The sequence below is a fragment of the Meleagris gallopavo genome, chromosome 5 (assembly GCF_905368555.1).
Source record: "Meleagris gallopavo chromosome 5, MGAL_WU_HG_1.1, whole genome shotgun sequence".
NCBI lineage: Eukaryota > Metazoa > Chordata > Aves > Galliformes > Phasianidae > Meleagris > Meleagris gallopavo.
The window spans coordinates 46,954,562-47,026,650 of NC_139408.1; the positions used below are offsets into that span (position 1 = coordinate 46,954,562).

The following is a 72,089-nucleotide window of genomic DNA, read 5'->3' on the forward strand; positions in this document are numbered from 1 at the left end:
GGGAGACAATCAATAACTTGCAACTGGGCCTTTTTGGTCACATCTTTGATAATTTTATCCCTAAGTTAGAATGGAGTCACTAGACACTGCTGAGAAACATGTCATCTGCCTCAACGAACTTGGAATTAAAGACAGTTCACAGGGCAAATGTAAGCTATTAATATCCTGTCTTCATAATGGATACATTTCTTTGCTTTTTCTGTACTACTGAAAAACCCTACAATAATCTCCAGTCCTAATTCTACCAGATCCCTTTCTTCTAGTTTACAATAATGAGATATTACCATATCCTCTGGAAGTCAGAGGAACTGACAGAATGCAATCCAGCACTGCATGTTTTACCATACCACAGCACAACGGGATGCCATTACTGGGAACCAGGTCTATTCAGTCATTATGTCCTTCCAGAGCCAAATCCTTCTTGATTTACTCGTGAAAAAATCCTATTGAATTCAGTGGGCGTTTTGCCTGACAGAGGAACAGTGAAAAGCCCTCCCTCATATTCTTCATGTATTTATCTGAAGAGGGGTCTGAACATTCAAGATGTTGAGCTCCTGTCGAGTAGCACAGGACTATGTCTCTTCCCAGGATAACTCTCTTATATAATCCCTAACAAAAATGAATCAGGTGGTTAAAAAAAGATTTCTGATGAGCTTCTTCTTCTTAGCTTTGTTTTGTTAATCCGTTAAAATAAAGCTTCAATCAAATGCTACCACTTATAAACTGCTCTGATTTTCAGCAACGAGGAGATTCTAGGCCAAACAAGTTAAGGTAGAGTTTAGGTGGAAAAAAAAATAAATAAATCAGTCTTTAAAAATCATCAGTAGCTGAGGAATATTCAAACTGGTCTGTTGAAAATTCAGAATATTTTCACTTTCTGCTGATTATTTCTCATGGTTTGTTTAATCAGATATTGTTGCCGGTCTGATGAAATACAAATGAACATATTAATGAATGTACTATACCTAAATAATTTTCCATCAGCCTTTACTTTTTGAACCCCAAGATCTAGCCTATTGAATATGGTTTGATTTTGTATGATAGAATAATTTATCAGATTTTTGGCAGAGCCCCAGAGATGTTGCTCCAGATTAGACTATAGACTTGATACACCTGAGTGAACAACTGATGACAATCCCTCGAGACCATTTGGATGTTTTCACATGTGGGTTTCATCTAAATTAATCATAAGATCATATCACTTATTTTTCCTCCCACCAGACTTAACCTAAGGACAAAAAATGGTAGACTTTCCATTTAACTAATGTTCTTGCAGCATATGTCTTTCATGCTTTTTAAAATGATTCCCAAGCCTTTAGTGCCTGTTGCTCACCAAAGAACCTAAAGAGTAGCAACCAAGCATAAATCTGTTTGTATTCACAGTCCCCACAAGAGTTTAAAAAATGCAAGTTTCTCTCAATTTTCAAAGTTTTTAATGGACATTTCAGAAAGTTATTCTGCAGTCTGTGGATGTACTTCAGTTATCAAATGACACTGGTAAGAAATTATGGGTGCTTTTTGACACCTAATGTTCTCTCCCACCCCCAGTACCCTACCTCCCCCAATAAAACAGGATAAAATATATTGACTTCAAATGCCAGCTTTGGTCAAAATTTTTGGTAACAGATAAGTTCTTTAGATACCTAGGGATGTGAGATCACCCTCTTTTGGGTGATCTCCAACTGGAGAGTTGTGATGCATGTATAGTGTCAATGGGAATGCACTGTTTGGAAAGTTAATTAATAAATTATATTCCTCTTCCTTATTAATCTTTTTTGATAAGTGAACAGTTGCAGCAGCAATAAGAATTTAACGTTAATTTATATATAAGAGCTATATATCCTGGCAATATATCTGCATGTTTATAAAGTGCCTCTGTTTTATAGAAAATGAGGTACTTTTGCCAAAGCTATTCATAAACATAGAAAATAAGAGTGGGATGTTATTTTCATTCAGATTCTTCAAATTCACTCAATTTCACTCATATTTCACGAATAACAAAATAGCCACTCACTAAAACATCTTTGTGTTGTTTTGGATCCCATTTTGCTTACTTAACTACGGGGAGGGTTTACATTTGAATTGATGAGCAGGGTTTCAAGAACATGTGAGAAGTTTCTGACATCTCATTGATTTAAGCTGTTTCTGGATTCCCTTTGTAAATGGAAGTGGTACCATTCATTATAGTATTGAGGACAACCATAGTTCACTGGAGAACTTTTGGACTGCTAATTTTTGAGAATGATCTCAAGAACTGATGAACATAGTTACCTCATGATTAGCCTAATTGATAAGAGGACCAACTGCTTAATGCACTTAGAATGGTTAAAATATACTTGGCTGGCATGCTTATAGATAGTAGGGAATTACGTTGCTGAAGCATTTAAAAATACATTTCCAACACAAAATGTAGGTGTCACCATGGGACGTGCTCTCATTATTTTGCTAGAACAACGAGATGTGGTGGTACGTGCCTTAACCCCTGTATTGTGCATGCAAAGACAACTTCACTGGCTGCTGGATGGAAAATGAGCAGGTATGCCAGAAAAAACATCTACATTTTACTGGGTAAATGCTCTTTCACAAACTACAGAGCAAATACTGTATGTACCAATGCCATTTCCATAACCATTTCTACAGCTCTCCATAATATTCTGTAGTTCTTGGTAAATGGCCTAACCAGTTCATTTAAATGAGGAATACATTCAGGTTTTTTTAAGTAATTGCAGTAGCAACATAGTTGATGGTTGCATATTGGTACAGCTCTTAAATCTGCTTTAGTTTAACATCACAAGCCCAGGTATATATACTTAATTTCCACCAGGGAGTACAATCCCTCCCTCCCTCCCTCCTCCCCCCTTCCTTCCTTCCGTTCCTTCCTTCCTTCCTTCCCTTCCTTCCTTGCCTGCCTGCCTTCCTTCCTTCCTTCCTTCCTTCCTTCCTTCCTTCCTTCCTTCCTTCCTTCCTTCCTTCCTTCCTTCCTTTCCTTCCTTTCCTTCTTTCTTCCCTCCCTCCATCCCTCCCTCCCTCCCTCCCTTCCTTTCTCCCTCCTTCTCTTTCTCTCCCTTTCTCTCCCTCTCTCTCTCTCTCTCTCTCTTTCTTTCTTATTTTTTAAATGGTAAACTGCGACAGTTATTTTGCAGCTTAACAAGTCTGCAAATTATTCTCATTTCTGCTTTGGCATTACTCCTCACTGAGCTGATTTAACTGGTGTTAAGTACAAAACGCTTTAGCAAGGTAAGTTTTGTATATTCACAAAGCTAGATTAATGAACAAGAGTAATTTCTGGCATTGGTTAAACATCTCTACCGCTGAACTTCATGAAAGTAGGATTGATGAGTTGAACTATTAGGTGATGAAGTGTAGAGCAAAAAGAGCCGGCATCTTTCGTGTGATAATTGAAATCATTTCAATTCATTTCCTTCTTGGCTGGACAGAAACATGTTTTCAATAGTGAAGAAATCTTGAGGGAATCCATTGACCTAACCAGTTATATAATACAAGAAGTTAATGGACAAAAATGATATTAATCTTCAGTTTATAAAGGCATTTTCTTTTCACAGAATCAAAACTCTACAAAGGCAAAGTATATTATAAGAGCAACTGCTACTCTGGTAGGTATGTGACCTTTGTTTTATGTGACAATTATTGGGTGGGTAGCAAAATAAAATGTAAAAAAAAACCCACAAATTTTTATGCTAAGATAATAAATTATAAATTATGAAAGTCTAAGGCACTGAGCAACTTGTAAGCAACAATACTGTCTCTTAGCAACAAGCCAGGGAAAGCAGTTTGTTGATACGAATAGAGCAGACAGGATTGTTTTGCAATGATTACCACCAAGGAACTAGGAACAACATTTTAACACCTGCCTCAGGGCACTTCTGCACCTAGCTATCCATCTCTCCAGCGGCCCACAAAGCCTGGGCTGTATGCCAAGCGGATTCTGAGGCCTGCCTCCCTCCCAGAGCAAGCCGGGTGCAACAAAAAGGACCCCAGAGGAAAGATCAAAGAGGTGGAGTTCAGGTGTGTTGCACACTTGTGTCCGCTTCTATTCCTTTAAATGTCTTTTTACAAACAATGTATGATCGTTAGTGTAAATGTTTATTTTTTACCCTTGCTCTCTGCCCCTTTAGTGCTGTCTAATCTGGAGTTAGCATCATGAATGAATGCAGACATGTATTTGATATGAAGCCAAGAATTTTAACTGTAGTTTTATTCTTAAATACCCAGCATTAAGAGTTGGAGCAATGGTGCAATCAGGAGCACCTAGTTATTATTCCACCATTGTGCTGGCTTCAGAAACATACAAAGAAAACATTTCCAGAAATAAAATGCAGCAGAATCAGTCTGCTAAGTCCCTGAGCTAACATCAGAGGTGGCTTATTCATTCTCCCAGATAGAACATTACGACAGTGAAGGGAAGTGGCAGAGGAGGATAGTAAAAGTTAAGGGAAAGAAGTTGAAGTGAAATCCAGGCAGATGAGGAAAAAAACCTTAGGAAAAGAACAAAACTGGAAGATGAGAAGGAGAAGGAAATAAAATGTTGTGAAGGTAAGAAGGCTCTGGAAACAAAATATGGGACAGTGGAGAAATATGAAAGAAAGAAAATACCAACAACACACACAGTTCTGCTGTTAGCAGAAGTAATTTCCCTTGTAGAAAGAAGTGCAGAAGAGAACAGCTAACAGGAGCAATTAATTCTGATCTGGTGGAAATCCATCACTGACTCATGAGATCTGGCAATTCTTACAGTCCACTCTAAGCCCTAAGTGAGTTGGAGCCCTGATCAAAGCCTACAGGCCAGCTTAGCCTATAACCCTATCTTTTTCCACATTATACCTGAATTTATTAGGCAATGCAACTGTGCTAAGCACGTTTCTATCAACACAGCTTTCCTGCTGCTGACTGGAAGGAACATATGCCAAACTTTTTTTTTTTTTTTTTTTTTTTACCTTGCACCAAACCGCCCTGTGTTTGCTAAGGATACCTGGAGGTGATTTCCACAATGTTTATATAACACAAGGCATTGACTTGGAGGCCAGGCTACAGAAAGCCACACTTTTCTTATTTCTTTTTCTAATTCAGTATCCAGAGCAGACTGATTTAAAATAAATTTGCTAAATATAACTATTGCCATTACTGTATAGACATGTTAAACAAATGCATGGGTTGATCCACCTCAAGAAACTATTTGTTTTCCCTGATGCAAAATCCTGCAGGAATTGGTCATTGTGTTTTATATGACGTTGAGGCTCACCAGGCAAAAGTGGGCTTTCTCCTTCACTTTTCTTTTGGGTGATTGAATATGAAGTCCAGCTCGCTGCACATCCTTATGTGAGATAGTTTAACACAGTACCTCGAGGCTCTACGGTCCCAGAATGCAGTGCAGCTCACTGGCAGTAGTTCAGCTGAAGACTAAACATTTGGCTCAGTGACAGCAGAGCTGCCAAGAGTTGGCAACAAGAGACTCACAGGGAAGCAGCAGGCTGCTAAACCCTTTCACATTTTTAATTAGATCCACACACCCATGTCTTTGAGCTATCATAAATATACAGATGACATAGAGAGCATTATTTGGGGTAAGGAAAAAAAAAAAAAAAGAAAGAAAAGAAAAGAAAACTGTACTGTGGTATCTCTTACCTTATTAAAATAATTTACCTACAGCTAGTCTTTGGAATTGGGAGGAGGGGGGGGGGAGCGGGTTGTGACATTTAACTCAGATAAAAGTCTCGCCCTGACTACAGTTAAACTCATCCTGAACATTGAAAATGCAGGGTCCTGAGATGACTGACATGCTGATTTAGTTGCAATAGCATCGCCAGAAGAGGGCATTATTGGCAGTAACTCCAGTATGTAATTTCCCAGAAGAGCAATACATTCAAGCTTGAAGTATTCTTAAGTGTATATCTTGCTATGATGTTGTTGTTAAAACTATTTGTTGGTTTGTTTTTTTGTTTTCATTTTTTCCCTTGCTCTGTTGTTACTATTTGCTAAGCACACCTTGATACATTCAAAATCCTTTTATCTTTTTTTTTTTAATTAATTTCCTCAAAGACATTTTCCCAATTTGATTCTTCCTAACCTTTCTTCCTTCCTATTTTATTCCATCCTTCAAAATAATGATGAGGTTTTGTTGGTTGCTTAATTTATTTTTTTATTAACAATTACACAGAAAAATTCCTTTCTCACCTATCATTTTTTCATCTGACACTGAGATCTTCAGCAATAAAGACATATATCAATTACATTTCATGCTGACAATTTACGTTGTCATATCTGGTGGACAGGGTTAAAAGACCTGTTCTTCTGTCCAGGGACAGTGACACTCAAGAATATTGTCTCTTGTCTCCTTTGTTGTAAAGTCTTAATATTTTATTCAGAATAGAAACTGTAGCTGTATCGTCAACCTGAAGCATGAAAACATGCACAAAGGATCTTTGCAACTGGCCCTTAAGGGCTAGGGTTTTCTTCTTGTATTTCTCCTAATTTTAAAGAAAATCTAATAAGGAAACAAAATCCTTGAAATGCTGCAGGGGGGGAAAGGAATCACATGTTGTCCTGCCTGCAAGCACAAATTTTATAAATAGACACTACAGCAAACATCAAAGAAATTACTGTGCAGAGAAACCAACAGATCATGTATATTTTACATTGCCCATTTATTCCAAACTGTGTTAGCCACACACTGCCAGTTAACTCTGAATGTGCAAACCACAGTCTCTCCATTCTGGATATTCAGAAATTTTTTTGTGTCATCCCAGATTTTTGTGTTTTCTTCTGTACAAGTTAAACTTGGCCATATCTTATTTCTCCTGTTTTTCTCCTCTGTTCTTCACCACAATCTGAGAAGTCTCAGTTCTTTTATGAGGTTGTGAGCTCATGCCAGGTCCACATGGATTTCAACACATAGGATCCATGACCCTTACCAACAAAACTCATATGAACAATCATATTTCCAGGAGCCTTACCTCACTCACTGTATGGAATCTGCTTTGCACCAAACAGCTGAACATATAGATAATATCTCTTACAAATGGGAGAAGGAGCAGGGTCGAAGTAGTAGGTTTACTCTTGGGCAATTCAAAACCAATTCTAGTTCAAACTGTTCCTTCTTCAGAATATAGGGGAAACATTCAGCTTTGATCTTTCTTGACCTCACCTTTCATTTACTCCTTAAGTCCACTGGAGTATTCTGCTCTTGTGTTCCACAGGGCAGCCAAAGGGAAATAAAGCATCCAAAAGGTCCTCCGGAAATTCAGAGCTTTGGTTGATATGATAAATTTCTTTGATTAATTTAGTCAGGAGTGAACTGGGCCACTACAGACATTCATACCATAGGTTTGTAGTCTGTTAAATAAGACAGAAGTCAAGGATGATAAATCATTTTGTGGAGGATTTTTTAAATGTTTGTAAAATATTTAGCAAAATAAGACTCTGCTGTCCTGTTTTGGGCTACCAGCATATAAGTGAATGACTACAAATAAAAATACATGAACAAAAATATATATTATTAATCGTCTTGTCAGTGCTGCTATTGCTAGTAGTAAGGCACCATTCTTAGAGACAGATTTTGCAAGTGCAAAAATTTTTTACAGAACCATGACCAAGAATCTGCCCAGAAAGCTAATCCAGTTATTTAATCAAACTAGACATCTGCCAGAAGTTTAGAACTTAAAGTTTCACAAGTATAGACATAGTAGTAACATTTGCTAGTAATACTGCTAATTCTCATTATTAGCTTGGCTATAAAAGAGTTTTCCTTGATAGTAAAACTTTGGTTTCATTAATATCTTCGTTTGTAAGTAGTATCAGGATTAGGAATGCAAGTTTCAACATAAGTAATTAATACAAGTGATCTTGTACCTCACTTACATATATCTTTTCTGGAAGAAGACATTTTAACAGAGATGTATTCTTTAATGAAGTTTAGGCTTTGATTTATCAGACATTCAAAAGAAGAAGTGGTGCCTCTCCTGCCCTCTCTTTCTTCCTTATTTTCCTCTGGAAGTTACCTATCTTGATACTAACCAGCCTGAAGCAAGTTTAGTGTAACTGCCCAACGGAGGTAAATACCTGTGCTGATTCATTAAAATTCTTGTTCAGATCTGATCAGAACCCGGATATCAAAATACAGTCTGCCCATGCAGGCTTACCCACACCAGCTTCTTTCACATGTGCCAACATACCAGGCCTCTGGCTATTAACAGTTTGGTTCAACAGAATTCAGCAGAAAAATGGACAAGTGGAAATCAAGGATGGAAAATCCTGCTTAAATCATCTACCTCATCTCTATGTCATTCCTGGAATCTTTCCCAAATTTACAGACTTTGCTGTCATTGGTGCTAAAAGAGGTTTCTATGTACCGTCTTTGATGCATATAATCCATGTGGCAAGCTGTTAAGAAAGATGGGGTAGATGGGTGTGATTTTGACCTTTCCAGAATGAGTCATGCATCAATGGTTATAGAAAGATCTAAACTGGAGTTCATGTACGGTGGTGAGAATATTTTCATCAGCTCCAGTAAGTCTTGGGTGAGCGTTACAGGGTTATACTCATGAGATTTGGAGAATGGGCAGAGTGAGTACATATTTGGCCACAAAACATTGCAAAGTGTATGTGAAACACAACCTTCCAGTACCCAAGCACAAACCAGTTTCCAGTTCCCCCTTTCTGGCACTAAAATTAAAGGCCAGAGAAAATAAAGCAAAAAGGGCCCTATGCCTTTGTGCTTCCTTGAATCTAGCTTAGAAGTGTTCTGTCATCAATTAGTCCTCCTTAGACTTTGTTACTCCCACAAACAGCTGAAGGGCAAATAGGCTTGGAAAATCATCTGCTCATTGCAGTCCACCTACCCTAGACCCAGGCTAGGAAGACAGCTGTTAAACCAAGATGGCATTTGCCAGAAGGGAGCAGAGAATGCAATGCCCTTTTTGAAGCAGGAGTAGCACAGAGATGCAGCCTAAACACTATTACCAGGCACTGTTTGTTCCATCTACAGCGGAGAAGTCGGGTTTCTGATGTGACAATACTGATGTGAAACTGCAAATGTAACATATACCTGCCCCCAAACTTTTCTTGATTAGACTTACTCATTGCAATGCTATGCTAAATTGCACAAAATATTTTTTAGGTCTGAAAAACTCAGTTCAGTAATGTTTATTTCCCTGTGCTACTCCGCCTAAAAAAAGCATGTCCACGAAGTATTTATTTTAAAGTAAAGACACAGCTTTCATAGTCTCTTTCATCTTCTAATGAGACACAAAAATACACTACCTTAAATCAACAGCACTGAATCCAATTAAAGTATATGAGAAATGATATCTGTTTTACTGTCAGACTTTACAGACACCTAGTGTCTTACAGACAAAAATTCCTACACACTTGACTGTCAAAATAATTTAAATATTAGCTCTTTTCTGTTCTATTATTTTTTAAAAAAACAAGTTTTTTAATTGCTAGCATATATTCATATTGTCCTCATTTTTGTCAGCAAAATAGTTCTAAACAGACCCATTTTAGCAAGCAAATTTACTATGGTTATAAATAAAGTGATTATGTTTGCAGCTGTAAAATTTTCCAGTATACACTGCTACTATTTCTACACTGAGGATTCTAAATACACTATTTCATGCATTACATGCTATTAGGTTAGGAAGCTATTTTTTTCACAGTCCAGCTTTAACCAAATCCAAAGGTAAACTTTCTCCTGCAAAAGTCACCATAATAAAACTCCTTAACTTCAGTCTTGTGGGACTCAACTTGCAACCATAAATTTCTTAAAACAGACACAAGAAGCTTGCCCAAGCATCATACCCCCCATCCCAACCTTTTCCCAACAATTCACTCATCCTTAATTTATTAAAAGTCATGGGGGAGGGAGTGGGGGAAAAGTAAAAGCTCTGGATGCTTCTTGCTATAGGGCAATGATTTTGAAAATGCAGTTTGTGGTGGTGCTGGGTTTTGTGGATTTCTTAACTTCTGTGAAAGGCTTATTTGGAGGTCCTTTATTTGCGGAAAACTTGGAATTCCTAATTTTAAATTTGACCTCTATTCTGTCCTGAAAATCCTATCTGTACACTTGAAACTAGGAGGGACAAATCCCAAATTCCACTGCAGTCATAGGGAATTTTTTCTCTAACTTCAGAGGAGCCAAGACTTCACTCTCAATAGGCTCTTGTTTACAAAGCACAGCATTGTCGTACACCTTTTGGCCACAACATTACACTGCAAACTTTCATTTAGGTTTCATCCCTTTCTTCATACTCTTCTTTTAAACTGAGTTCAGAAGAGTGAGAGAGAGAAGAATCATCAAGTACAGGCATGGGGGTTTGGAGATACTTGCTCTTCACCACAGTTAGTTACATCTCTGGATGAAATTTGTCAGAGCATGAAGGAAGTCTAACAGGACAAGCATATTTCAGCCTGCTTCAGCCTTTCCTCCGTTAGAAGAGTTACTTATAAATATCTCAGATGTCAGGCCCAGATGTCCTGTAAAGCGATTGCTGAACACACATCTGTGCTCCCATACAGACACCAGTGACTGAAGTGTGTAATATGTTGCCAAAATGTAAGAGTAAAGCCTGCAAACTAATAATTGCAGCAACTATGCATTTCAAATTTAGCCCATCTTCCACCAACAAGTAGAAATAACATCCTGTCCAACTTCCATTCTGAAGGTACTAACTCTGCCAGCTCCATTTCCTTAGATTTCCCTTCAGCCAAGAACCACATTCTGAAACCAATAGGAAACTTGCCTGCTCCAAACGGTACTTCACAAAGGGCAACTGCAAGTCTTCTTCCTACCACACCCAGAGCAAGGTTCCCTCATTTATGAAATGCCCATAACAAGGGAAGGTGTTTTTGTTCCTTCCTTTCCTGGCAAGGTCTCAAGTGCAAGCAGCAACATGCAGAGGGAGGCTGATACATAATCTGCCAAATCTGACTAGCGTTCTTTGCTCCTCACATGACAGATCATGTACTTGGTCAAAACATCTCTGTCAGTGCTGCAGTCCCTTCAGTATCAAGGTATCCTGTTTTTGCAGCGAAAAGTTTGAACTGTCTGTTACTGCCTCATCTATTTCCCCATAATAACCTCTAGACATTTCCTATATTAATGACCTATCTTTTTTGCTTCATTTCTACTTACCACTATCATCTGTAGGCACATACAATTTGTCATTTATAGGCAACTTCTCAAAATGAAGTTAATAATTTGTTTTTCTACTGAAACTAAGAACTGTGTATTCAGCTTTCTCAGAAATTTTGCCCTGGCTGCAATTAAGGAACACTAAGAACTCTCTCGTAATCCAAACTGATTCTGAGATGATAACAAAGCATGAAGCGAGACCAAAGTTTGTGTAGCTTGAAAGTTTCAGCATAGGCTTTTTGCTTAACACAGAGCTGTCCTACTTATTTGTATCATCTTAAGAAATCACAAACACAATTATTTACTCACATTTGAATTTGAAATACTGTGCACACTGTGTTTTGCTTCTCACTCTCCCATTCCCATTTTCCACATTTGCCTGATGTCCAAGTCTGACCCCCTTTGTTTTGCTTCAATATTCAGGACTGTAAACTGTCCAGAAGAACAACTAACTCTAGTCCCAGATTTCCACCAGCATCCGTGGCATCCTTGGGAAATCACTTCACCTCTCTGCTTCCAGTCTCACTCCTTACGTGCAAATGCAGAAAAGACCATATCTTTAATTCTGTGTTGGGTTGATGCATAAAGATTGAATTGTAGAGAAAATAAAACTATTGCTGTCATAATTGCTGTAAATCATTTCAGTACCTCTAACACATGAGTAGCATAGTTGATGTTAAGGGTAAGGCAATGTTCTATTTAGTTAAGTGTCCTAATGAGAAAGAATTATTTACCTTTCTCATCTAGTTTGCATGCATGAAATTTAAAGAAAACAAACAAACAAACAAAAAAGCTAGCCATTCTGTTACTGTATTGTGGAAAACTTGGCCAGGAGTTTCATTCTTTTCCAGACAAATGAAGTTACTGGGAATTTATAATATGTCAAATGGAAACACAAAAATCCCAGCAAGACCTTTTCCCTTTTTTCCACAATTACTTCACAGACCCTTTCAGTGTCAGTTTGTTTTGGAAAAAGGACATATATCTCTACCTACATGAATAGCAGAGATGTTATTTTAAACATTGTAAGTGTTAAATGTGATGCAGATGCAACAATGCCAATGCCATCACTGCAGCTGTTTTGTAGAAGGGCTAATCTCTTCTTTGTTTAACCTCTTCATTAGCAATCAAGGTATGTAGCCACTAGTGAACATGCAGTATAGTCATCTGCATGGTGAATTCTTGTAAGCATAGATTAGGTCAACCTGATGGTTTTTCAGTGCTGCAAACCAATGCTATCTGAAAGTACCGACTTCTGGCATGACTTGAGTATTATTGCCCATGGAGAGAAAGGTGCTACTGAGACAACTGTGGCTGGGGAATTAGGGATAATGATGGCGACCTGCTTAAGGGATCCTTTTAGTATGTGTATCAGTTTCGTGGGAAGTATGTTTCTGCCAGGACAAAAGCTGCTGCCCCATTTGCTAGTAGAAGGAGGAGTATTACATGATTATGGATGTGTGGAAATGACACAAGACAACAAACCATCACACCTTATTTCTCCCTAAGGGAGAGGATGAAAGTATAAACCACATGTAACAATGTCAGTCGTGTTGCCTAATGCACTGGTCTGGCACATTCAGATACGAAGTGATGTGGACAACATAAGAATCTGTTTGGAGTTGCATAGCACAGTGGTAAGATGGTGAAAACTTGGCCATGATCCAGATTTTTAGAAGTTAACCAAGACCGAAAAAGCTGTATGCCAGTTTTTTTTCATGGTAATTTTTACCTTCAGGAGGTAAACTGGGGGAAAAAAAAGTACAGATATTGTCAACAATATTTCATTTCTATATTTTCCGAATGAAAACTTAAATAGACAATTTAGTTATAATTTTGTGGGTTTTGATCATAATCATTTTAACATACGTAAAAAAACATAAAGAATTTTAAATGGAAAAAATCAAAATTATTATGAAATGTTTTGTTACACTCATCTCTTTTTTTTCAGGGAACTTATTTGAGAACTTTCTATATTTCTATTTTTATTCCATATTTAACTTTATTTTGATCTCAAAAGTATTTCTTATTTTACTTATTCCATACTTTCATGGAATGCCGTTGTAAAAGTGACTGTGTGGGTTCTAGGCTCTTGGAGTTCTTTTCTACTGAAAGGCAGCCCTCTCACAGTCCTCTTTTGATCTTTAACAGCAGAGTGATGCATTTAAAATTAATCTCAATATCTAACAGTACATTTTGGTTGGGCTTTGGAAAGTAGGCCACAGAAAATTATGTTCAAGAATCGCTACAATCAGAAAAATTATCTAAAAATATCTCTGCTTTAGTACGGAAAATATATACACAGGTATGCACAGTGATATTTAAAATTTGTGGAAGTATTAGCATGAAAGACACAATCTTAAACATAAAAATTTGATTATTTCTCACAAAAGAAATTTCAGCCAAGATAAATTCATATGTAAAGTCAGTGGCAAATTGTTTTATAAGAATTTTGTATTGTTCTTTCATCTTATTTTTCTACTTTTCAAGCTCAAACCATGAGAGGGAAATAAGAGACAAGAATGCATACCACCAAATGATAAAGAAAGCCAATGAAAAATACAGTACACATATCCAGATGCCCATGTGGTTTAAGCTCTCCTGAATAAGTCTTCTGAAGGGTAACAATTAGTTAAAGTTATTTTAGAATAACACAGTATGTGAATTTCTAGGGAAAAAAAAAAAAAAAAGAAAAAAAAGGAGAGGGAAGAAAATAATTTGCTGTAAAACATTAATTTCATTCCTTTCAATTCAAATAATCCAAGGAAAAGTTGTAAAGAACCAAGTTCAAAGATATGGCTTGATTAAAATTTTAAAAGTCACCTCTCAGACCATACGTTATCTGTTTAATACAGTTTCAATCCTCTGCACCTGGTATTATACATAACCCCCTTCTATATTTTTCTTCTGTCATCTTAGTATGGGCCCAAGGTTTTTCCCAGACCCCAATCCTCCAGTAAGGACAAATGAAAGAGGCTCAAGAAGCTGAAAATGTCTATTCAAGCACCTTCAGCCTTATATGAGCCTTTCAGCAATTTACTGGAAGAATGAAGAGCCAGGCAATCTTTAAAGCATCTTAATTGTTCTCTGAGTGTAATAGAACCCTTGGGAGACGTGACCCTAAGTTGGCTGTAAATCACACTTGATTCTATGGGCTGTTCTGTTCCTCCCTATCTATGGAAAGTATATGATGTTAAAGTAGATTATTAAATCACAGTGTGCTTATTTTTCAAACAAAACCTATAAGTTACTGGCTTTGCCATTCCCTCCAACCCCTCCGACCTCAAAGAAAGGTAGGAAATGGGTATGAAAATGGTAGGGCAACAAATGATTGTCTGTGAATGAAAAAGGGTGTGAGAAATCAGTAATTAATCTGCCACGACTCCTACAATTTTTTTCTAAGAAAACCAGTCAATCAATCTTCCTCCAATCTGTCTACCATTGCCCTTTTATCACCAGTATATCATCTATTCACCCACAAATTCATTTGCCAGTTGTCTCCATTCCTTTCCTGAATTAAAACTCTGCCAACCTGAAGTGGTTCAAAATCTCCCTTTGAGTTACGCCAAACAGCTTCTCAGAAACCTTCAGCACACACCTATCCTTTAGGCTGAGAACTATTTTCGCTTTGCTTAACCTTGCCAGTGCTGAGCACCACACCCTTGGCTCTGGTCCCACACTGTAACCATCTTCTCAGCTTCCAACAGAAAGCACACAGCCATGCTGTCCTCTGATAAAAACAACACGGGGACTCCGATTTTTTTCCTTTTATGTGACAGCCTGCACTTGATTGAGCAGAATTTATATACTGTCAGCCTGTAATGATTCTCTTTGTTGTTGGAATTGAAAAATCAGGAGCATGAAGACTAGGAAGAAAGGACTGAGGATTTTAACTTTTACCCCTGTAGGGAAGAAAGAAAACTACACTACCAAAGCTTGTTTCTTCTCCATCTTGTATTTGTATCTGTAGAGTAAGAGGCTGTCTTGCCAGAAGATCAAATCCTTCAAAGAAAGAATCCGATACACGACCTGAGAGCATCTTCCACTGGTACTGCACCACAAATACATTAGCAACATAACAGCTGGGACTGAGTTTACTGAATCTGCAGTGATCAGCTGCTCTTCTTCAGCTCCACATACAGTGCAGAAACTCTGGTTCTCGATGTGAGTAGTTTAAATGAAATAACAAACCACCAACCAACAGGACTTTGAACAAGTAGCAAAACCCAGTCAAAAGTATTTTATTTACAAAAATATGTGCAATTTGACTCGTGGATAAGCCCAGAAATAAAAATTATTGTGTCTAGAAGCATCATCTGGAAAAATTAATTGAGGTAATATGATAAAAAATCCGAAGCACAAATTTAGAGCCTTTTCTCTCTTTGAGAGTGTTAACATGCTAAAAAAAAGTTGTCCAGAGAAGCAGTTGTGTCTCCATTTCTGGAGACTCCCAAAACACAACTGGACAAAATCCCGGGTGTCCTATTCTAGTTGACCCTGCTCAGAGCATGGAGATTGAAATAACTGGTCTCAACCTGAACCATTCTGTTATTTTTGATACTGTGGTGACCTTCATGCATTAGTGCTTATTCAAGGGCAAACACGTCCACAGTATGGACAAAACATGGCACTACATAGTCTCCATCTGTCCCACTGTTACTGTTACCAGAAAGAGTTCTGTGGTTTTATTTTATTTATTTATTTTTTCCTCTGTGAAGAGCCTTGATCTTGAATGCTGAAAGGGCAGAAGTTCCAAGGAAGTTGAAAAAAAAACTGTAAATGCACACATGAGCTGCTGTACTGCAACATTCCTGTTGGTTCCTGCAACTAACCAGGAACCTCATGTCCAGTTTTGAGAGCTATGCTATGGCCTGCATTGGATTTAAGATTAGATACCTGCTGTTTGGCATGCAGCTGTCTCACTGAGGCACTGCAATGCATTGTATAGTAGTACATCAACACCCTAAGGTCTGTTCACCGCCTATGTTGCCTCTCTCACTGGCTCCAAAGGGAATCTGAGGTAAATGGATTCAGTCCCTAACATAGTTGTCTCCTTTAAGTGCCTACAGGCATTTGTGTAATGTGGACTGATAGGTGGCACAACTCCTCGTAAGCTGCCTTAGGGTGCCAAACCAGTGCACCACACAAATTAGGGGCTTGCTTTAATGCTGTGATTCTGGCAAACCATTTGAGGAAAACAGTATTCCCACTTCAGGCTTACAAACCAGGTGGGTTATATGGCATTAAGAAGTTTTTCTGCAAGGAAAGCAGAAGGGTGGGAGATGCAAAATAAGCACTGGAGAATCATAAAGCACCCACCTGGGTTTCCTTAGAAAAGATTAAATGCCAGAGATTCAGCCAGCACTAAGAACAACTACACAGCAGTATGTCTGCAGTTCCCTTGAAAGCTCAGTACGGTCTGTTACCACTTTAATATAGGAATTAATTGAAGAAAATTGAGAAACTAGCTCAGATTTGACCTCTGGGTATTCTGCTCAGTAAGTCCAGTTTAGCCCAAAGGCACATAAATGAAGGAAAATTATTAACCCACTAGATGCTGGCTTAATATGCCAGTTAAGGAAAATAAACATCTTACAGATTCAAAGCAGTTTATTTTGGTCCTAAGAGTGATGTATCTTGCTTCCCCAGAAGACAATGCCATTCTGTGACATGTGGTTACAGTACAGATGGAGTGCTGGTTGATTGCATAATGGTCTGGTGTTGGAGAACTCAAATGTGAACTGTCTTCATAGATTGGAAGCGCCTTTCTTGCACCATTTCCAGGTTTGTTGTCACTCATAATATTTGAGGGAATGCTTCATGAACCAATAACGCAGCTACCCTGAAAATGTTCCACAGGAGCTGTCAAGCATCCTATTAGCACACTTACTGACACTGGCCACAGCTGACTCTCTTTAAACATGCCAGTCTTAAAGTAAAAAATAGTTTTATTGAAGGATGTACTTGGCACTTTTCAATATTAAATACTAAATAAATAATAGCATGTTTTCCTTTAAAATTTTAGAATGCAACTGTATCTATCTGGACTCAGTTTGCAGACATGCATTAATTCATTTAGATACAGCGTCTGAAAATCTGGCTCTCAGCTTTCCCGTAATGTGCATCTACTAATGAATAGGGAATTATCACATTCCATATTTTCAGTCACTAATGAGCATTAAAGGCACTATATATGTTTCATACAAAATTTAAAGTCAAGTGTTTTTTTTCCCCGTAAATTTGGGTTTATTTCTACCTTGTCAGTCATTCACAAGAATATGGTGTACAGCAGTGTCCAAGACAAACTGTTCTGCATATGGTCAGATTAAACATACAGAAATTTAACCATTTTAAAGAATGTAACTGCTTGAAGACACTTTGAAATGATCATGGGTGCCTTATTTAATCTGTCTCCCACTCAGGGTATTTTATCTCAAATGTAATATTAAGTCTTCATTAATAAAGTTACTGAGAAAATAACAGTCTTCCATTTTGAAGACAATGCAATTAGTGACCTTATGAATCTTATCCTTCCAGTCAGTTGTCCATTATTCTAGAGGGGCAATTCAGTCACAGAAGATCATGCTCATTGCATGAAAAGCTATGTTTAATCAAGCTTGTGTTCTGCCAGTTCAAAGGTTTGAATAATCAGACTGTTGTAAATTATTTTCAAAACCAGAATATTCTTATTGTACCTAGAGTTACCAGCTAAACCAAAAATTAATAATGTAATGCTGTTACAAATCGATCATTTTTTGTGGTGCGCCTGGTGCAGGGCACAGAAGATAATTCTCTGATTATACTTTGGGTTGGTGGTGCTTCTTTACCTTTGGTTTTACACAAGCAGACTGAGAAGTGAAGGAAACGTGTTTGTTTAGGTAAGAGAGGGCAGAGGGGCAAATAATACATTTGTAATTTTTTTTTTTTAACAGTTTGGGTTTAGTTTTTAGCTTAAAGCAATCACAAGATACTGCGAATTATAGAGTATGTCCCACCTAAGACAGCTCCCTTACCCCAACTTCCAAATGCCAATTACCAGATTATTCTTTTTCTGCACTTCAGCAGCAATGGGAGGAGAATCTTTCATGGTGCTTTGAACCTCTCTTGAACTCCATTAGCTGTGGAACTAGACACAGGAAAGAAGCAAGCAGATCCTTTTGTGACAGCAGAGATGGGGGATGAATATCAGGAGAAAACCTCCAAACCCAACCAACTTCCATCTGATAACATGCTTAAAAGGTCACATACAGATGGTTTAAAAAAAATTCTTTATTGCGAGCCTCTCAGACTAAATCATAGGATCTGTTAGGGATACATAGATATATAGATTCACCTATGATCTTGGACAGGGCAATCTCTTGTGTGTCACTAGCACTGCAGCTCTGGATTTCAGAGTGATTTTGCAATCCTAACTCCAGATGAAAGACAAAAATTGTTATTAAAAATAAATGATCTAATTCATTTTTCCAGATAAAGTGCTTTATTTTCCATATGTAGACTGTTCAATTAATCTTAATGTAGAATAACTCTAAAATTCTAATTTTTCTAAACATACATTTTGGGAACCTACAACTTCTCTATTTGAAAATATGAAATATGGGCAATTAATCATTCCAGAATATATAATTTCAATGGATGTAATGACAGCACATAGGCTTTTTTTCATCTAGTACCAATATGACCTACTCCCATGTACAGCAAACAGAAGGAGGTCCTGAGCTCACAGGTTGCTGAGGCCTCTGAATTATAAGTGAAGAATTCAATGTTGAACATTTAACCTGACCACAGAGATGTGGTTTTGTATCTCCTTTTCCCAAAAACATTAACATCTTATCTAGATTTTACTTATACCAGAGACTGTAAATGTGAACACTGGTTTCATTTAGGATGGTTTGGAGAAAAGGGTGTTGCATTAAGCATCTTTAGATATAACAAACACATCTCTGTCTGTAGTAGATAGTAGATATTCAAAATATTTAAATATCTTTCATCTCTCTTTATTTTGTAAACTATAGATATCATATCTCTAATATAAAGCTTTGGAGAGCTTATGAAAGGCATCATAAAATGTTGTCACCGTCTTTTACAATGAGTACAATCTTTGCAAGGCCTTCTTTGGTTCTGAAGGAATTAAAAACAATTTGGTCTCACTGGGACTTAAGTGAAGCTTTGAACTATTCACAGCTCTCTAAATATCCTCTAAAGTATTCTAGATATTTAAAGATGGTCCATCACTCCCCTCAGTCTCTACCTCCCTGCATCCTGAGCAATCGTGGAGACAGTTCCCTGTTACACTACCATTTTCCAATGCTACTTTATATTAAGTCAGGTCAGATGAGGTCACTGGTCTTTGATCTACTGTATTTCTTCATTCTTGTTTGAGACGACCCAACCTTTCTCACATTCCCATAACTCATGACAATAAAAGCAGCCGCTGTCTGCTCCACTTCCTAACTAATCAGTTCTGTTCAGAGTGGGAAGAAGAAACAGCTTTAGAGTAATGCAGATTTTTTTATTGAAAAACCAAGCACTAATAACTTCATCTTGTGTTCTTGCCTTCCCTTTTAGTCCAAGAGAATCTCGAGATCACTGAATTTTCTTTTTGCATATTTTTACCCCTCTTCTACGTAAGAGCAAGGAGGAGAACATTACTACCTTTCTGATTATTAGCAGCCATGGGTTCATACTGATTAGTCCCAGTTGCACAGGGTTAATGAGTTAAGTGTGCTTATTCAATTAAGCCACCTCTTTGTTTTAGCTCACATAAATTTTTACCTGATCGCTTCAAATTACCTTTGGCACTATTCAGTAATAGAATGAATTGAGTAAACTGAATCAAAAGAAAAATGAATGCCTTCTTAGTTCTTGTTTTTGCTTGATTTGCCCTCGGTAAAATAAACGGATGGAGAGCTCAGCAGAGGCATTCTGATCAGCTGATATACAGTTTACATCATGGAATATGGGCAAATTTGAATCCTTCTGTATCCTTTTAAGTCTAATGCTTGGAAATATTTGGCACTAGTTTGAATTTTAGATTGTTTTTGTGAAAGAGACTCGGTTATCTGTTTTCCTCAAAATACCCTCAGGATATACCATTCTTACAGCAACCACTTCAGTGCATTACCTTGAACAGAGGATGAATGAGCTGCTTCACTTGTAACACTGGAGCACCTTTTCTAACACAGCTGCTGAATACAGTAATTTACTTTCTTCAGAGCTGTTTTTGGAACTATAAAACAGTCCTGCAGCAATGGGAGACCCACTGATGGTTGCAGTTAAGGCAGCACAGGATGAAGTGGAACATCAGAACCCAATAATCTTTTCATCTGCAAATAAGATACTGAAAGGAAAGACACTGGATTCTGATCCATACTTACATGCAATAAGTATCTGACATGCTAAAGAGGTATTTGCTTTTGAATGCTGATTATCACTGGAAAGCATCACATTTGAATCTCTCTGATTAAATGGAGGACTTTCATAATGGCATTACTAATTACATTTGTGTACACACTGACTGCCCTTAAAAACAGCCTCTTAAGGTAAGATTCATCTCATCTACCATTAATCATTTAAAAATTAGGTATCTAGTCTAAGCCAATTATCGCAGCTACCTCTGTAGTCAGTAAAGAGACACAGGGGCATGATTCATCCTACCAGTCTTAGGAGTGGATAAATCTCTTGTTGATTTGTTCCACTTATATCATGATGTCATCAAACATGAGATGACTTCTGCTCTGAGTATAAATGAGAAGCTGGATTAAGCAAAAGACACACAAAAAAAATAACTTCACAAATGAACAAAATCTTCAAATTGCATTTGAAGTGATTTTATTAAAATTAAATTCAAGATATTCTTCATCTAAGTTAAATCATATAACGATATTGTACTTAAAGATAACGATCTTCTGTTTATATTCAGCAACACACAGAGCACTCCGGATCTGAAGCAACTGTGATCCTACACTAACACAAGGAAATAAAACTTCCCTGAATGATTTGAGTCCATTCTCCTGTAGATGATTAATACGGAGATTCCCATTGGACTGCAGTGACTATACCTCTGAAAATCTCTCACAGATTTTGTTGTTTCATTTAACATCTGTAGGTGAATTTCCAGCTAAAGCATACCCATTTTATTTAGAAGCTTTAGAAGATCTTGTTCTTTTATGACTTCCTGCTATCGGTAATGTCATGTAATGGGACACTTACCTGATTCACTCTCTATGCTATGCTTAACTAGCCTTACTTCTGGACTGTGTTCTTCTTAATCATGTGCTTTTAAATCAACACGTAACTTGCACTGAGGGACATTCATAAAAACAATCTTTCACAGAAAGTATATCAAGGAGTGAAGGAGAGCTGCAGTATCCTGAAAAAATATAAAATATAAATTGAATTGCATTAGGGTCCTGCACAGAATAAACCCAAATTAAAATAGACCCAGAGATCTCTTGCTTATTTGGCAGTTTAATCTGGCCTAGGATTGCTGAACTATTTCCTAGAAACGTGATCTTCAAACTTCATCTTATGCATGGAGACCTTGGCAACACAGACAGGCAGTACATCACTCCAGCTCTATCTCTGCTGCATTGGCCTCTGGTTCTGAATTACAGCATCTATCACATTCTGGCTTTTGCTTGCCAAGCTTTTAAAGGTGTGCTCTTGCTCACTGTACCTTATGAACGGCTTTCCCTTCCATCATTGGGCCTGCTTTTGAAGTTTACTGATATCGACTTATAAAATATTCTCTCTCTGCTTGCCTACCCCGTCTGACTACTGTGTAACTGAGACATACATGCATATCACAAGTGTCAAGTCCCTGTTTGAAAGTGCTTCCTCTTGCTCAGGCATACTGTGGAAACTTCTGGCCATAAATATCTGAACCTCATATGCTTTTAAAACCAGACACAACATACATCCTTTGGTTAAGATCTATTTATAATTAATAACATGGTGTGGACTGGCAGATTCTTCACTGAAAAGGCTGTAGACATAAACTCCCTATTTGTATAAATGTATACATACATATTTGGGAAATGCTCTATTCTTCTTTTCAGATTTAATGCCATCATATATCACGTTTGTTTTTAAACTATGCTCTACTCTGAATTTTTATTTTATAATAAAAAGCTTAATTTTGCATGTTGACAAGAACTGACCTTAGAGTCATATTTTCACTCCTTAAAAGCCTGATAATGAAAACAATCCCGTACCTTTCCACTGATTCTTTTTGCATATTTTGTTGCATGTTACTCCAAATGCCAAAAAACCCTCAAAAGAAATACCATTGACCTCTGAAATTGTTTTCTTTTGTCTCTCAAAAGCACAATGTTGTTACAATAAATACATCTATATATATATATACAAATAAGACATTAAACTTCTTTAAGTGGACTGCTGGAACGTAACTGTCCAGTTGACAAAGCTGACAAAGTGTTCGTATCTGTCTTGAGTAACTATGAACAATGCACAAAAAAATGGATAAAATTATGAAACCTATGGTCTAGAAAATACAAAATAAAAAGCACGGATATGGTAGGTATACTATAACTATTAGGCCATGTTTTGTGTTGTATATGCAAGTTAAGAAAAATAGCCTTCAATCTTAAAAAAAAAAGTGAACTAATTGACATCCATAATGTGTTTAATTATGTTTAACTGAACAATTTGCCTCCTACCATAGCCTTTACTGTGATTTTGAGAAAGTACAAATGCTAGAGCCGCACTGTAACAGAGTAAACTGTTTAAAATGTACTGAAAACAGAAATTATCAAAATCGGAAGAGAAGTGTCAAGATTCCACTAGATGACTACTTTTAACCAATAGGGATATAAGTCTTTGAACACATGTTTTAAGAAAGGTCTCAGTTGCAAGATGGTTATGTCACTCTGCTCTTCAACAAGATACATCTTTTTGTGCAGATGCTGTCTTTTCCTTTCATTAGCTAATTGCATTGTATTCAGAATAATATTTTTAATATCAAATTCTGTTTTCAATGTACAATGATTATTTAAAGAAATGGAAAAGGCATTGTCAGCAATAGTGGGATAAACCATCTGTTGTTCATGCAAGAGAAATCTACAGCACAGATTCTTAAGTCTTAGCAGAAATATTTGAAATAATTCATACCTGTATCTTCTAACAAAAAATCTAAGCATCTCCAAGACTCCTCTGAAAGAGACAGAATGGAGGAAATAACTTTGGATCTTTCAGCAAGACAGACAAAGGAGCATGTCTTCTATTGTTGCCCTCTTTCAGAAGCCCATAGAAAGGCATCTGTGGAAGAATAGGACATCTGAGATCTTTAACAGCTGACTCTTCTCCAAAGAGGTGACAAATGAGAAAACTGAAACAATGAAATGTTTCACGAAAGAACACCCACAAAGCAAGTGGAACTGCAGACTGCTTGACCATTTGACTAAGGAAGGTGTATGACTTCATTTACAGGAAAAAAAAAAAAAAAAAAAAAAAACTTTTAAATCATATACCAGTTGGCAAGCAAGGATGTTTGTTACAGTTGGTTCATAGATAACACTGGGACTTTATCTCATACTTTAGAAATCACAGAGTCTTTTAAGTAAAGGGTTAAATTAAGTCCCTAAAGAATGGAAAATGAGATAAGCAAGCTGATATATATTTGGTAAAACCACCTTCAGATATAGATTGGCTGCAAAACAGTGAAGTGATCATTGAAAAAAGATGCTGCATTTTTATATAGAAAAATATCACTGAATTGCACGGACTTTTAAAGCTATAAGTTGTCACAGAAGTTCTGCTTTCTCATGCAGCCTTTTGTAGTAAGCTTTGAGGATGGGGAAGAGAATGGCATTGCTATTGTTATTATAAGTATCATTACTGCCACTTTTTGCTTTTAGCAAGACATTATGATATATTACCTCAGTTTATCTCAGTTGATGTTATTACATAAATGCTACAAATGACAAAGTTTGGAGACCACAGGCATTCCTAGAAAGTGCCAAGCAAATTGTAAATTATATTAAGATGATCTGGGAAGTTGAAAGGGATCATGCACTGCATAGCTTTGTGCAGCTCAAACTTAACGGCGCTTTTAGATCATGCACACACTGGCTGTGGCATCAAGCATTGGAAAGGAAGTAACAGCTAAGGCAGTGAATAAAAGAAGACCTCAGACCTTATTTTCTCCTCTGTTATTATGCACTTATTATTGTTTATGTATACCTTAGTAATAGCAAGAGATCCCAGGCAGAGATCAAGACTACATTTTAGTTAAAAACAAATAAGAAAATCCTGTCTCACTCAATTCAAATATAGGGTGAAAGACAACAGGTAGATGCAATGTGAGAGGAGGAGAAGGAAGGTGACAGTGATGATTATTGCAGTAAACAGCACTCACCAATTACCTAGTCATTGTTTAGCATTCTTTGTAAAACACAGTACATCTGGAAGGCTGGTAAATGTTATCTTTAGATCTGTCTTTTGTTTCTGTAAACTAGCAGTTTCCTTTACAGCTATTTGAAAAATATGTTTTCTCCAATGAAGAAATGGAAAACTTCATGCTTTGTATACAAAAAAAACAAAATGTTTCAGCATATTAGGGTTTGAAGCAGTCAAGCTCATCTAGTCTAATGTACCGTATATTTTAAGCAACTTATTTTCTCTTAATTATCATCGTAATAATCCCAATAGCCTATTTTAAGGAGTGCAGAGAGTAATCCTGCCTTGATCAAGAAAAGTTAGTAGATGAAGTGCTCATACTTTTTGCTACTTTGTTGTAATGCCTAACCATGCTGAATGCTCAATACTTGGCCATGTCCTTTGTTTAAATTTATGTGACTTCACTTGGCTATCATTGGTTGCTGTTACGACCTACTGTGCTAGACTGGAGCATTCATTAGCAACTAGAATAATCTTCCAGGAAAATAATTCAGGTTATTTTACTATTGAACTTTTGGATAAAAAAATTCTCAACTCAAAACAATTTTCCCAACTTCAGATTTATTTTTATATATATTATATCTCCTCATTTTTTGGACATCTTTTCCCCTTGACATGGACAAATCACAATGCTGTACTTCAGTATCCTTTCCCCTCAGTGTATTATGCAGACATCCTTTGCCCCATGCCCAGTCCCTTGTTTGTTACTTGACTACCAGGGACTGACTTAGCCCTCTTTGCTATGACATCATGCATGCCATTCCCCACTCTGATTCCTAAATCTCTTCCTGGTAAACTAAACTCAGAATACTTGGTCTCTTTTTTTCAGTACATTGTGTTCTTTGCACCAGATGACAGCAATCTTTGCTATATTAAAGTGTGTTTTGCTCAAATGAGCCCACCTTATTTTGTCCTTTCCTGATCATTACAGAAAACGTTGCCACTTTTTTCATCACTTTTGTTTATTTCCAGAATACTGATAGGAATCTGAAGTGCTTTTAGTTTATAGATATTGATAGTGGAAATTATTTGATAGTTTCATATTAGCTTCTATCCTGTCAAATACTTAAATATGCTGTTTTTAATATGTTCAATATACACTCAATTTGCATTGGGCAGGGCATCTTCTGATACTGTGGTGTTTATCAGAAGTCCAGATATTCTATGGCAATCACAACATCCAAGTCCAATCTCTCATTTCACAACAGTTGTAGATACTTCAAGTTTACTTATTCAAACATTAATAAATAGTTTAAACAACAAGGATCTAAGTAAGGTCTCCATGATAATACTTACGTAGTATGTCCCTTTCCAAGTGTGGACTTAAAATGAACACAATAGAGCTTTTATCTACAGACAACAGTCTTAATATATTTGAAGCTCAAATGTAGAAAAAAGAAATGAGAGGGAGGATGATTATGTGGCTAAACACCCCTCAGTTGGCTGAAGGAGATGTCAGGAACATCCTAGTGAGAAAAACTGAAGCTGAAAAGATCAGTGGGAGATTTTCTCAGATTTTCTAAAAATACAGATGCTTTGTACTGTGTTTAAATTCTTCAGACTAGTTCTCAGACTTATTTGTAATTTGTTTGTCTAAAGAAAGTTGGTTCTGAGAAAGTAGAAAGGTTGAAGATAACTGTCTCTGCTGGTTTTTGTACTCTGTACTGAGGTCCTGCCATGAACAGATTCCAGCAGGGAACTAACATTACAGTATCAAGACTTAGGACCCGATTCAAGTTACAGTCCAGTCTAGTGCAGAATGAAGTCTGTTGTACTTCACACTTCCACAATCTCCTCTCATCTGTAAAGATCACAACCCTGCCCTCTTTCATTTCTCTTTGGAGGTGAGAGGAGGAACAGTGAAGCTGGTCGAGGCCCCACTTCTGTGTGTATCTCCAGTATATATCTCATGCATTCCTTGTTTTCCTCAGGACCTCGAGGAAAATTCTATTGAAATGCTAATAGAGGAATAAACTGTATAATAAGACTGCATTCCCTTTGGGCCTACATGTAATTTACACATAAAATGAAATTGCACATGGCCTTGTTTCATAGCATATTTGTTTAATTATCTGTCTTATAAAGCCTTTTTCAATTAATTTTCAATATTTAAAAAAGAAATAAAAATTTCAATTTATCTGTGTACCTGATAATTAAGTACAGTTTGGGGAATAATTACATTATCTAATAGTAGAAATTTGTCCAGCTCCAGTAACTGGCATTTTTCAACAGTTTTGCTTGCTTTCATGTTCTCCAACTATTCCAATTCAAAGTAAGTTCATATTCTGTGTGTATTACTCATTCCCCACTGGTAATACTAAGCACTGATCAGTTGATCAAAATTTCTCTGCTTTCCCTGACAATGGCTTCTGACAATTAATATATTAAATGTGAACAGACCCGTGCTAGTCTGAATCTCTCTGAGAGGTCTGTTTGTACAGTTCTGGTGTATACCAAGATAACCACAAATGACACAGCTATGAAAGTATTAAGTTTTTCATGAGGTCTCATTACCTTTGAGAAACATACAGTTTGACACAGTGTTGAATTCTGATGATCGTTGTTCAAGAGAACTGAAATATCCTAGTGCAATTTTAGTTGGAATAGGTATGGAGGAGTGTTATTGGAGAGCAATATGACAAGATTAAAAAAAAAAAAAAAAAAGATGCTCTCTGTGGTGTTGATTTTAGTAAAGTAAGAACCAAGAACAACCAAATGATCATTTGAAAACACAGAGCTGAGATTAGTACCAAAGAGAAAAAAAATTAAGCCAGCGAGGTCCCAAGTAGCAACCCCTGGGTCAAAATCATCCTGCTGTCTTTTTTCCCACTGGGGAGATAATAAAAAGTTGTTTGGGCAACACCTCCTGTTATATGTATAGCCTTCCTCTCCTTTCTCTGTATGATTGGCCTAGAAGTGACCAATACAACTTTTCATGGTGTAGCTAAGGGATGAGATATCCTCCTGCAGGTACCTTGCTATACATTATCCCAGGCTGCTTCCCTCTTTACAGTAGTTCACTATACATGGGAAAACTTTGCTTCTGAGATACTCATTTGCCAAAGCTCAACCAACCTGATTTGTACTAAAGGAGGACAGGAAATAGGACAAGCAAAATGAGTAGTTTGGTGTTTCAGAGTAAACAAATACAATCACCTCATTAAGATGGCTGAATGAAGGTAGCATCATAGCTAATGTCATCTGTTGTTCGCACCAAACAGATCAAAGCAAGAAGCACTTCTTCTACAGCAGATATACCCAAAGTGGAATGATACAGAAGTTAGCACTACCCCTAGGCGAGGATGACAAGCAAATTCTTGCAGCATTCCATGTTTTTGATTCTACGAAGTAGCAGTGAGGGCATGGTTTAGCAATGGGACTCAGTAGGTTAGGCTGATAGTTGGACTTAATGATCGTGATGGCCTTCTCCAACTTAGATGATTCTGTGATTCCAAAAAGAACCTAGGAAGCATCCTCACCTAATTCACAGTGTGGAACAAGCTGTAGCAAAATGGATTCCACACCTCTGCGGGCATCTCCATCAAGCAGAAATACTGGAGCTGTTCTATCCCCATGGGCATATGGAAATCAAATGTTGTTTCTGCATTAGAATTAGATAATATATATTTTTTTTTATTTCATGGTCTCCGCTGCCATAGTTCTTTTTGGGAGTCTTTCTACTTTACTTGGCGGGGGGGGTCTGATAGTTTGCATCACTTATCCTCTAGACTCAGTAGGTTAGGTTATCCTCTAGACGAACCTTCCCCAGGAATGCACACTCGGTATATAGGTGTATATATGTATATTTTGTCATACACAACGCAAGAGTATCCTGCACGAGATTGATCAAACCAGAGAACAAGTCATGGCATGCCCAAGGAAGTGTCTGAAGAGACATCAGAAAGGCCTGGTATCAGCTCCCCCCCCCCCCCCCCCCCCCCCCCGTTTGTTTAACAAGACTTTGAAGAAAATCACCACATCAATAGGACAAGAAGAACCCTGAGACACCTTGGAAACAACAGGATGGCTACTGACTGACACCAGATAACACACCAACTAACAAATGTAAACTTTGATAAGATTGTGAACCTGAAGTACCCAGCCAATGGGGAAGCAGGGGAGGGGGATAGGCAAAGGGGGGAAACAAGGTACAAAAAGCTGTCATTGTGTCCTTAGGGGTGCTCCTGCTTGTGGGATGCCTGCCACTGCAATTGCAAATAAAATCTGCTTTTATCAGATACCGTCCTGACAAAATTATTTGGATATTTCCAACAATCATGATACACTGTTAACATATATTGTGCTAGAGTCATATCCATTTTGTCACTTAACAGATGTGGTAAATAACATGTGAAGTCTCATGCAATTTTGTTTAAGGAAAGGATTTTCCATCTATAGAGTCTGAAGTGCTCTTTTCCTAAAGATGAGGTACAAGAAGTAAGATGGAAAGCAGTTATGTCACGCATTTTGCCACTCAGCACCAAGCAAGGGCTGATTTGTATAATCAGTATGTTAGGGAAAGAGATAATGAAAAAGCATTAATGAAATTTCTCCTCAATAGGTTTTTCCAATACCAGTACTATTAGTTGTCAGTTATAGTCTCTGTTGCTGATTCACATTAGGAAAGTGAGTGGGACAGTGGGGTTTCAGGTCAAGTACTTGCCAGCTGCCTGACAAAATAAAGATCAGGTTTTCTTCTGACTGTCAAACATCTTACAGCAAAGCTTGGTTTCTAAGCTAAGGCTCTCCACTTCCCACGAATATAGTGCTACTCAGCTTGCAATCCTGATAGAGGAAATATTAACAATAAAAAAAAGTAGTTGAGAAAGAGCCTTACCAGCTCTACTTAAGCTTTCAACATTTCCTTCTACTTCTTTTGTCCCTCCACTTCTGGTTTATACCACCTCACACTGTAGCTAATCAGCCTGGTGCTGACAATTAGGCTTGTTAACACCCTCCTTGCAGAAGATTTGCTCTCCAATTAGGCTGCATGCCTCCTTCTAGGCAGACAGAATAGAACAGAAAAGAAAGCGAACATTCTCTGCACTGTAGTCCCAACAGCATCTGCAGGGAGGCCTGACAGCAAAAGGTAGAGCTTTTAACCCCTGAACTGTCAAGGCAGTTTAGCACACTGGATGACAACACAGCTCAGTTTCTGAGTAAAACAAATTTATTTATTTATTTATTTATTAAAGATACAGCTATGTACCTTGTAAGAGTCACAATTGTATCTGTTCCAAGATTAGTACTTAATTCTTACTGTTTTCAAAGGATTTTAATCACCTAAACAGCTTATTACAGTTAAATTGTAAAGATGTAAGCCCTATAAGATCTGCTCCAAAAGTAATGCGTCCTATTTTATGATGTTGGCCCACCACATCAGAGGTGGATGTTGGTGATATTGCAGTAGAGGGTGAATCTTCTCATCAGTGTCCCATTACATTTTGTTGCCATGTGACAGGTGGCAGGAGAGAGACGGTTTGACAAAATGGCATCTGATTTGGAAGTGCGTATGAAACAAAGGTATGTCATTGAATTTGTCCATTCATCAACACTTACTAAACATTTATGGAAACCAAACAGTGGATACGAGCACACTGAGGTGGTGGGCGGAGCATTTCATCAGTGGTGACAGTGATGCGAAAGACAAGCAACATTCCAGATCACCATGTAGATTTTTATGCGCGCAGCATGCAGACTCTTGTTCATTGCTGATGAACATGCACAGCTAATGGTGGTGACTACGTTGAAAACCACTGTTTTGTTGCTGAGAACTTGCTCTATCAGTATTATTGTAATCTTTGTATCTGTTGTAGTTTCTGTGGAAAGAATTAGGAAGCATTACTGTTGAAGTGACCCACATTTGTGCAATTCTGCCATGAGCAATTTGTTGTTTTTGCTTTGCATATTCACTAAGATCTTAATTTTTTTTTTTTTGCAAAAGTATTCCAAGCAGCTCAGAACTGATTTACCCTCCTGAGCGTACATCAAGATGTCTCTGTGCTGATTGCTCTCAGTTAATTTGATATATGCATTCTGGCTTGCTTCTGTTTAGTATCATAAATTGTATGATGATAATGTGATTCTAGTTCCTATCATACAACCTCTGTAATCCAGATTTATTCTTTCGGACTTGAAACCCTGACAGGTTTCAGTGGACATTGTTTATTTGCAACTTTTGACTTCGATAACACATAGTTAATACAGAATAGAGAAAAATAGGCATATACTCCCTGGCATCAAACAAGCATACACGACCCTTCTCTTTTTTAGACAGCCATTTCCACTCAACTCCATTGCAGATTGGCAGATCAGAGCAGAGAGGACGGCACAGAAAGAAAAGCAGCAGATACAGGGACAACAGAGTTACGGAAGACAGTGACAAAATGCAGAGAATACCAAGGGTGTTGTAGAAGTTTATATCAAGAGAAAGAACCCCAAGACAGGGAGATGGGAAAGAGTATTTTGTAGAGTGGTCGAAGATGTCACACTCAAATATCTTTTTCTTGAGACAATGATGTTTTTGACAGAACAACAATTTTCATGGGAAAATTTGTCATTTGGAATTCTGAAGATTGCTGACATGTTTCAACAAAACAAGTAACTGAGATTTTGGTCACTGAAAATTATTATTATTTTTTTTTTTCCTGTGTGATTGTTTTTAGAAAAAAATATAATTCCTCAAGGGAACTTTTTTATTGAAATAAAATATTAGGATTAAAGAAAAACAACAAACACAGAAATTGGAAGGATGCTACCGGGGTGGACAAAAAAAAAAAAAAAGAGCTGGAGAGGAAAATATTAAAAAAAATAGAAGCAAGATGGAGTATGTCTGGAGGAATATTCAGGGGGAGGAAAATGATCAATGAAAAGAAAAACCCTAAAGTGAGATATATCATGATTAAACAATAAAAAGGGAAGAAAAGGAGATTAAAAAAAAATATATTTCTCTTTCCTGTGTTCCCTGCAAATGACAGGAAAAGGAGCATACATCTCCTTTTCCACGTTAGAAGTCTGCCAAGAAACTCAAAATTTCAGCTAATCTTGTTCACTGCTTTGCTTGAATTTATACTTTTATTAATGGAGGCATGTTTGAAATTGGTAGGAAGAATTAATGGCTGTACATAAGAGGAATGCAGGTGCTGCTGTGTTGGTACAGCTGAAGCACAGTTGGAGTGTAGTATATGCCCACCTTCCTGGGGGACATGTATTTTAACATGGCTTTCAAAGATTCAGTCTGTACTGCAAGGGAAGGCACGGGAAGATAGTTACAGAGCCTTTGCAAGCCTAGGGGAGTCCCAAAGTTGAGAATTGAGAATTTTTTTTTGTTTTATTCAAAAGTTGTAACTGCACGCCTAAACTTCTCCAGCTTCACTGCGCTTTACCCCACAGTTCCTATGGTGCTGCCACTTTTCTGTGCCTTTCCTTTTTGTCTTCCCTGAGATCCCCACTGCTATCTTATATATAACTCACACCCTTTTTAGCTCTCCTTTCTCTGTGCCAGCTCTCATTTTACTATCCCCATTCTGATCCCACCTTTGTGCTTTTCTGCAGCACTCAGAAACTCCTCAAAGCCAGAGTTCGAAAGAGACCCCAGAGAAGAAAGGCTGCCCTGGTTTAGCATTTACAGGCTTTAAGGATCTTCTGATCAAGATCTATTTTATCATGTCAATGTGTTACAACAACACAGTTCTTCCTATTGTCTCCTGAATAAACCAACTTAGACTAGTTTAAAAATACAAGCCAAACCCTATGTTTATAGCGAGTCCTATAACTTGCTTGAGCTTCAAAAATGGATGTTATATTGTTAACTAAACTAAAGAATTAAAAGGAAAGATGAGACTAAGCATTTGTCCTAACTGGAAACTTCTGCTGTGCACAGCAGCAAAACACAGATTACAATAGGAAGGAGGAGCCAGTGTAATTGCCTTTTCCTGTGATCTCTAGATTTTCAAGTGAAAGGATCATGTCTAGGGTTCTATGCCTATTTTTTTTGTCATAAGATCTCAGTACATAGAAGTCTTTTTTTCTACTCTTAATTTGCCTGGAGCAAGGCTTTTATCTAGACTTTTAGCCAAGAGGCACCTGCTGAAATATTCATTGGCAGAAATTGTGCCATGGGTGTTTTTCCCCATTTGTCCAGTTCTATGTCATTAAAATAAGGTTGAGTACAATGAAAATAGGATTTGACACAGAAGAATGGCATCCTCTCAAAAACATATATAATAGGCAATTAACCCTTTTCTGTGCAAGAATTTAAGTACTAAAGACTGCTGAATAGTTCTCTTAGTCAAGGGTCCTTTCCCACCAATTCAAAGTGGAATTGAAGATTATAACTTCAATTTGTGTGAGACTCAAATTTGCAAGCTTTTTTGAGAATGGTGTGAAGATTTTGATTGTTGATTTTTTTTACTGGTTTCTAACTGAAGGTAATGATCATTTGGCAAATTTGAGAAAAATATTTGAGAAAATGCAAAAAACCCAGAAACTTTAAAATTTTATAATGTGTACCTAAACCTAAACATCCATCCTTCTTTCCTTCCTTGCTGGTTTCTTTTTTTCCTTTCTGCCTGCCTGCCTTTACTTTTCCCAATGCTTAGGTAATATAAAATGATTTAAAAGACACTTTTGTTTTGTATTTAGTTCTGAAAATGGGAGTGACAGGTTTCAAAAATCTCAGAGGATAAAAATAATATTAAATCAAAGAGTACCCCAAGTATATACAATTAAGCTTGGGATACTTGTGACCTTACAGAAGACTGGCCTCATAGCTTACCAGTTAGCTTTGCTTTGAGCCAGGGTCAGGCTGGGTGAACTCTCAATGTCCCTTCTGACCAAAAATTGTTTTCTGATTCTGTTTTATGATTCTAATATGAGCAGATACTCAGTGTACAGAAAGCAAGGAGTATTTTTTAAAAACTAAGTTTCATATTTAATCAGTTTGACTGTAGCAAAGTATGGTATTACTTCACCTTCTGTTTGAGGATCTAATCCAAGGTCTTATCTGATTGTTTTCACAGGAACATAAATCCAATGACATACAAGCAATTTCCTGGTAGACATACTGGAAACTTACTTTCATGGTTCATGTAGGATTCTGTTACCTGATAACACAGGCATATAATATTTTAACAGTCTTTCTCTGAAGATCTCAAACTACATGATGAGTAGTCACAAACAAAGTGTAAACATTTTGAGATTGAGAAATATTTAATGGTCTCAAGTGTATCAGTATAAAAACAGATGCACAAAGAAAGCAAGGAGGTTTCTCAAGATTTTGCAACAGTAAGTGCAAGCAAAACTATGCATCTACATAGTACATAGAGCATGCAGCCAGTGGACAGCAAAGGGTGGGACAGTTTGATAGGCCATCACTGTACCTCCTTGGCTAACACAACTGTGGGCTCCTTATAAAACTGCCAGAATTGAAACGGTATTATTTTCTTGGATAAGTTTTAGCAAAACTTCTACAATTTTAGTGTCAGGTCTTGCAACCACCATCTTTATCTGTTACTCTTATCCTCCCTTACATCCGGCAGATTGCCTACAGGTATGAGCAGAGATCGTCTGGGCAGTTTAATGACCGTTTTCTCTGATATTTGGACATAAATACTTCTCCAATGAGTTACCTCCTCTTCATGCTTCTTTATGTGACAGTTAGAGCATAATCTGTTCTGATATAAAGTTCTTAACAATCAGTACTATTTCATGAGTAACATCATCAATATGTTTAAACATGTCTTTACATCCAGTAAACTCTTTGTTACATGCATAGATTATGAGGAAAGTTAAAAGTAATGATTGGTATCTTTTTTTATTGTTTAATACATGTATATATATATATAAATATATATATATATATAAAAGAAAAAGAAAAAAGAAAAAAAAGAACTCAAATTAGTTACCAGATAAAGCATGTGTATATTTATTACAGGACAAAAGTAGAGAGAAAATTTTTCATTACCCCACTCAAATTTGAGATTTCTCCTTGGCTAGCAGTTGCATTGGTTTGTCACTCATGCAACTGAGAACAAGACATGGCTTTCAACTCACTGATTACATTATAGTCATAAACTGTGACCTGAAGTATGATTTTTCCTACCATCCTCCACTTACCAATACCTACTGGAAACCATTTTCACTACAAAATATATTTTACAAGATGCAGTATCAGGTCCAAATAAAATGTTTCAGTTTTGTTTTTTCAGATAAAGTTTTCTGATGGAAATATATCACATAATCCTAGCAAACAAAATCACAGTACAAACTCTTCAAAGAACTTTAGCAGGAATTTTGACAGTCTGATTATTCCTGTACAGAATGACAAGATTTTCTTAGGGAGAGTGAAGACAGAGTGTTTGGAACAAAAATCACTCAGTGGAAGGAAATTTTATTATGTTAGAAATGCACATTTGTCTGGGTAGCAGTTTATGAAAAGTTTTAGATACATATTTATGTTTATCCTTATCCGGCAAACCTTTCGATATATGCATTAAAAAAATGTTAAGTCCAGTGAAGAACTTTAAATATTTTGAAGCGAGACAATCTGATACTTGTTGTCATTTGAGTGATAGTAGAGTCTGGAGTCATAAGAGAATCACTGGGTATCTGTGATCTTTCCTAGGTAACATTTGGAGGACTATAACCTCAAAGGTGCATCAGAATGCCTCAAAGTCACTGAATTCTAGGCAATTCTGTGGTGGGTGGTAGCTCAGTGAGAAATTTCAGTGTCACAACTGAAGATTTACTCAATGCCATCTGAGACTTTTATCAGGCTCTCATGCTTCATATACCTCATGAAGTCTTTCAAAATAGAGATGAAGATCTGAGCCAGAATCTTTGAGTTTATACAGTGACATGGACCTCATGGAAGCTCCGCAAAAAGTGTTTTTGACACTGACAGTGTCCATGCTCTGTTTTATTCTAAAAGGAAGGAAGTATAGGAAAAGATCCAAAAAACAGAGGAAAAGGAGAGGAGGGAAGGAAGGAGGGAAGGGAAGGGAAGGGAAGGGAAGGGAAGGGAAGGAAGGGAAGGGAAGGGAAGGGAAGGGAAGGGAAGGGAAGGGAAGGGAAGGGAAGGGAAGGAAGGGAAGGAAGGGAAGGGAAGGGAAGGGAAGGAAGGGAAGGGAAGGGAAGGGAAGGGAAGGGAAGGGAAGGGCTTCAGCTGTTTTAGAGTTTCTCAAGCAAGGATGAGAGTGGAATTTGCCCCTCTACAAGTAAATGCACTGGGTTTATTCCTTTTTTACAATGTGAGGTTATACTCTCATTTTTCTTCAGTACAAACACTGAGAAAAGACTTTGTTAGAAAGATCTTGTATCCTATGAGAATGTTATATATATATCACCAAGTTTTGCTTTCAGAAATTTGGTGTAAATTTGGAGATATTGTATTGAAGTCAGTTGAGTTAATTCCAGATTTACAGTAGCAAGACTGGCAGTGAATTTTGGCCTTTGGCTGCTTTTTTTCAGATGTTTCTTAGTGCATAGTAGCGTATGTGCTATCTCAAGAAAAAAGTCATAATGTAGCCATGATAGAAGCACAAGCACAGACAGGGATGTTAGAGAACAGTTCTTGATTACATCAGAATTGCTTAAGACAAGTCTTAGACTCAGACTGCTTCATTGACTTAATGCAGCTGTGGGATCTGAAATATTCTAATGGAATGGCATTGGTGCTCTTAACAACCACCTTTAAAACCAGCCTTCTGCATTAAAAATAAAAATGAAAAAGGAGAAAGGAATGTGCTATGACAAACTGCAGTAAACGAGAAGCAGAATTTTATTTTATTTAATGCATAAATGTAGAAATATTTTTCTAAAGCAAATCAAATAACCTGATAACTGTATAACACCATGAACTGTAGTCAGAAAAATATAATCTAATAAAAAGGCACATGGCTTCATTGCTAAATAACTTTCTCCACAATTCAGCTGTACTCTGTCCAATCTAACGTGTTAGTAGTAGGATAAGCTACACTTAACCCTTTGATGGGAAGTATTAGCAGTTAAATATAGCAGCTCTGATTGTGATAAATAAAATGAGATGAAGAGTTGCAATATACTACTTTGAGTCCCAGGATGATGAAAACACTTAAGTTTATGGATCTGGCACAGGAAATGATCATGATTACAGCTGGATTTAATTTTGGTATTTAAATTTTGATTTTTGATTGAACCCAGTAAGTAAGTTTTCTGATTTGAAGAGCAAATATATTCCAACTTTCTTGTGTTAATTCATTTATTAACCAATTCAGTAGTGACTTTTCCAAATATTTTCCCAATATTCAGCATGAATTTGCTGGCTTTGGTCAATTCTCCTGATAGTGCATGTGGATATGCAAATATGTGATATACAACTCCTGAGAACAAATTAATTAAGAATTTCAAGTGAATATTTTTCAAGCTGTTATGTAATAACGTCCAAGAAAAACTCTATTGAAGCTACAGATTCAGCTTGGACAGTTAAAGAAATTTCATGTGTTGCTGAGATATTCTTTGGAGGAAAAGGAGGCTGTGTCTATCCTGTTCCTACACTTCAGCCTCTAAAATGGCCACTTAGGTCCAGAAGTATGTACACATGCAGGTATTTACTACACAGCCTTTATTCCACCTTTACTCTCTTCTTTTCCACTTGGAATGAAAAATTTTCCTGAGAAAGTATTTGTTAATAGTTTCCAATGCCCTTTAATTTTATTCCTGACAAGGACAATGAATGAGGAGAAAAGCCTCATAATACTGTTATTTACTCTGTTATAACAAATATAAATATCAGTTAAATAAAACACATGCTACTGCTATTTGTCTAGCTGCAGGAAAAAAAAAAAAAGTTTGGTATTGGTACCTAAAATTTAGGCACAGATCACATTCCCTTAAAGAACCCCAATTAATTTTTACCTTAAAAATGAGGTGAGAACAGTCTTCAAAAATTATTTATGGTATTTTCAATAATTTGAAGAAATTTCTGCTAAATTTTCATATGTTTGGCTTTACTTCACAGAGAGTGAGAGTAATGGCACACTTTTGCATGGAGATAATTATTTGTGAAAAAACTGGGTTTGATTCTGTCTTGCCGAACAGCTCCTGAAAATGCAAGACTTTAGGACTGAGTTAAAATATACTAAAAAACATACTCAAAATCAAGATCATGCCCATGGTGAGAGAGATCTCAGAGTTAATCTCCCCTTACCATCTCCTCCAAGCATGTGAAAATCCACCCAAATTCCCCTAGTTCCTTGTACTGAACATCTCTGTAGAATTTGCTCCTTTCATTTAAATTCATAGATAGTCCTTCCCTAAAGTAGCAAAGATTTATCCAACTATTTTATGTTTAAATATGGAGCTCAAAAGTCTAATCGCAATTTAATTTGACGAAATACATGCATACTTTATGGTCAATCATCCAGATCTTTTACAAGGTCCCTTGGCTTTGGAATTACTAAATCTCAAATGGTACTATATATGAGCCTTGTCTGACATGACATATATTGAAACAGACTGTGGAACGATTGCTTAGAGATGAGAACTTTGCTACACTTTTAGTGAACCAAAGCTAAGAGGCAAATTATTCAATTATAGTAAGTTTACAGTAGCTTAATATTTGATAGAAGTGGTTCTTCTATCATCAGAGCACCATACTAAAAACCCTCAAGCGGCAAAATATCTCTGGAAATGCTGAGGATGTTTTAGCTACTTATCAAGAAAATTCATCTATCTTGATTTTTTTTTTATGAACACTTTGTTCAATAATGGCTGAAATACATTTAGTTTGTATGAGGGCTCCAAAAGTAATGCCTCCTAATTTATTACATTGGCCTATGATTTCAGAGCTGGATGCTTGTGGTACGACAGTGGAGGTTGAACCTTCCCGCCCATATTTCATTACATTTTGTTGCTATGGGATAAATGGCAGCAGAGGAGCCATCTGGCAGGAGGGCATCTGACATGGAAGAATGTATGAAGAAACAATCTGGAATTGAATTCCCTCATGCAGAAAAAATTGCACCTACTGACATTCATTGACACTTGCTGAATATTTATGGAGAAAAGCAATAGATATGAGCACAGTGAGGTGGTGGATGATGCAGTGGTGACAGCAACAGTGTGTCACCTTCATTGGTGCAGGTTTTTACAAGCACAGCATGCAGGCTCTTGTTCATTGCTGATGAAAATGAACAGCAAATGGTGGTGACTATGTTGGAAAACAGTGTTTTATAGCTGAGAACTTGCTCTATTAAATAGTGTTATTGTGCTCTTTGTATCTGTTCTAGTTTCCATGGAAATAAATAGACCCTCTACTTTGTACTGGTGAGATGTCACCTGGAGTACTGTGTTCAGATGTGTAGTCCTCTGTATAGGATAGACATGGATCTGCTAGAGTTATGTCCATCTAGTTGGACTAGGTGATCTTCAGAGGTTCTTTCCAACTCCTATGATTTTTTGATTTTGTAAAATAGAAGGCATTGCTTTCAGAGTGACCTACATACCATGGCAATCCTATTTACCTTGGATAGTAATGCACTAAAGGAGTGAAAGGGCAGTATAGGTTGTGGTAGGAATTATAGTGCTGTTATTAACCCAAGGGAAGTAATTGCTGTGGTATCTCTCAAAGTAATCAGCTGTCCTCTTCTAGTATAATACATTGAGAAACCCAAAGAGGAAAAATGAAGTCACTGTTATATGTTTCCCCTGTAGCTCTGTCCTAGTTGGAGAAGACTCTCTGTAAAATCAGTCAAGAGAATTAGTTTTGTCAGGCAAGCATTAGAGGTTCTTGAAGTTGGAAACACAGAAGCCTATGACAAGATTTCAAAGGCCACTATTTTAAGGCTTTGTCAATCCTCTCTAAAGACATATATTACGTTTATATTCAGTGGATGTATTATTTTGAGTTAATATCTATATAAATACAACGGTAACAGATTGAAGTGTATTTCAGCCCACCAGTTTGCTCTGTATTCAGCAATGCAGCTGCTCACTTTCCAAAATGGAAGATGACATTATTTACAGTCACAGTGATTATGCAGTTATAGGACATATATCCCAGAAAATCCTATATGGGTTTAACTACACCTGATGATGATGAATGTGTGAATTCTTTCTAAGGCTTCTCTCCAAAGTCACTTGCTCTTTTCACTATGGATGGACATTCAGTGTGTAATAAGAAAAATGTGACATCCTGTTTTTGGATGAAAGCTTTATTTACCAGTAGTTACACCTACTCAACCTCAACCTTCTAAGTGGTGATGTGAACAAATGGTCATTCCATTGTTCTTCATTTGAAAAAGCATTGTAAGCACTGAAAGTTCAGTAAACATTTATACAACCAGTACTCTAAATTCAGTAATTTAAGAGAAAATGATACTTCTTCACAGAGGATTGCATGAACATTTAATAGAGATTGTTTTTTCCATGGTATTTGTACCAAGCTGCTATTTGGAAAATTATCTGTAGTTACAAGGATACAAAGATCACCAAAGGGTAATCAGAATAATCCTGATTTTCATTGCTTTTTGATCTCTAGATAAAGATTTGTCCATCTAGTGACATTTCTTCTCTGGATTCCTCAATTACTCCAGATCCATATTTACTGCAACCTACTAGATTTAATGATAATATGCTTAGAGTGCTCAGACATTTATCTTGGAATTAACTCTGTTATACTTGCTTCTGTGACACTGATAGTAAGTTACAGCAGTTTCATTTGATTCAGCCACTTATTTATTAAGTCTGAATATAACAGCAGTGCTATAGTACAAAAGGTATGCTGTTATTGTTAGTACTATCATCACTTATTATGAAAGCCCTTCACCTTTCTATTTTTCATATTGTAATGGGCAATTTGATCTAGACTAAGCAAAAAGATGCTATCTGTAATGCAGAGAAGATGGAGTATTTCTCTAGCCTTTTAACCCTAGAATTGTCAGTTTCTATCAGCAGTAGCAGGGCCTGACACTTAGGGTAGCTTGAACTTGTTTTGCATACTGTGAATTCTTACAACAGCAGCATGAATTGTGACAGGGGCTAATTAGCACTTCTACCCCCTCCATTCGACTCTTTTATTTTTGATGACAAGTGCCAGGAGCAGTAAAGGAAGTTTAACTAAACCCAGATTAAGAAATTAGTCTCCAATCTTCCAAGTTAAGAAGAAAAAGACATCTCTACCTTTGTGTCAGGTACTTTCCAAGTATGTGTGTATGTGAAAGTAATATACATCTTTATTCCTATGCTCTGAATACAAAACTGTTTGTGCCTCTTTTACATTTTAGAATAATACATGCAGTGACTTCCAGCTGCCCCATCAAGGTATCTGGATCCCAGTTAAACTAGTGACACACTTTCTGGTGGCTTCAGTTGACATTATTTTCTAGTTTTATGTCCATGAGATACAAGCTGGTATTTCTGGAAAATGGAAATTGGACATGACACTTAATTGAACTCCACCCAATGATACCAGCTTCTTTTGACCTTTGTTACATGCTCTGTAAGCTTTTCTGAAATCAAGTAAAATCCCATGGGCCAGGGATACATACGTTCACTGGAATCTAGACGACCCCACTAAGAAATGAACATACAACCTATCTTTAAGTTATAATTATCTCTACTAATTATTTATCATGTAGTAGTATGTATGAGCCTCACTCTAAATCTTTGCCTGCTACATGCTGTTCTACTTGCAAGTAATTCAAAGTCTGTAACAACTTGTAGCATCACACAAAGATGATCACACAAAAACTAAGCCAAACTAAGAAGTGAACAGGTCTTTTTAGCCCATCCAGTGTCCTTATCGCTAAATATGCTGTCTGATCTTTTGTCTACTGTGTTTACAGACACAATATAATCCCAGTACAAGGTAAGAAGAACATAACTTTGCTGTCTATATGGAAAACATCCTGCCGTGTACCATTGGCTTCTCTGTCTGAAACATATTTCTCTTAAAATAGCTATTGTATATTTTTTCATAGTTTGTGCTCATGATTTGGCTGTATTCATTTGTTGTATTTAGATCAAACCTACCTGCAACACTGTGTTTGTATAGCACATAAGACAGGTTGAGAATCTGATCTCCGATTAGGGGTCCTAACACTAGTCATTACAAATACCAACTGTCTAGAGGCAATGAAGAGCAAGGGTGCTAACGACAGTGTAGCAACAAAAATAAAATGAAAATAGTCTGCAAAATTTTAAGTAATGATGGTAAACAGTTAAAAAAAATAAAGGAGCCAGTGTTCCTATTCATTACAGCACTTTACATCTGCTTAACATTACATATATGAAGAGCCCCAAGATTTCAAGGATACTAGTCATATACTTAAAAATTAAGCTTCAAGTTATTGGCATACAGCCTTAATGAGGATAATTTGGATAGTCTAATATGCAGAATGAATTAATCACCTGGCAGACTAATTATGTCTTACTGAAATGTTGATCCCAACTATAATCATACCAAACATGCCAAACTGTTCAGAACAGAGGCGAATTGGAGAGTTCTCAGTGCAGTACGCATACAGAGATTCAGTCATAGACAAAGTTATCAAAATTCCATGATTCCTACCTACTTTGGGGAAATGTTTTTCATGAAGCAGGCTCAAAGATGAAGGATTCTTCTTTAGGAGTATGGGGAGAGTTTCTAAGCACAAAGTCTGAGAGAAATGAGTCAAACTGAGGATGGGAAAAAGTGGTGTGAGCAGTAGACTGAACTTGTGAGGGACCCATCAAAAAGACAATTAATGCATTGTTAGCTTTAGATCCAAATATCAGAACAATGAATATTTTTTCTGGTATGCTTCTCTGAGCATGGTGGTTTTTTTTAGGAGAGATGTTAGGAAGATGATTAGATAGGTTCTTCTGGAGCTTGCACTTAAGGACCACCAAAACTATTTCCTTTACATCTCACTTTTGAAAGTCTAATTTATTGATTTAGTCAGCATGTTCTGTGTTCAAATGAAGGAGCCATTCAATACAGGATATTCTGGATATTCTGGATATTTCCAAGCATTTTTTGAAAACCTGAAAAGCTAAAGTTGTGATCTGAAGTACCATAAATCGCTGCAGACGAGCGAGTATGGGATATCTTTTGTTGTCACAACTTAAGCTGTTTTGTTCATTGTCAGTAATACTGGGGAGTTTTCAGCCTTTTGTTCTCTTTGCCTTTTGCTTTTTGATGTTGGATTTTACAATTAATATAAGAGATGTGGAAAGCAGGCCTTCTGCTTCTGGCAAACAACATCACAAATACTGCTTTGGTTTCTACCTGACTTGTTCTTTAATTACACAAAATTAAATAAAAGAACTTCCCCTCACTATAAGTGTGTTTGGGAAATGTTCAGACACTCTTTTAAAAGTGCAGAACTTCAGTGCCTTTAGGATATAACAATGCTTTATTTGGATTCAAGTGATTAAAGAGCTAATTTTCTTAGTGGGAGGTTAGTACATTTTTACAGAGAACCTTACAGGAATATGGATAGATTTGCATTCCACAGGGGCCCAGGGAATTCCAAATTCCCATCTCTCTGCTTGTAGCAGCAAAGACCATTAAAAAAAAGTCAATGTTTCGTATCTTCTGAGTATGATGTCTCCTATAGCAGTAGCTGGAGACAGTTGTGTTCAATTTTCCCTAGGGTGCTAACTTTTTCTGAAGTTGTCTGTTTGGTCTTTTAATTGTAAAATCAGATAGATAATTTCCTCTGCGTTAATTTTCAAATGATGCTGTATATGTGATGTTCATTTTTTCTTTCTATTCAACTTGGTTGATAATTTCCAAAAATATTGATTTCTTCCAAGCTAAAATTTTGAGTACAGAAAACTAAAGATCATAGCATAAAATCTGCAATACTACATAGCTTTTGATTGTGCTCTAGAATTGTTCCCAGTGAAAAACAAGGCTTAACTCTGATACTTTCCATTCTAAGTATATATCAAGATTGCAGCAGGTATTTGGAAGAAGTATTTTTCCTTTTTTTTATGCCTAATCTATTTGCCAAATTCAGTCTGACAATGCTATTCATTGTCCTAATGAATAAGTTGTCTGAAAGCTTTTCCATAGTTTTATCTGGAATGGAAGTGTCAGACTTACAGGATGAAGGGTATGGTCTCCAGTTGATAGCCAGACAGGCATTTAACCCAAGAGGAATGGAAATAATCAACATGGACTTTGGCCTGGATCCAGGAGTTAGAATATTTGAGCTTGCAGAAATGTCATTGTCAATGACTATGTGCCATTGGCTTTGGTTCATCTGAATGAAGACATTTCCAAGAAAATTGCTGCTTTGTGTTGGATTTCCGCAAAACCAAGTTGAACTCAAATGAATTGCTTGCTAAGTGAAATATGTGAAAAACTTGCACAAGTATTTTACCCTTAATTTGTCATTCAAGCACAGACTGAAACCAATACAGCTTAGAACGTGTATAGATAAGATCGCTGCCCTAACCGAAGTGAAGGTTTTCCTGCCACCCTATGGAAAACCTCATGCTGCTTCCTCGACTGTGGAACCAATGTTGTATGTTCTGCCTACTCCTTCATCTCTTTGGCAGGTGACTTCTTTGGGTTACGTGTAATACTGGCTCTGAGTTATGGAAATGAATATATTCTCTTGCTGTGCAGATGGCTCAAAAATAAAAAGCTGGCAGACAATTCCATCAACAATGGCTTCTTTTTATTTCTTTTCCTCTTATGACTGAAGCACTTTTTTTTTCCTTGTTAGTAGTTCCTTTCATTCATTCTTAGGTGTGTGTGCTTTTCTAGCATTGGAAACGATTTATGACATGTAAGTTTTACAATGCTTTTCTTCAGCAATGAACACCTAGTCCTTCACTGTCCATCTGGCTGAGTGGTGGACAGGACAAATCTTGGCTAATTACTGACTAGGCTTTAAAGAGTTAAGCAATGGTTCAAAATCCAGGCAAATCAATTGCTTCAATCTCAAATTGAACTCTGCTCTGTTTTTATAAGAATTGACAGATGAAATAAGCTCCATTATCTGAGGAAGAGACTGGACAGTATTGTATATATTGTTGCTTAAATGCTGAGGAGATCAGTGTTAGATCCTTTATTTTAGCAACATAGCACAGTAATCTGTGTTCAGAAGAGTTGGTTTGTTGAAGGGAAACCCTTTTTTTTCTTTTTTCTTTTTTTTTTTCCCTGCATTCCAGGATTGAAAAGGAAAAATAGAGGCTGGGATTAGAGCCAAACTGAAGAGAACTGATGCAGTCTGTCAGCAAGCCCTCAGGTAACAATATCATAATTTATAAAATTTACCAACAATAGGATAGTAATTAAAGATGGAAGCTTTCCTGTCCCTATTTTCGGCCAAAGAGATTTCAGAATGCTAAACTGTGTATGTGTGTCACAAGTCAAGGATTTAAAACAAAATGGAAAAACAAACAAACAAACAAATAATAATTAAAAAAAACCTCTTCAAAAAGAAAAAAAAAAAAAAGATGGGAAAAAAAAAAAGAACAAAGAATCACAGTATCCATAAGAAAGGGGTTTCATTTTTGCTTCTGTTATGACTTACTCTTTGTATACTTTTGCATTAATAGGCTGGTGGCTACCACCACTACTTACTAACTAATTACAAGCTCAGGCTGGAGCTTTTTGTAATTATTTTTTAATTATTATTTAAAATGAGAAACAGCATTCCAGGTTAGACCATGAAAATCTGGAAAATTTATTGGAGATTTTGGGTTTGCCCCAGTGAAAGTCCTTCTTATTTCTAGTGTTGGTTCACTAATTCAAGTGACTTTGGATGTCTCAACTAGAATGGGACTACATGTGGGAAAGAGGAATAGTTGGCTGTTGTGAAGGAACATTTTTCCTCAGATTACATCAACCCTAATTATTTCATATTGTAAGAATAGTATAGGATCATGTTGAATAATACAGTGAGATTATTGTTGGCAAATGATGACATTTTAGTGGCAAACAAGGATGCAGATAACAATTATGGTACCACATCATTTTTGTTGGCACTAACTAGAACATTTTTAGTGTCTGTCTAATTCCTAATTTTATTTGGAAAGCCCTTGAATTATGGACATTATTTTTTGTAAGGTTTCTACAGTGCCCAGCATACAATGGAACTCTGTTTATGATTGGGAAATAAGTGATGGTGTAATAATAATAACAACAGTAATAGTAAGAAATTGACAGTATTAGTTTATACTTTGATCTTGTCAGTACTCATGAGTTAAGTGGTGTTGGATTAGTCCAATACTTAAGTGGCAGTCTGTCAGGGAACACTTCTGTTTAACAGATTGTACTGAATAAGTGCACAGACATGGTATTAGGACCTTGTCTTGTACTAGGTTCTACCAGACATGAAATTGAGGTCTTGACCACTTGCATCCATAAAAATTAAATGTAATAAAAATTAAATATACTAACTATGGGGCCTAACTACAATGCCAACTATAGTCTACAAAAAGACCTCTTGACTGATGGTCACTGAATTGAATCAACATTGACCAAGTCAGTCTTTAAGATTCTCTGCCAGATCTTCTTCTCTGCTATCCCTGATTAAGGTTTTTTTTTCATCTCATGTCTTACAACATTTGTCAATGTTACTGTGTACTATCCTGTAGATTCTGTATGTCACTGTTTTGAAAATGGATAGTATTTTCTTCCTATGTACAAATTTGACAGTTAAGCTAAACAGCACAGTGTTCCTCTGGACTCTATACTTAGGAACTAGTTTTCTAGCTTTCCTCAGGGAAATATTGAATTGTAGATATGAAAGTATTTGAAAGGGATCTGAGAATGCAAAATATGAATCCTTCTACTGGGGAAGTGACGTATTTGATTTTTACTTTTTCATTTTGTTTCTTGCACTGCATAACTGTCAAAAGTAATTTCAAAGACTTTGCCTGCTTTGTTCCTCTTCTCTTGTACTCTATGTCTGATGAAGAAAGGATGAATGAGGTTGGAAAGGATGACAGTCTCTCCAAATGTATTTCCTTCTCTTAGGAAAATCTCCTTTCTTTCTCACCCAAAAGGAAGGAAATCTGGTTTTAAATTCAGTTTATTTTCTTTTGGTCTGGGTCCGGTCTTGTTCAACATCTTCATCAATGACCTTGATGAGGGGATAGTGGCCACCCTCAGCAAGTTTGCTGATGATACGAAGTTGGGAGGATTGGCTGACACGCCTGAAGGCTGTGCTGCCATTCAGCGAGACCTGGACAGGCTGGAGAGCTGGGCAGTAAGAAACCGGATGAGGTTCAACAAAAGCAAGTGTAGGGTCTTACACCTAGGGAGGAATAATTGCATGCACCAATACAGGCTGGGGGATGAGCTGCTGGAGAGGAGCTCTGCAGAGAGGGACCTGGGCGTCCTGGTGGACGACAGGTTGGCTATGAGCCAGCAGTGTGCCCTTGTGGCCAAAAAGGCCAATGGCATTCTGGGGTGCATTAAAAAGAGTGTGTCCAGCAGGTCGAGGGAGGTGATCCTCCCCCTCTACTCTGCCCTGGTAAGGCCTCATCTGGAGTACTGTGTCCAGTTCTGGGCTCCCCAGTACAAAAAAGACAGGGATCTCTTGGAAAGAGTCCAGCGGAGGGCCACAGAGATGGTGAAGGGCCTGGAGCATCTCCCCTGTGAAGAAAGGCTAAGTGAACTGGGTCTGTTTAGCCTTGAGAAAAGAAGACTGAGAGGGGACCTGATCCAGGTTTATAAATATCTGAGGAGTGGCAGCCATAGCGGTGAGGCCAGTCTCTTTTCAGTGGTATGTGGAGACAGGACGAGGGGAAACGGACATAAGCTGCAGCATAGGAAGTTTCGCACAAATGTGCATAAGAACTTCTTCACGGTGAGGGTGACGGAGCGCTGGAACAGGCTGCCCAGGGAGGTTGTGGAGTCTCCTTCTCTGGAGATATTCAAGTCTCGCCTGGATGCCTACCTGTGCAACCTGGTGTAGGGAACCTGCTTTGGCAGGGGGGTTGGTCTCGATGATCTCTAGAGGTCCCTTCCAACCCCTACAATTCTGTGATTCTGTGATTCTGTGATTCTTTTCTTCCATAAGTCTTGGCAAACTGTTCGGAAAAGAATTTAGATCTGTGCAAATTTATATCCTGGTCATGGAGCCCAAGCTGAACCTAAATACATAAGTAAGGATTGTTTAGATTGACTGTGCTACTTCTTTAGTAGTTCTCTCCGTATCTTAACCTGAAGTATCACTGCTTAATACCCAATTGAGGAATAACTGGGGGCATTCAGTGGTGTGTACAGCCATGACGATTGCTTCTGTCATGCATATCCTGCAAAACATTTGTGCAAATCACCCACACAATAAACAGGTAAGTGTCAAAATACTTCTAATATTTCCTTATCTGTGTGACTTTCTTCTCTGATTTCATAGTCTCCAGGCAATATCCTTCAGAACTCAAATATACATCCTTTCCTGAGATTAAAGAAGAAAATACTAATGATTATACTGGACAGTCCCTTCAGTTATTGCTGTTCTCATGGTATAAAAAGACTTGTGATGTTCTTTCAGAGCTTTTCTGATTTGCTAATTTATGCCCAGCTGCTTAGTCTGTATATAAAATAAAATATTTGAATTTATGAAAAACTAAGAATAAGAATGTGGATTGATTAATGAAAGAAAACCCTAAACAAGTAGCATCATTGGCTGTATTTATTTAAAGCTCAGAAAGATTCTGAGAAAAGAATGAATTTGAAAATAATAGATGAATTCATGAGGGCTCCCATCACCATGAATACCACCATGACCTCATTGACCTTCTCACCAAACAGTGCTACTTACTCACTTCGGGATTCAGTTCACAATCACTCTCCTGGCCTTTAATGGAACTGAGTGACTTTGGGGTATAAGCAGGGCATGATTATAATATCATAATGAACTACCTCCTGCATGTGTATCCCCTACCTTATACTAGAGGGAATTAGAATGACCTCAGCTATATGTCATAGGCAGCTAGCAGTGAGCAGCGAGTATAAAGGATGAGCTTAGGCTTAATATGGGAGTATGTAGTGAACTGGGGGCTGGATCCATAAAAGGATTTGGGTCGTGAAGCATATTATTTTTAGGAGCCTAGCAGTTTAGAGAAATTCGCAGCCCCAGAGTGATGTGTCACAAGCAGCACATAAAACACTAGAAGTAAGGAGCCTAGAAACTGGACCCTCAGAAACCATCAAGCTTTAGCATTGCATAATTCACTCATCAGGCAAGAAGTGCCAGACTAAATTCTGCTCTGAGGTACTGGGGGCTCTCAAGTTTTCTAGCCACAGTGAGATTCGACACATAACACTGGGTTAGACCACCTCTGTAAGGAATTTCATGCATAGAAACAAATGCATCCTGCAAACTAAGCACTAGCATTTGGATCATTCTCCTGAGACTCACTGAACAGTTTTCAAATCTTTATCTTCTTTGATCTGGAACAAAGACTCAAACTTTTTTCAAACTTGTAATGTAAGAGCAATGCCCAAACCATTTGGTTAGCTGGCATTCTGGATGGAGTTTTCAATTGCTCCTGGTGAAAAAGTTAAACACTGTATATGTAATTAAAGATTCAGGATTTGGCAGTAGATGAATGGGAGGTTAAGGATATCAGCAGTGCTTAAAAACTGGATTGGCTTGTCCAAGATCTCTCTGTGGACCTAAATCTGGAGCCTGTACAACATTTGGAGCCTGTAACTAACTGGATTTATGTTCTGTGATGGATGTCAATGAAGATCTCTGAGCTATGCAGTGTAGCACTGAAATCTTAGGTGACCATTGGCTTAATGTAGCATACTTACCTAATTGATGCCAGCAAAACCTCACTCTTGATATAGTACAGTGAGTGTCAGTAATTTAACACTAGAGCTCAGTAAACTGCAGAATAGGAACAAAATCATATGAAAATTTAAAAAAATAATGAAATAATGCCAGTTCCCTCTTACTAGTATATTTCTGATTTTTATTTATATTAAGTCACCTTCTTTGTTAAGTTCCTAGCTATAGGAAGGAGAAAAATTTTGTAACAATGGCTATTGGTTGAAACATAAATTTGTAAGAGCCTCTATTTCCAAAAGTCAGATCCTTGTGGAAGTAAAGTTGAATTGCTGTGTTTTAACTGGAGGTTATTTAGCTCATGAAAACAGGAGTGTTAGCAGGACGCCCACTCCTGCCCAGTTTCTAGCTTTAAGGCACCCATTCCTAGAAATTTGTTGTTTCACTTGTTGTCAGATCTAACAATCCCAATATATAAGGTTATGAAAGGATTTGCTTAAGGGATTTTTATTTTTATCCAGGCAAGTACTTGGGAGAAGAGGGATGGAGTAAAGGAGAACAAAACAATCTTGGATGAGAAATGTGAAAATGCATAACTCTCAAATGCTTGTGCTTTGGGAAACAGTACTATTTCTGTTTAAGAATGAATGAAAGAGACAGGTGATGTGTAGTATATTGCTTAGAATGAATTAGAACAAGAAAAAAAGTGTAGGTAAGGGATTTCACAAATAAATTTGAGATAAATCTAATGACAGTGGACTGGACAGACTATAAAGGAAGGTGGCATATGCCCTTCTTTTCTAATAAGGAATAAAAGACAAATTGAAGATAAGGCAAAGCAAATGTATCTGTTGAAGAAAAGTTTCTAGGAAGGTTTCTATCTGAACCACTGGGCAGACAAAATTTGAATCTGAATCTCACAAAGTGAATGCAGAGGAGAATAATGCAAGGTCAATGTATTTTTCCAGCTTTCATTTCAGCTATCTGGCCAGGCAGTGATATGTTAAAACTTTTATTTTCATGTGGTGTTAAGTGAATGTGCAGCTAGAGATGCACCAAAATGATGATATTAAAGTAAAAAAATATTGCTTGGGAGCATGCCTCTGTACTTCATCATCCCCCCAGCACAGTTAGAACTTCTGGACAACAAAGCCAATCTATAGTTATTATATCTCTTTGTCTCTTTTCATATCTCCTAATAGAAGCACTCTTGTAGCTGCTGGCTAGAAAATTAAACAAGTGAACTCTCTCTGTCTGTCTCTCTTTCTATTCATCAGATTACCGGGAAAATTTAACAGTCTCTCGCTCTCTCTTTTTATTCTTTGCAGGCTGGTAGCACACTGGAGGGGCTTAGAGTGAACCAGTTTAACTCTTGTATATCTCATGTAGTCTTCACTGCTGTTGGTGGATGCATCCTTATTCTCAACCTGCAGGCGGAAAGAGAGGTAGAGCGTGTAGTTACTTCCAGATGATGATTTGGGAATGTGGTTCATTATGAGAGAAGTAATATCTAAAGCAGCAAAGCAGAGATGAAAACAGAAGATAAAACAATGACCTATGGCATTTTATTGAGGAGACTACATTCCAGGAGCCTGAGCTATAGTATTGTCATTTAGGTGCATATTCTGGTCAGAACAAAGACAACAATCTTGCATATCTTGATCTTTCCAAGCTTGAACTGGAATCATTGTGTGTTTTGGATGACTGTACATTCTGTTGGCATCAAAATAGATGTAAAAACTAGGGAGCATCCTTCATCTTCTTTGGAATATAAACACAGATCTGGAGATGTAAATTATTTCACCTGTTAAGATATTCTATGAAAGTCTGTTGAACATTCTCTTCTTTGTAGAAATGAAAAGTGGTTGGAAAGAAGAACAAAGGAAAACATTCAGAAATTAAATATATTTTGACTGACATAGCAAAATAAAAGGTTCTTTTGAGAAATTAGGAGATCATAGAGGAGATGGAAGGCATAATAATTTAATGGCAAGTAGGAAAAACCTGAAAAGTCCTAATGACTTTAGAAATTACGCTGCGCCTTGGCATTCATGTTTAAGATGAAGACTCTTCTAAAACTGCTTGTATTTTAACTTAATGTGGAATTTTCCTTTCAAAAATTTATTTATTTAACATTTACTAACAACAGAAGTTTGCAAAGTGTACTCTTAGAAACGTATGTACCACATCATAGAAGGGATACTTATACTTCTAAAAATGTGAGAAGAGGAAAATCAATAAAAATGACATTCCTGTAAATATCCTGGCCTGACTGTGCACTTACTCCATACTTTTGGGCAACAAAGTTACAGTTAAGTAAATGAACATCCTGACTGAGCTGAGGGGTCCACAGATACGTTTCGTCTAGTCCACTGATTTTCAGTGGTTTCTCACTGGCTGGAGTAAGGAAAAATATCTGTTCCTGGCAGTCTGTGAAACCCAACAGCTGCCAAACGCTTGCTGGGACATCCACATATATGCAATGACATAGCCATGCACTCATCTGGAAGGATAGGACTGCTACTGCTTATGGTGGTCATCTACAAACAAAAGTGACAATCACCTCTAGACATGGTCCCCCATGATTTCTAGCCCAAAGCGTTAAGGAAATATACTAAGGAAAAGCATGGGAGTAGGCAGTTTCTTAAGCACTCTATCATTCCATACTGAAGAAGACCTTGATGAACTTTTTTTTGGCAAAACTGAATTTTTTTTGAAACTACTCATAAGTTGACCTCAAAACGCTTATGTACAAATTACTGTGATTGTTTTCAGAATTTCTGATATGCAAAAGGCAAAGTTCATCTCAGCACTCTGTGGGCCAGTGGAAGGCTGTATGGCATAGTGACAAAAGAATGGTTAGAAATAATGAAATTGAAAGTGTGGAGAAGCAAAAAGTCTTTGCTCACTGTATTCACTGGCTTAATATCTGAGGTTTCACAAGGCAAACACACTTTACTAAAAGGTGGGACTGATAATAATACCTCAAGTGAGGTGTTTAGAGAATTATTTAATTAGTGTTATTAAAAGATTTCAAAATCCTTAACTAGATAATATTCTAAAAGTATTGTATTTCCTTCAATAAAGACTGCTCACGAGCTGAGAGTATGCATTTGGGATTCTGCTTTTCCAGTGTTTCACAAAGCAGAAGGTATATAAAAAAGGAAAAAGAAAAAAATCTTTTTAAAAAATATAGTTGCCTTTTAAAGATTACACTAGGTCTCTGACCCTGTAGATCTACTATACCACTGAGAAATCATTGCAGAAGTTGTAATGCTTTAAAGCAAGGAGAAAGCTTAGTGTTTAAACACTTAAATATGAACAGTGAAAATGAAATTTATTCTTTCTATACTTTAGAAACAGTACTCTAAAATATCATTTTAATATAAAACAATTTTTTCCTTGTCTCCCTTTACCCCCTCCCCCCCGTTACAAATTGCAGTTGAGCTGAGTAATGAAAGAATGGAGTTGATGTTTTCAATAACAAAAAGAAGCAGGTGAACTGATAATTGCTCTTGTTTTCAAATCTGTGTTTTGAAGCGGCCCTCACTGATAATCAGGGGCTGAAAGAGTCAAATGGAACTGAGAATATAGGTAAAAGCTAGTGAACTCTTTGAAATGCAGGCCATAGTACTTTGTGTCCAAAAATAAAGAATCAGGATTATCATCATTATGATTGTGGTTACAAACTGATAGTAGGCAGCAGAGACATGAGGAACATCAGCTTAGCCTGGATTTTGACTTCTGCTGTAAAGTGCAGCCTTAGCCATCATCTAAATGATTCAACTCTTCCTTATCCATCAAGTCTTACTTGGCTACCATCTCGAGGCTTCTCTCTCTTTCCAAGTCTTTCTGCCTTTTCTTTCCCTCCCAAGATTATTTGGTGCGACTCCTCTCTCCATAGTGTCAAGAAGGCTGAAATGTTCTCCAGCTGTAGTTTAGTCTTCTAGTTATTTACCAAAAAAGACTTCTATATATGTGTGCATTTGTATATATACTGTGCTTTTAGGTGGAAAAGTTTCACTGGCACAACAATATAATCTTTCTTTTTTTTCAACATCAGCTGCCCACCTGGCAGCTGGTGTTGGTAATTCGGAGAAACACACATGACTTCCTAAGGGTCAAATCCTGTTTGCATTAGTAATGTAAACTGTGACATTAACTTCACTTTAAATTGATGCTATTAATTAACTTAGAGTTATTTTTCTGTTATTTGTGGTTCTTTTCAAAAGTCATTAAAATCAGAACAGCAAGCCAATGTAATAATGTTTAATACATACTATAAATTACTTTAATTATGGAGTAGCATTAAAAGGTGGCTAAAATACATTAAACATTTTCTTTGTGTTATTTTTACAAGTATGCAATGCTGTAGTTGCCAGGGAGCAGTTATACTATTGCACTTGTAGGACATGGATTCATGAGGTTGTCATAATCTTAAATTGTTTTTCACTCTATATAAACTTCCAAAAAGTAAAAGAACAAGTGTTTCAAATTGATGAATTTTTCAAAATGTCTATGAGGCACTCAATTTCAGTTTTTAACACTGATGTCCATTCAGAAAACATTTCAAACAAATAAAGATTTATTCATCCATCCATTATCACGTAAACCATGTGGGGTTACATCTGATGTCAAATGCATATGCATGCCTGTGTGTCTTAGTGTTGTACTGAGACCACAAAAAAAGTCTTAAGATAAATTTAAGAAAAAAGAATGTGATATTGGACTTCTGCTTAGAGATGATCAAGAAAAACTAGAACTAGAAGCTGACCCTACTAGTGCTGGCCTCAAAATGACATTTGGAAACAAATATCACGAGTTCAATAAGCCTGAAAATTAAAATCAAAATAGAATAAGTGGCAAAGGCCATCAAAAGAAAAATCACACAGGACAGAAAAACCTCCAAGGAAGTTATCATTTTTTTGCCTCTATCCCAAATTACAAAAAAGTCTACCAAATCAGAAAGTTGAATGGGATCATCAGTCAAGAAGCATCCTCTTTCAGGTCACATACATGAACGTTTTCAGTATTGCATAACATTCACCTTGTTTCCTACCTAAAAATGAAGTTACCTAGTACCATCTAAGACAATCAAGAGGAAAAAACGGATTTTTTCCTTGAAGCTTCTGCAGATAGGCAAGAACTTTTTGCACTGAAGAAAGAGTTTAGGAAATCTGTTGCAGAAAGTTGAGTAGCTTTGCTGGTGTTCTTTGGAATGCTGAACCAGACGTGGCTTATGTAAGGTAGACAGATAAACAACAGAATCAGATTTTCTGACTGATTACTGCGCTGCTGAGCTCAGAGAAGATTTTGAAGGAAATCTTGGGAGCTGAACTGCCAAATCTGTGTATTCTGTTTATATCTTTAATTGAAACTATATATAAATTCAGTTCAGTGTCAGCTCTTTATCAGAAGATGATCTGTTTTAGATATATAATCTGCTGAAGGATGGATAACAGCTCCTGAGGGAAGGTTACCTTTAGTCTTCTGCATTTGTGCATTCTGGGCTGACCATAGAGACTAGTACTTTGAACCTGCTGCTATAAGATCACACAGCTATCCTGACATATCCCTGAGTACTTCCATGCTCTGCCCTCAGCCATATCTGAATTCTTTTTATTGATCTGGTTTTGTTTTATTTCTGTTGTGCATGAACCAAATTTTATTTTAGCAAAGTAGAAGTTACTTGTTAAAATATTTCCTATTCTTTACTTGTTAAAACATAAATATCCAACATTCAGGTTGGACATTAGGAAAAAATTCTTCTCTGAAAGAGTGGTCAGGCACTGGAATCGGCTGCCCAAGAGAGTGATTGAGTCACTGTTCCTACAGGGGTTTAAGGAACATGGAGGTGTGGCACTGAGAGGTATGGTTTAGTGGGGAAATATTGGTGGTGTCTGGACGGTTGAACTGGATGATCTTGGGGCTCTTTTCTGACCTTGGTGATTCTATGATTCTAAGATTTTCTATTCATTTATAATGGTAAGATATTTATTTCCTGGTTCTTAATTCCTACTTAAACCATCAAAAAATTCCCATCTGCTGTTTAGAAGACTGTTTTCAAAATGGTCATTTATTTTCCACAAATAAGAAACATCAGCTCTCACATAACAAATCTATGGGAATAGCCTAGCATGGCAATTCTTTCCCTGTCACCTTATAAGCAAGTCAGTCTTTAGTTTGAGCATCTTATTGAATCATATGTCCAGGGTGGGAGGAGAAGTGGTAAATTACATTGTATTCAGAGCAAATAGACACAATTTGGCAGCATTCTTTGAGTTTAAGAAGGGTAGATGATGGAATTCCTCACAAGAGAATATATTTGGGTGGGTAAGGATTTCATGTACCCCAGTACACTCAGTAAATCCAGCCAGAGTAAGTATTAGATGAATTTCAAGCTACATTTTTATCACAGGTTAGTAAAGTGACAAAAGCAAATGTAATCTATCTCATGATTCAAAAGAGGAATAACTCAGATGAAACAGACCATAAAGGGGATTTTTCTTTGTGAACTCCCACATAGGGTCCTATGGTTCTCCCAGACTCCACTGTGTCCTCTACACCAGGAAAGGACTTATGTTTCCAACAGCTATATTTCTTCCCAGAAATATTGTGTGGTGTTTCCTGTTTTCTGTAAGTCCCAATTCTGTGAGTGTTTATGTGAAGTTGCAGCTTATTTCTGGCTGAGATGGCAGTGTGGAAGGCTATTTTGAGTAAGACTGATGACAGCAGAGACTCTCGGTGTTGTCTCATCCACAACTCATTTCCTTTTCCCTGTTCTAACATCCTTGCCTGCTCTCTCCAGTTTTTCCTCCATCACTTTTATTTCCCAGCCTGGCGTCTGGAATTTGTAATAAAGTTCCTGAACAGTATGTAAAGTTACAACATAATGAAGTTAGAACTTCTGACATTCACAGACCTTATTTACATTTACAAACATGAACCAGAGAATCCCACAAGCCCTGTGAGCTACCCTGAGAAGTAAGTGTTAATCAGGCTAGCCTATTTCACAGATGAGAAAACTGAGACAGAGGCTTTCCCAAACCTGACTGAAGGCTTTGTCCAAGACCAACCAACTGGACATGGAAAGAAGAGGATAACCCAGGAATTACTGACTCCAGCCATGTGATCACTGCAGCAGTCTACTTTTTCTCCAAATGAATAGGTTTTCCAGCTACGGAATTTGAATCTCTCAAAATCTGATTCAATTTCAACAGCCATATTCTCTAGTGATTTCAAGAGGCAAAGATTTCTGATGTTTTCCAGGCTTCAATAAGTGAAAACATCTCAGGACTCCCATTTACCTGTACAGTGACATTTTTCCCTCCTTCCCAGCAGGTAGAAGTGGTAATAGAGACAAGAAAGAGCTATTCCTTGTTGAAGTAATTGAGGGCAGCAGGTACAAGAGCCCAGAAATATTCAGATGCTAACAGGAATATATCAGGAATACATAGAACACATAGCACTTCACAGAAACATGAGTGTTGAGCTCTTGTCAGTTGTGAAATGAGTGTAATGACTTAAATTAAACCATTCGTTCTCTGCATGTATTACTTCTGATGAATCATCCTTTTCCATGTTCCAAGAATACACTGGTTTGCAATTGAGATTCATAAATGGTGCAGGCCACAGTCAGTGGGTGACTAGATTTCAGTTCCTACATAACTTCTCTTTTCGATAACGATGCACTGAAAAATAGTACCCAAAACAGTGTAAGATGTTTGGTTTTCTTATAGCTTTGAGGTGAACTCAGTTGCAAGGTCTACAGACCCAGAATCTAATATTGCTTAGTTTATTAAGGGCTTGAAATTTTTGGAGATCCTCTGGGATCAGTTTTCCTCGCATGATTTCTTCCATTTGAAATGAGAGATGCCCAGCACATGGCAGATTTGTATTTGGATTTTATTCATGATTTGGTTAGAATAACAGTTTTATAACATGACATTTACATCAATTTCTTTTTTTCTGGTATGCAGATAAGGGATTTTTAAGTTCTACTCTGAACTCCACCAGCAGCTTGCTCTTTTGCCTACAAAAAGTTTTGCACTGTTTCTTTCCTTTCCTGTAAAATTGAGTTGTGTAGTACTGTATATATATAGAAAGAAAAATGTCCTGAAATATAATTAATTAATTAAAAATTATGAATCCTGAATGATATTTCCCTCCAAAATATTTATTAATAATATTGTTATATAATTGAGCAAGTATTTAATGGACCCTCCTAATCCTTTTACATTCTGTGCCTCTTAACAGAGGCATCCTTGTCACTGTCATTACCATCTCACACTTCCTCATTCTCTTCTTCCAGCTTGTAGTATTTTATATATACTAAAAACCATATGCTGTCATTAAAGACCTGAAAAGCATGAATGTGAATCCTCCAATATGGAATATTAAGGAGGAGACAGACAAGAACAACAGCTCTGGATGATCACTGAAGACAGAGAACCTGGCTTTGGGGTAGCAGTTTTCCATTTGCCTCTCTGTAGAGCTGTACAGTCTTTGAGGAGTCATGGGACATTACAGTTTTCCTGTTGTATGGGAATGGCCTGAACCACTGATTGATAACCTGAGGAAAGAACTGAGTCAGCCGTGGGAACACAGGTGAAGGCAGTTCATATGTGTGACCAGAAGGTCCTAGACCCCATTTAAGGGCTGACTGCCACTGGGGAAGGATCTCTTTCTGGAGATCTCTCTTCTGTGGACTCTTTCCTGTGAACCTTAGACCTTCAGATACAGGTGAACATTCCTTCCCTGTTTGTATCTTTTCCTACTTTCACCATGATGATCTTTGCAGCTGTAACACCAACTGTAACACCTGCTAGTGGCATTTTTCTCTAGGTGGAGGCAAAGCAGTCAGCTCCACCAATGCTTATGAGAATCATTAACTCCTCTTGGATACTGGAAAAAGAACCTGACATATAAAGAAACATGATTTTTGTATAGATTCATATTCTACCTCGTGTTCCATGTCCTCTGTCCTCTCTGAAACAAAATCCTGCTTACATTCCATAAGGAAGAGAAACACTCTTCTCATCTCCCAAAATCTGATGTATGGTTCATCTTCAGTTAATTGCACTTTACTCAGCTTTCCCATCAACTGTGTGTGCAAACAGACCAATGATCTAAATAGAGGCCAGCAATCCCAAGGGTGTCTCTCACATAACTGTCCAACGAGAGGCATCTTACAGCTGCTGTTGCTGATGGGCAAGGAGAGGAAAATCAGGTGGAAGAAGTAGTAGACAGGTTTGTTTTTCTATTGGTTTGTTTTATGGTGTTATCTTAATATTTGGAGATAGCACAACTTCTTTAAAGCAGGCTGAAGAAAATTCAACAAACATCCTCTTTTGAAATCTAAAATTCTATTGAAAATGAAAAGCTTGATAAAATTGGGTGTTTTTTTTCTTCCAATAATTCCATTTAAAGATGGGGAGGGAAAAAAAAAAAGCTACACTAATTATGTCGAAACATTACATTCCTATCTTTTTGGGAATTAAACACTTAGATTTATTACTTTACCTTTTAATATTTTTTAATTTAAATTCAGAAATTAAATGTATCAACATTAAAGTTGAATCCTATGGAAATCTAATATTTTGAATACTCCGAGATTATTCTTTTTTGATTATTTCTTTTTAATTATTTCATTTCATGGAGAATTTGAAAACAGTTTAATTTTTATTGAAAGTCAGAAGTAAATTTTGTATTCTTAAAATCAATTTTGAAGTTGAATATCTTTTTTTCTTCATAGAGCTGATGTAATGAAAGGGGAAAATATTGTCAAAACCCAATGAATAGCAGAACAGAGCAATTGTTCCTCTGAAGTTTTACTGTTGGAGAACCATTCAAGTAGGGATATCAGACTTGCTGTAACTTGTTTTCCAGGATAATGAGATGCACAGGAGGGAACATAGACTTGTCTCAAAGAAAAAATGTAAGAATTTTATGACAAACTGAGCCTGAGTTTTTTGCTTTCCTTTTGAAAGCTTATTGGAAGTTTGCAAAAGCAAGTTTTGCATTACATATCATGTCCATCTAAATGCTCTGGTTTCTAACCCCAGAGGTTAAAATTTGGTTCCAATAGGTGGAATTTAATCAGGGCTGAATGAATTCTTCCCCTGTTTTTCCACTTGTCCCTTCTTCCAGTAGGTCTCTTTTCTGGTGCACTTCTGATACTAGTACACTTCCATGGCTGGGTGAAAGAACCTTCTCCTACCTACATGTGTAGATGTCTGTAACAGTCTCTCCCATTTCTCTTCCTACCCGATCCTCCATCTTTTTCAATATGTAAGTTAAAAATAACAAATAAAAAACTTTGTCTTCTGACTTTCATGATTTCCACCCCATCCTGATATTAAAACACTTTTCAAAATTTTCTCTCTGTAAACATGTGATCCAACACATAAATGTATGGCCTTTATGTGATAGGCATTATAAAAAATGAAGCTACATTGTATTGTAAATGATGATACTCGAAAATACTCATTTGCCTACATTCTTCCTCTCAACCTCTGTTCCTTTATAAGCACAGAATGGATCATGCTTAAGGAAAACAAGATTCATTTCCTTTAAAAAACCTCTAAGCTAACACATTATGTCACTGTGGTTTCTGTGAGAGGAGAGGCAGATGGATAACAAAGTAGGCACTCCTAAAGCAAAGCATTTCCAAAGCAAGACCCAAATCAGTGTCTGTTTCTACCCTAGGTCTTCCTTTTGCTCTTTCCATTTCATTCATCATAGAAAGTGTATGTGTCTCCACAAAAGGAAAAAAACCATTTTCCCATACTGTGAGATTACACTTATCTCAGAAAGTGATTAGATGTGGCTATGCTCTGTATTAAACAAACACACATAAAAACTCATGGTAAAATCAAGAAGCTGTATGATGTGAACACACATAGCCAGTACTGATGTTGTTTACAGTAAGGACAGCTGAGATTTGTAGACAGTGTGCACTTGGGTTGTGCAATACAGCAAGAGTCACGTATTTCAAGCAACAATATGGATATTCAAAGACAAGTACGTTAGATTGTAGCCTTCTTTCTGCCCCAGGCTCTCAAGGTCATTACCAGTACAGGTATATAACCTGATGTGAGAGTTGCTTGCCAGACCTTGCTTTCAGGCCTTGTCATCCAGACCAAAGAAAGGTGAAACAATGCAACGGCTGTGGCTTTGACTGTCTTTCCATCAGCACAAAGAGTGGGGGGTATCTCTAGGCTTGCTGCAGGTCACAGCTTGCGTGCATGTGAGCAGGGAAGGTATCTTTGCCCATGAAACCCCTTGTACCTGCATATGCAGCTGCTATGCATAAGTCCTGTAAAATGGAAAACTATTCTGAAAACAAATATAAATTCAGATGATACAAATCTGCCATCCAAAAATTTGAGAAAGCATTTTCATGACTTAACAAATATAAGTGAGTTCCTTTTTAAAAGCATGATCATCTACATGTTTTAACTAAATCAGTCTCCAAGATCTTGTCACTAGCAAGACTAATAATCCTCTATTCTTTCAACAGTCTCCACAGTAATGGACATATTTTCAGCTTTCTCAGGTTAGGCAACTTATCAAAGAGAGCTATGTGGCTCCATGCAGAGCTGCAAGTGATTCTTAGCAGCTTACCCTACAGTACATCATGCAGGGACTTGTGCTACATTCCCCTGGATTATGGGCTTCATCAGAGTCTTTGAAATGAAGTAGCTATCCAATATATGCAGGTATCTCACAGGCAGCAAAAACTTTGTTGACACTGGAGAACTGCATGAATTTCTTTATTCAATAAGAAAATGTCTTATACACATGGACACATGCACACACACATGCCATCAGAGAACGGGGGTATAAATAAATCTGTGACATTATCACCTGAGATGTAAGAGGTGAGTGAAAGAGAGTTTTATGCACTACACTTATTTTACCCCTGTTTTTCATTACATGGATAACCTTAGAGCAGTTCTTGTTAGCATTTAGAAAAAGGGAAAAACCTAGCCTCCTGCAGGGGAGCTATTATTGCTAGAATGTACTAGCATTATCTTGCTTATGGGGGGGCATATTGTTTATGCAGTCTATTTATCAGTGTATGAGTATATCTACCAATATAGCAATATCTCTGCAGTAATGGCATACAAGAATAAAAGAGTTTTCATGAATAGAGAGTTCCTGCCTGTAGCATGTACATCTGAGATACTAAAGGATTATTTACCTATCATTAAGATATGGATTTTTTTATCTGGTCCAGTTTTTCTTGCAGCAGAAATCATATTAAACTCTCTAGCTATTATATCTAACATCCATTGGGCAGCTTTTCATTCTGGGTAACCTAATATAAATGAAGAAAATAAATCCACGACAATTTGTTGAGCCATCTTTTTCTCCCTCCCCCCTTCTCCTTTTCCTGAATTAAATTCACATAATAAAATCCAAGGGTTGTTTTTCACTCACATCTGCTTCAATTAACATGCATAACATAGTATGAAATTTTTAATGGAAGAAAAGAACCTAAAACACAATATTTTTAAACCATTGTGTGGGGAAAAGTGCTGTGTATAATACAACATGCTTATTTGTCATTCAACAGTCAGATGGGCTTTAAAATGCAGTGTGAGACTTCCCAGTGTTTCTTTTTTCTTATATCTTCCTGTTATAGGAAGTATTTTGAAGAGACTTTAGTGATTTTCATGTAACAAAATATTGTTCAATAAAATTATCTTAGGAAATGCTTGTTTGTTTGAAACAACCAGAATTAATAACAGCATTAACAGTAATAGTTGTATAGTAGCTGAAGATTGCAGCCAGTCAAGAGATTCTAAAGCAGTATGTATTTTTTTGTCTTAGATAGTAGCTTTTTTATCAATTAGTCAATTCTTCTTTCTTGAAGCTCTCTTTTTTTGTTGTTGTTTCAAACTTCCAATTTTTGCTAAAAGAAAAGAGTAGTTTTGATATGGATAGAGGGATTCCACAGAAAATATAAACAATTAAAAAAAAATCAGTTTGCTGATTTGTGACAGTCCTAAGTGAGTACTAAGAGTTAAAACTGATTGCACAAATCCATTAATGGCATGTTAAAATCAGCTCATTTACATTTCTGTACCTCCAATGTAACATAGCCCCCACCTATCCAATGTTGCATATGTTTCTTTTTCACTCTACTGTGTCAAAAACGCCATGATGAAACAGAATCTGATTATATATCACATTTTACCTCCCTTCTGAAACTCATTTTAAGGCAGTGATAGAGAGTAGAAGGAAAATGAGGATGCTTTTCTACTCAAGACATCTGAAGTAAATACAAATTGCTCTTTCTTTTGTTCTAGCACATATAGACTGAAAAAAACTGCTCTGTGCCATGTCAATAAGTTGGTATCTATGCTGCTACACCACTGGAGCAAGAAGAGGCTGTATTTAAAGAAACAGCTGCGGACATTTGGCCTTAAAGATGAACAAGATGGAAGAAGGTATCTTGTTTGTACTGAATTATTAGTTAAGTTATGGTCTTTCCCAGCTAGTGGTCTCACATACTGCCTTCACCCAATCTGAAGTTATAAAAATAAAAGTGTAATTTTGCATGTAATTTTGGATGGTTACTTTCTAGCCATGCCTTGCTGTGTGCTTTCCTGATTAATTCAGCCATATGAATCAGAGCCCAGATCCTTATTGAACTGCCTTTTTGAGTTCTAGAGAAACACTGCTGATGCTTTATTTGGCACCAGGGATATGCATAGGCCAAAGTCCTCCTCGAGTTGACAAATGAGCTCTGTGCATGTCACAGAAGAAAAAGAGGAGCAGACAACACGAGGCTGAACCACTCAAATGAGCTCAAATGAGTTTTTTCCTTCAATTACTGAAGAGGTCTATTTGTTCTTTATTGACCCTTTTTCATCCTAATCTCTTTTTCTTCTGAAATGTATTTAGGAGAATGAAGTGCTCCTAATATGGCTGAATTGACAACGTTAGAGATTCAACTGACTTATTTAAGGGCTTATGTTAACCTAAAGGTTTTCCTATCCCAAAGCTTTCCTGAGAAATAGTCATATCTCTTATAATAACTAAATGTAGCTGAAATACTACACTAGAGTCTTGTATTCTGTTTTTATAGATACATAATACACATACAATGATACTGTTTATTCATTCTGTTTATTGGTTCCAACATGATTTTTAATGTGTAACATAAAAAAAGGCTTTCAAGTTTAATTGCAGTGTCAACCCTATCCTGCTCATCTTTATCTCTGTCCTCTTTTACTTAGAGACTAGCATTTTTTTAAAGGATATCCACACACAGTAAAGCATCCAAACAACTTTTTCACATCATCTTCAATGAATTCAGAGGATGCAACAGTTTGCATACTCCTCTGCACACATTTTATTACTCCCACTTTCATTCTAAGGCTGAAGCGAATCATGTCATAAATATCTGTCTTGCACTCGTGAGTTTGATATACTATTCTCTTCTAAGATACTCTTTATACTCATAAATTTAAAAACTGGCAAAATGTATTCCATGTACTATTTTCTTTAGCAAAATTTCAAAATGTTTCAGAAAATCCTGTTCCAGAACAGATGTCTCTCTATCCTCAGGTGTTATTTTTGGATAATCTGGGAATGTGATTGTGTACTGTAAATGTGTAAGATCAAGCTCAGTGCTGGTTCAGAACTGACACTGAAGTAAAAGGATCTATGCTAGTTTATATCTATTGAAGTTCTGGTCCAGTAAACATAATGCAGAAAGCCTTTTATACAATTTTATAATTTTAAGATTCCACCTAACTACAGTTGTACCTACAATTATAACTACTTGTCAAGTACCTTTCTTATAAGTACTGTCTTGTAAATACTATCATGTCACAAATTAAATCCATATGTAATTGTGTGCATCATATTGTGTATGCAGATTACGGCAGCATTTATTAACTTCAGCATGCTTTGCTGACCACAGAACTGAAGGTGGCTGTACTCTGAGAAGACCAAAATTGCTTTTCAAAATTGGCTCTACCACAGCATATCTGTACAATCAACTGTCTTTTCTCTGCCTCCTTCCCTCCCATACATCTTGTAACAATAAACATCTGGGTAGCTCATTTCATCATTTGTAATTTGTTGATGAGTTCTATTGAGATATGAAAGTATACTAGCCACTTTCTAATAAGATGGTCCTTCTACCATCTTCTTTGAATGCTTTTGTTCAGCCATTGTATGACAGATAACCATTAGTGTGAGAAGACGATCAGCCTCTTGTGGTCAGAACTGGGTTTTGACTTTAAGCCTGAGACTGAAGTAGCTCTGGAATTTCTTTTCAGCTCAATAGACCAGTATTTCTGTAGATTGTTCTCAGCAGATTTTTGGCCCTACATACTGGCATGTGGTACAAACTGATCTGTGAGATTTTTTGTGTGTGTGTGTGTGTGCTTTGGATGTTGGAGGTCTTGTGAGATCATCTGTTTTTTTTGTTTTCCTAAGAATCCTGCCATGTTGGGCCAAAACCTCATGAGAATAGTTGTTCTTAGAACATTTTTTTCAATATGAAAACCAGGATGAGAAAAATAAGACATTTTTATTTGGTTTTGGATCTGTCCCACAACAAAGACTAAGAGTTTCTTTAAATGTATGTACGCTGGTCTTCTTGCTTTCTTTTTATCCCCTCCTCTCGCTTTATGTTCAAAAAAGGACTCTAATTTCAATAATCACAGTAACATCATATTTGATGATTACTTTATAGCTAGGTATGACTTCTTTCTTTTGATTCATTTATTTTTTAATTAAGAGATAAATGTTAGATAGGAATTCATGGCACCTGTACCTGCTACTGTAATGTAGTTTTTGACACTCCCTACCACCAAAAAGCAAATAATACGGTCCTGTTACTATTATTGTGTTGCTCTTATTTCTTACATGAGAATGAGGAAAAAACATTCAAAGCTATTGAAGAGAAACAACAGAAAACTGAAAATTCGTCTCTTTTGATCAGGCAGCAGAAGGCAATACCACAAGAGATGTGATTAACCAACAGTTTAAATTGTTTTTAAAGAGAATATATATAGCTAACAAGACTCTTCCAATGTAATTTTATACTAAAAATTATTATTTAGAATAAACGAGGAAACTAAGCCAATCTCTGAGTATACAAAAGAGGAGGAATTTTTTATTGCTGGGAGATGCTTTCTTCTGTAGCGGCTAACAAATTATTGAAAAGGTTTTCCCTTCAAATTAGCCCCTGAAGATGACCAGTTTACCTTTTGAGCTTCATGTGATTTCCATGCAACTCAGGTATACCTACGGTATTGGGTCTTACTCCTCTGGCCCCAGGAAGGTGCCTGCTGACATGGAGGATCTTCTGAAAGACAAATTCCCAACTGATGCTAAAAGCATCCTGAGTGATTAGAATCTGCTTAGGTAGAAGAACAGGAGTACTGTCACTTGATTCTCCACTCTGCTCAGTTTCCAGAACATCCCTACCCGTTGGCTCCAATGGTTGCAGCTTGGGCTGTGTAACAAGCACAAAAGGTAGATTTCTGTGTCAGTAAATTTAAAGTCTTTCTTCTAAACTGTAATTACCAACAATATTATCCATTGTTCTGTGATGAGGCTTGATATTTTAAACTACAAAGGAGTACATTTAAGATGTAGAGCAGCATTGCTGGGCTTTATATGTTTTTCTTTTAATTCTAGAATTTGTATTTTTTTCAGTTGATTAGAAACCTGAAAGCAGGAACTCATTCTAGATACACAAGTACATGCAGTATGGACATATCAAAGGGAATTAATCTGTACAGATACAGATAAAAGAAGCAGGAATACTTGTATATAGGAAATGGATAAGAGAGGAGGGAAGACAAAAGGCAAGAAAGAAGTCAAATACAAATAAAAGAGAATATGAAAAGACTATTATGTTATGTTAATGCTATGTGAAATTAAAGTACTTTAAGATCCTCGAATGTAAGATACTACGTAAGTATAAAACATTATAATTTTTATTTTTTTATTTTTTTCTGAAATTTGAATTGAGTCGATGCAGTCTGAAAGCAGCTTCAAATTATGATTATATGAGACTATGAACACAATTTCTGCCAGGTAGCATGAATTTCAATGTATTGCTATGTTTTAAAAGGAGCCAGCAGTGTGAAGTGCTATATTATTAACATGTTACATTAGTCTTAATAGTTAATCCAGTATTCATATTCATACTGTGGGCTTTTCTTCTGAGAGTAACAGCTTTCTAAATGCTTTTCATATTTCCAGGAATAAAATTAAAGCATGTTTAAATACTTGTTAGGAACTGTGTGCAGAATTCTGAGTGAGTTATTGCATTGTATCAGGACCCTTAAGAGATTCAGCTGAGAAATAAATTATGTAAACAATGCAATATGTGCGTGTATCTACAGCTGTATATCAATATCACCTATATCTATGTATACAAATATCCTTATCCTTTTCTGTCAGTCTAGAATGTGTTATGCTGGAGATGGTGAACTTTTCAAAAGAAATGCAAGACATGTTTTTAATGTTGCTTCAAAATTCAGCTGCAAACCAAAAAAAAAAAGGATAAATACGTCATTATATTTTACAAACAATCTGCTTTCTGATAGATTACGATGCAGCAACTTTTCACTCTTTTTGTTAAAGTTTGACTCTGAATATGTGTGTGGGAAACAAATTTAGTGAAAGGAATCACTTCAGAGTAACGTATCCCAAGTGAGATTTGTTGATAACCAGATAACCGTAACCTCTGCAGTTACAGTGAGAAGTTCTTACTCGGGTGCAGAAGAGGAGCACAGAGGCTGTGAAGACACCCACCTCTGCCCCTTAGTTTCGAAGGGAGCTGTACTGGAGCTCAATGAAAGTCCCATGTTCAGATTGGCAGCAGGTTCAGATTGGATTTCCTCTCTACAGCTGCTCCACACTCCACTTGCACCATGTCCAAACATCTGGCTTTAATGTGAGTAGAGTAGATTTCAAGTACTCTTCTCTTTGTCTCTCTCTGTGTATGTATGTATGTAATTATGTATGTAATCTTTCTAGAAAACTTTATTCTTTCCTATATCTTTCATTCATTTTTAAATTTGTATAATTACGGTATGAGCTATGTGGCTGATAAAGATCTCGTGTTCCCTCCTATCTTTTACTCTGCTTTCAGAATGTGCTCTTAGTGTTTGTCCTGAAAACAGATTAAGGATGTAAATATTGCTAGCCATCAACCTTTTTTTCACAAGTTATTCTAGTGTTAACTAATGCAATGTTTCTAAGGTGCAGGAACACCAGCTGATAACATCATTTTTACTTTACTTCTTTTTTTTTTTTTTTTTCAGGAAGAGGAAGTAGGTAAAAGTCATTTAAGTCAACATATAATCTGTTTTTTGAGCTGTTTCTTGGCAGTTTTTTTTATATTTCATGCCATTTATGATGTCCTATGTCTTATGTAGATTGGGCACAATATTAAATTTCATGTGAGAGAATGGGAGAAAAAACAGCACACAAAATCAGAGGGTAAATAGCTGGTTTGCTTATCATGCCTCCCAGTTTGATTATGGTAGGTTCCGGAGACCACAGGTGGAGGATACTGAATTATAGCAAATAAAAGACTGAAACATAACAAAGCTACCTGAGGGTTTGGCTGCAGTCCCTGTGCAAACTGTGATTAACTGAATACCTGCCCTGGAATGCTGGTTTGGCAAGAGGTTATATGCACATGAATGAATCTGTCTGCATACTTAGACACTGCAGTTAAACTTCCTTCTCATAAAAAAAAAAAAAAAAAAAAAAAAAAAGAGAGAGAGAGAGAAAAGGGATGAGGGGTGTTACTATTCCTGAAGTAGCTGAATATAGTTTTACTCTTTCTTTTTTGGTTTAATCTCCTTATCCTCACAAGAAAATTGGGGTGATGAGTGAATGGGAAAAATGGATGAGTCAACCAAGAGCATTTGGCTGCACTGGGGGCAGCTAGGTTGGCTTTCTTCTTAAAAATCTGGGTGCTGACAATTCCTCGCTTGGTGTAAAGTGATGGGAGACAATTGATGTTAATCCATCTGCATGTTAAATGTAAAACTAACTTTTTCAGAAGGACCAATGAGAGCTAAAAAGCAGTTTGTGAATACGTAAGGGTTTGTCTAAATGGAAAAACCGACCAGCACAGTGACAATGTTTCTGCCGGAGTCGTCCATTTGGTGAACACACACCCTTACGTTTGCAGGCCCCTTCAGAAATCCAAGCTATAAATTACCTTTCTGACTAATATAAATTAATCCTGGGAGATAGTTGATGGGCTTAGGAAGGCTAGACACAAATTATATGTTAGTGTCTATTAGACCAACTTCTATATGATATAAAACTGGATATGATTGTGTAGGACTCAGTACAGTCACAGGGGAGAAGTCATGGCTTGTTATGAAAGAGTTTACATTCCGAATAAGTTCTGTTTTTTTACTTTATTTTTTTTTGATCCTTGACATGTATATTCCATATGTTGCTAACAGTTGGGATCCTGGACGTTAACCCTCCATCTGCAGGGTAAACCTAAAGCCTTTCTACTCCATTCCCCTTCTCCCAGCAGAGAGGGACAGAGTGTCCTAACTTTTGTTACAGAGCTGTTCCACGTGGGAATGTGACAGCAAATGTGTCCTGCACCCAGCAGCAGACTATGGCCCTAATTGTGTCTGGCTTGCGTGATGTAAGATGGCTAGAAGTTTTCTGTGCCTTTCCTTATGTAGACATACCATGCATGAACATGTAGTGGAGGAACCTCGCCCTTCATTTATAATTGTGCCATGAGCTCATCTGTGCTCTAAAAGAGTTTATTGTCCAAATCTTGTTGGGTTTTCTCCAGGAAAATTTTTCCCTTATGTGGAGAACTGGCCCCAAACAAACAGCTTTTCCACCCCTACATTCACTTACGCTCTTTCTAACCCTTCCCTTATTTTAATTTTCTTTTTTCCTCAACATTTTCTACTAACTACCTTGTAAGCTCAATACTTCTCAGCAGCACAGGCAGCACTGACCTATTTTGCCCATGTCAGGATGAAGGATACCTGGTACACGCAGCTATCACGGGAATGAAAAGACATTCTCCTCCAATACTTCATCACATAAGCTGATTTTTCCATGTGTGGCAAAGGCAGCACCAAGTCTGCTTTTTTTCTTTTTTCTTTTTTCTTTTTTTTTGTTATTGGAGGGACAATGGTGGAGTGTGACTACTTAGTGAGTCCAACAATCTGCTTCTCTTTACCTGTTATACCAAATAATCAGTTTATGATATGACTTTAAGCCGATGAGATCATGTTAAATCTATGTTGGAATTGTTCTGACCATTCAAACCATTCACACCACTGCCATTTACTTATTTGATTTTTATTAATATTATTATTTCAAGATTTTCCAAAAACTTCTAGACATCTTTCATTTTTATTACAACAGGCAATGAAATCTCATGTAGGTGCAAATCATCCATGCTCTCCACATACAGTTGAACATTATACGTAATAAAGCCACATATAGCAATTAAATTCAGTCATTTGATGGAAAATGGCCAGTTTGTTTTGCTTCTACTTGTTCTGAGAAAAAGACTCCCCCCTTCTTCATCTGAATAGGCAAGATTGACATAAAAAGGTACTTCAAGAGCTGAACTCGTCTACTGAACACAAATACAGTGAATTTCTGTATATCTTTAAATGTTTTATATGTCCTGGTCATATATAATTTATTGTGTTGTGAAGCTGAGCTCTTCTTTGAATGAAAATTTTACTGTCAGAGCCTGGGGTACTTTAGTTTGATGATTTAAAACTCCCAATACGCTCGTAGCAAATAGCACTTTTTATTACAGCGTGTTTGTCCAAGAGGTCAACTCTCAGCACAGCAGGATTTTTTCCCACTGTAGAATTATTTCTGATGGCAAGACATCTCTTGTCTTAATTTATCTGGTGCTGAGTGTAGTAGCTTACACAGTCTTAGAGGCTCATTAGAGACTGGACCTGCCATGCACAAGGAAAGAGAGAAAGCTTCACCTTTTCTTATGCAAGCATCCTTTCTAGCAGATTATGCAGCATGTTAAATGCTGCGTGTCTGCTTATGCCGCTTTGGTTTTAAGATTCCCATTTATAGTTTTGCTCCAGTATTTCATTTTCACAGAAGTGATGTTGAATTTAAGCTGTGTGGTGATAGTAAATTCATTTCTAAGATGAGTAAAAGTGACTAGAATTATGTGCATGTTTCCTGTGAAATATTGTATACTGAGCAGGTCCTAGATTAAAAGACAAGCTTGACTTTAAAGCTAATATGATTAATTTCCTCAGCCAAAACCAGCTAGGTAGTTTTCATGCTTATGTTGTTATAGTATAGGTGCCCTATTACACTCACTTACAGTCTCCATCCCTTTGCCATTAGCCCCTGCTGAGCCTATTAAGTTGGTATCAAGTCAACTTGTCCCTTAGTGATAGTACACAAACTCTCAGAGTGCTGCAGAATTCTGCATCTGTCCTCTTACCTGTCACTTCAGCCTCCTTTTACTGATGTTAAAAGAAATCTTTACTGTCAGTCATATAACCAATTCACTTTGTTCACAGGCTGTGACAACCTTGTTGTGTTTCTCCCACCACACAACCGACTTCTGTGAATTAGTATTCTCAAAATTTAGACTAGCTCATTAGTGTGAATAAATTTGAAAGGCTGCTGTTCCAATTTTTTTTTTTTTTTAATGTAGCTTGGCATTCTTTGGATATAATTTAGGTATCTTTAGGAAAAAAAAAAAAAAAAAAACAAAAAAACAAAAAAAACTCAGCTCCCAGGTATTCACTTTATGATTTCAGAGCCAAAGGGTCTTTCAGTTGCTTCATTTGAGGTACTAAATTAAATTTTCTGAGTTCCCTATTCCTGTTTTACATTTATTTATTTATTTATGTTTCATGTAATTGAGAGACAGTCTACTTTTCCTGAAAAGCAAACAGAATTTCAAGTTCCTACCTCATTCATCTTTATGGGTGACCATGTCCAACAGACCAGCTTGTTACCACAACATCACTGAAAGTTTAACGTAGCCTTTCTTCCTCTAATAATCACATCTATTCCTACCTGCCTTTTTGGTAAATATGAATGTCACTGAACTCTGAACCAATCTGATTAAATCTAAATTCTTCAGAACTGGGCAAAGAAACCACTACTTTTGTTCTTGTTATCAAAGTCCAACTAGCTATAGCATTTGGTTCACAACATTTGTGAAATCATGAAGATACTGTCGCTCCATCATGTCATGATACACAGAGTACCGAAGAGTTCAGTATTGAGTGCCTTGCTCTCATTCTAACCTCTGTCTGAGTGCTGTCTTTAAGGAAACTCTTTGCTACGGGCAGTAATAAGATATGAGGACACTGTTTTGAATTGTGCTGGCTTTCCAGGGCATTACTGTTAGGAAACCATAAAGGGCAGAAAAGCGATTTTCCAGAAGCAGTAAGCTATAGAATAATTTATGCTAGTAGAGTACCTTTCACAGGAGAATTTCAATGTTTTATAAACAAATTAAATATTGAAGTAAACAATAATGACACAGAGATGAAAAACAGAATACAGGGGAACAAGTATTTTCCATTGAAGTTTCTTTCTTGATGCTGAAATTCCACAGTTTTCATTGGAATACGAGTTATCCTGACAATAAAAAAAATCCAACTCAGAATCTGGAGAGGTTAAATAATTTACCCAAGGTTACATCAGTAGCAGCTAGTCTCAGAATGGAGAACAGAGGTCCTCAGAGTTTCGCCTAAAAGGAGCTCATAATGTCTCTACTATTAGCTATAAAATAAAAATATAAAAATGTCTTT

At 36.9% G+C, this 72,089-nt stretch overlaps 1 long non-coding RNA gene and 1 pseudogene across 1 annotated transcript; both read left to right on the forward strand.

Moving 5' to 3' along the window:
* Window positions 1-3,046: 3,046 nt before the first annotated feature.
* LOC146544342 (uncharacterized) lies at window positions 3,047-22,306 on the forward strand. Its single transcript, XR_014883750.1, has 6 exons — window positions 3,047-3,237; window positions 3,564-3,618; window positions 15,120-15,313; window positions 16,799-20,130; window positions 20,236-20,691; window positions 21,072-22,306. It is a non-coding gene; the product is annotated as an uncharacterized LOC146544342 (long non-coding RNA).
* A 5,499-nt stretch (window positions 22,307-27,805) lies between these two features.
* Window positions 27,806-27,905, forward strand: LOC116216714 (U6 spliceosomal RNA; annotated as a pseudogene).
* The last annotated feature ends 44,184 nt before the right edge of the window (window positions 27,906-72,089 follow it).